At 41.3% G+C, this 72,089-nt stretch overlaps 4 protein-coding genes and 1 long non-coding RNA gene across 6 annotated transcripts; 4 read left to right on the forward strand and 1 right to left on the reverse strand.

Annotated features, from left to right (window-relative positions):
• The first annotated feature begins 1,910 nt into the window (after positions 1 to 1,910).
• On the forward strand, positions 1,911 to 2,704 carry LOC124533853. The gene is made up of 3 exons (XR_006966706.1): positions 1,911 to 2,279; positions 2,363 to 2,435; positions 2,513 to 2,704. It is a non-coding gene; the product is annotated as an uncharacterized LOC124533853 (long non-coding RNA).
• A 4,863-nt stretch (positions 2,705 to 7,567) lies between these two features.
• On the reverse strand, positions 7,568 to 16,742 carry LOC124533331 (helicase domino). Its single transcript, XM_047108536.1, has 12 exons — positions 16,132 to 16,742; positions 14,197 to 14,399; positions 13,645 to 14,125; positions 13,343 to 13,483; positions 11,455 to 12,761; positions 11,142 to 11,325; positions 10,696 to 10,832; positions 9,919 to 10,608; positions 9,342 to 9,565; positions 8,779 to 9,260; positions 8,410 to 8,694; positions 7,568 to 8,085 (listed from the first exon to the last, which is right to left on the reverse strand). The coding sequence occupies exons 1-12, from the start codon at positions 16,189 to 16,191 to the stop codon at positions 7,582 to 7,584; spliced, it is 4,698 nt and encodes a 1,565-aa protein (XP_046964492.1). The 5' UTR covers positions 16,192 to 16,742; the 3' UTR covers positions 7,568 to 7,581.
• Positions 16,743 to 17,591: 849 nt separating this feature from the next.
• LOC124533454 (protein-tyrosine sulfotransferase) lies at positions 17,592 to 20,522 on the forward strand. 2 transcript variants are annotated; one of them, XM_047108735.1, is made up of 5 exons: positions 17,592 to 17,946; positions 18,379 to 18,432; positions 18,837 to 19,392; positions 19,475 to 19,728; positions 20,224 to 20,522. In XM_047108735.1, the coding sequence occupies exons 3-5, from the start codon at positions 18,862 to 18,864 to the stop codon at positions 20,498 to 20,500; spliced, it is 1,062 nt and encodes a 353-aa protein (XP_046964691.1). In that variant the 5' UTR covers positions 17,592 to 17,946; positions 18,379 to 18,432; positions 18,837 to 18,861; the 3' UTR covers positions 20,501 to 20,522. The 2 variants fall into 2 exon arrangements, with proteins under 2 accessions (XP_046964691.1, XP_046964690.1); XM_047108734.1 differs by lacking the exon at positions 18,379 to 18,432 and having other exon boundaries at positions 17,594 to 17,946.
• Positions 20,523 to 22,151: 1,629 nt separating this feature from the next.
• Positions 22,152 to 25,778, forward strand: LOC124533453 (probable G-protein coupled receptor Mth-like 1). The gene is made up of 4 exons (XM_047108733.1): positions 22,152 to 23,526; positions 23,634 to 23,712; positions 24,729 to 25,052; positions 25,141 to 25,778. Exons 1-4 carry the CDS (start codon positions 22,527 to 22,529, stop codon positions 25,496 to 25,498), a joined length of 1,761 nt encoding a protein of 586 aa, XP_046964689.1. The 5' UTR covers positions 22,152 to 22,526; the 3' UTR covers positions 25,499 to 25,778.
• A 25,313-nt stretch (positions 25,779 to 51,091) lies between these two features.
• On the forward strand, positions 51,092 to 54,020 carry LOC124533660 (protein ALP1-like). The gene is made up of 2 exons (XM_047109078.1): positions 51,092 to 51,597; positions 52,520 to 54,020. Exons 1-2 carry the CDS (start codon positions 51,302 to 51,304, stop codon positions 53,403 to 53,405), a joined length of 1,182 nt encoding a protein of 393 aa, XP_046965034.1. The 5' UTR covers positions 51,092 to 51,301; the 3' UTR covers positions 53,406 to 54,020.
• Positions 54,021 to 72,089: the final 18,069 nt, after the last annotated feature.

A 72,089-nucleotide genomic window follows, 5' to 3' on the forward strand; every position in this document is an offset into this window, starting at 1 on the left:
GTAGGCCCGCCGTGGCCCCAGATCTTCCTGCCATCGGACGATCAGGGCTTGCTGGGCTAGAGCCCTGATCCGTCCGATCTCCGTCAACCCTGGACGCCGCCGCGGACCTTCGCCTCGACCCGGAACCGGTACACTTCCGCGAGCACCTCCGCCTGGAACTACCAGGGCGGATCGCCCGGGAGAAGTGTCACCGCAGCCCACGACACCGTACGGTACCCTCTGATGCCTCTCACCGCCTCTCACCTATGACACTCTGCGGCTTGCGCAGCAGGGCTCGATTTTTAGTGGTGAGGGCGTCTATCCAGATCGGGGCACCGTTCAGTCTTCTTAGCCTTCAAGCGACCGAGGGCTATCTCCATCTCCCGCTCCGTGATCAGTGGTGAAGTCACTGTGCCTTCGGTCACGGCGCTGGGGGCCATCTATGGAGGGACATGCTCGCCTGGGTGGGGAAAGAGTTCCCCGACCAGGCGCAGAAGGAATTCCGGCCGCAGCGTCTCGGTGACAGGGGCGCCTTGTGTGCGGAACTTCCCGCGCACACCGCGGACGCCCACGGGTCTCGATTAAGACCCGCCAGAAGCTCCTCCCTGGTTTTCTCCTTAGCCTTCCTTTTCACCAGCTGCAGATATTTTTCAACTGGCGATAAATGTCCAGTCTCTGCCCCTCCAGATCATGCGGCCCGCCAACTCCTCTGCGCTTGCGCCCTCCCTCCTCCCTGCGGAATCCCACCGCTGCACGATGGCGGCCTCCTTGACCAGCTTTCGATCGACCTGGACGGGATACCATCTCGGCAGCGTGGTCGGCACCCTCAGGGGTTCCGCCGGCCTATGAGAGGTGAAAATCTCGAATCGGATATAGCGGTCATCCGATAGAGTCTCCGCCTCCTCCTCTACTCTCCAGTTCCGCACTCTGCGAGCCACCACAAGGTTGCTATATGCGTTTCGTTACAGGTAACTCGCAACTAATAATATTTCTCAATCTGCCTACATGTATGTTATATCAGTAAAATGATATCAAATCGTTAGAAGTATTAATATTATTGGTCTAAATCTCATTATCAAGGACTTATTACTGATAAGCACGTGTGAAATGAATAAGTACCTACTTAAATCAGACCAATAACATAATACCTACTAACAATTTTAGATGATATTAAATGAAACCTCTTTGCAATCAATCTCAAATTAAACCATTTTTATTGTACGTTTAATTTTCACTTATGTTTCTGTACTTTTTATAAATCACAGATGTCATTCACCTCTTAAGATGAAAATGACAAATATTTCAAAACCATACATTTCACCTCGTAGCCATTTAACAGTGAATAGAGGAGTTGAAGCAAGAGAAAACGAGATCGCTAACAATCGTTTAGGTACGATTATCTGTGAAAGTTACGTGAGTGGAATCATGTTCGTTTGATATATTAGTGGTACTTGCATTATCTACAGAAGCAGAACTGTTAAGTTCTAGTCGTGCGCTGACAGAATGCAGCCAAAGCCATGCAAGTGGTGCGTTGGCTGCTGGCGACGCGCCGACTCTGCCATCTTCACCACCTTCTATATGCGATCAATCTGCTTCTTGCGTACAAGTATCTGTATTTATTATTTTTGTTCCGATTACATAGGATACATAGCATTGTCTAAAACACAATAATGTGGTACTTTTGACAGGTGATAGTGCAGAAACAGAGGGGGAGAACGCGCCTACCCGCTGCCTCCAGCCCCACCGTAATGCCGTGCAAAACGACGGTTTCTTTCAAATGATATTAATATCGAAATTGATTTACATTTATAAACGCAATATGACCCGAAATACTTAGAGGATAAGTTTGCGTTTTACAAACGATTATCTTCAACTGAATTCACGATGATTGTACTTAACATTTCACACCGCAATTCCTATAAATTCCACAAAAAATTATATACCATAGGTGCTGTTAGCGTATTTGTTTCGCCGCCTATAAAAAAAATCCTTACTCATAACTCATTATATCTTGTTCTCAACAGCCAGGGGGCGATACCAATACCGTCCCGGCCGCCGTTTTGTTTGCTTGCCCGGCCTTTGCTGCACTACATCAGCAATCGTTAGTCATTGGTATATAGTGAAAGCATTTTCTTATTAAATAGAAGTCAGTTCTAAACAGTGTTCTATTAATTAAATAAAGTTGGGATAAAGCTCGTTCACTGCTCGATACTGGTAAACAAGTCGGCACGCCGTTCCCTGGTGACACGGTAGACGGAAAATATGCTTATTCAGTCCTACAGGGCAAACACAGAAATGAGGTAAAATGGTACCTGCCTGATAACCTCTTTGATTTATAATACTACTAAAGTACTTTTTTGATAAAGAAAAAAAAATATTTTAGAAAAAATTAAGGACGTCCTTCTGGAAAAAAATATGCGATACAAAAAGACAAGGTTTCGAATTATTGGACAATGGTAAGAGCAGCCATTTATAAACGCCTTTTAATAATATATTTTTAACTAGTTTTGTACATAGTACACTTTAAATCAAGGACCCGACCGCATAGAGGTATACCACTTTGAAAAAACCAATGAATATCTGTGTGCACGGGACACCGCAAGAATAACGCACGTGGAGCGTGCGGCTCGATACCTCCGGCGCCCCGCCACCGCCTTGCTGTCCGAGCTCCTGGCCGTGCCGCGTGTTCTGGTGGCCGTGCCGGTGGCGATAATATTGCAAATTGAAAGGTTAGACTTTCCAACTAAGGATTAATTTTTCATACTATCTGGCTTCTTTACTTTTTAATAATTTGAAAAACTTTTGACGAAACTTTGTTTTTTTATGCTACTTAAATTTCCTTGAACTTATACATACACATGTAAAGTGATGCCTCACTTCAAAGTGAAGTCAATAGGATCGGACCATTGACTATCGGCTTAAAATTCATTATTCATGAAACTGTTGGAAGTAACTATATTTCTCGTATTTGAATGGGGATTTAAGATACCATCGCATTTTTAGCAAAACCAGATCGTTATTAAGTATTAATAGACCAATGTTTAGGTAGAAAAGACGAGCGGATGCAATGTGAAATACTCTTCTACTACTTTATGATCAGATAATCTTGCGTTTAAACAAAGACAACACGTTAGCTTGTAATGTAAAAGCAAACTTTTTAGCAAACTTTCAAATGACTACAGGTGCATATTATTGGGAGTGCGCAGCGCAATGACGGGCGCTTTACAGGCTGGGTCGGATCACTTGCTGAAACCGACTTTAGCCTTAGCTTTTAACGCGATATTGCAGCCGCCTTTAGTATTCGCAACACAAACGGCGAGCGCGCTTCGCGAAGTTATGCGTCCTCTCGCACTCGCCCTTGCCGACGTTCTTGAGCCCTTCACACGGCTGGCATCGTCGCTGCGCCTCATCCATATCGAACGCCGATGTACATGTACTCATCAAGTGTGAATTGTTTATTAAATCTTGTTCGCTACATATATAAAATGGTAAAATAATATTTGTTTTATTTTATTGTTAAGTATACCTACCCACAATAACATCATTTTTTTAAAGATGTTAGTTATGTGTGTTAGCCGATGGACTATCAGAAAGAGACTTCTAAAAGTCGATATACACAGTCAAAGAGGGGTTAGAAATTCGCATCCCGAATTTAAGGTCGGGCGTGGGGGTGTCGGTCAGGAGGGAGTACCTATACCTCCTGCCCCCGCGCGGAAATCATTAAATTTCTTTATAATTCCAATACAAACACATCAAAATTCGTACTTTTAGTTCAATTTTGGAAGTGAAGAGATATAAAATTCCAATTATTGGTATAAAATGTGATGTGATGCGGGGGTTGAGGGGTAAATTTCGACATAGGGGAGCAACCCCTTTAAAAAACAACTACTATCAACAAAATCGGGATGCGAATTTCTAATGCCAACCAGTCAAAAATCCCCTAGGGATCCTAAAGTAATTTGTGGGCACCGTATTGCAAGATCATGATTTTTCCAAAATTATGCGAAGTGGACCGATGTAGAATGGAGCAAGGTTGTTTTCTGATGAAGACAGAATCTCTTTATTTGGAGAGGACTGACGTTGTAAAGAAGACCAGAAGTGCGGTATACAGAAGCGTGTTTTAAAGAAATTACACCGTATGTTGAGGGCTATCTCGTTTTAGACTGAAATCAATTCTGAAGATCGTAGAGCGTTAGTTTTCATAGAAAATGCACAATACTACATCACGGAACTTCTTATTCGTCATGCACAACCACAGTTACTGAAGTGAGGTCGGCATCCGCCGCTTAGATTGTCCAGCACGAAGTCTCGACCTCGAACTCATTAAGCGTCTATGAAACTTCCTAAAAAGACGTGTTAGAGCTATACACCCAACCGTACGGAATATAGAGAGAAGAAAATTGCTATCACTGTCCAATGGGAGCGTATTCTTCAAGAATTATAAAAAACTTCGTTCAAAGCGTGCCACGAAGAGTTGCAGTAAGTTACTTCAGCCAGAGAAAGCCACACTCGACATTGTTTATACATAATATTATAAAAAAAATTGAAAGCGACAGTCATTATTTTAATTTTAATTTACATCTTAACTTTATCACTTGATACTTTCAGTAAATTAAGAAAAAAAAAGGTCAATTAGTTATTCTTTTGTCAAAATGAGTAATTTTCTAAAAAATATAATAAATTAAGATCGACTTAATTACCAAACAATAATTATAGATCAATGACCAAAAGTAACCGAGAGAGCTACTCACATACTTAAAAATGTTTGCATCAAAGTGTACATGTCTATATGAAAGGTTCCTGTTATTTTCTTGCGATTAGAGCTAAATGCTTGAACTAAGAAATTAAGTATTGATGAAATTAAAAATAACAACATTTATTTAAATATTTTATTGTTGCGTATCGGATGGGTGCTGGTGCTGCGGCGGCTGCGCGGGCGCGGGCGCGGGCGCGGCGGGCGCGGCGGGCGCGGCGGGCGCGTGGTGCGCGGGCGGCGCCAGGTGCGCCAGCACCACGTGCGGCGGCGGCGCGCGGGCCGCCCCGCGCCGCAGCGCCAGCTGTTGCAGCTGCAGGGTGCGCAGCGCCGCGCCGCCCGCGCCCGCGCCCCCCTCCGTCACCACACTCGCGCTCGTCGAGCCGCTCTGCAAGTCATCATAATATAAACGTGACAGAAATAAATTCGTTGAAGCAATCCATTTGTAATAATAAAGTAAATGAGTAGTAAATACCTGCGACTGGGGAGGTGAAGGGTGATGCAATATCTTTAGATGATGTCGCGCTGCGAGAGACTGCTGCCGGTAGAGCAGCTGAGCGGCGGGCGGCGCAACGACACGGGGCGATTCTCCAGAAACACGCGCACGTCTCACCGCTTCCGCTTTACCGACGGCAGCGGCACTAGCCAGCGCGGCCTGTGCGCTGTGCGCGGCCACCACGATACGCTGCGGCTGCGCAGCGGGCGCCGGTGTGACGGTCGGTGTCGATTGTGTCGCATTAGCGGAAGCCGAGCCACTGGCCCCGGCTTTCATTTTTTCCTTCGCTATACGCTCAGCGCGTCTCATGGCCACCTCCATTGGAGTCGGTGGCACGTCGTAATCGACCCCGTGGTCGGCGAGCAGAGCTGCATGTTTGGGGTTGTGATGGGCGGCGTCATCGAGGCGCCGCTTAGGCGCGGCACGACGTCGTTCGGCCGCATCGCGCATCGCATCGAGCCGTTGAAGCGGCGGGCGTGGAGCATCGTCGTCGGGCCGGCGGCGCGCGGGCGGCGGCTTGCGATGCTTGCGGCGCGCGCGCTCGGGGTCGGCGAGCGCGTCGTGTCGGTCGCGGCAGGCCCGCGGCGACCGGTAGGCGCGCGCCGTCTCGTTCACCAAGTCCGAGAGCCAATCCCAGTTCGGAGCATGAGCGGCGGGCGGCTCGGGTGGCAGACGTTGCAAGCGTAGAGCGCGGCGCAGTGCAGCGTCCTCGCAGGGAGCCCACTCGGGCGGCGGAGCGGCGTGTTCGCGTGCGGGGGTGGGCGGCGGACGCACGCGGGGCCTGGGCCGCGGGCCGGCTCGTTCGAACAGAGAGGGGGGCGCGTGGGCGGCGCGGGGAGCGGGACGCGCGCGCCGAGGGGATCGTGGGGCACGTGTCTCCCGCCAGCGCACGGGCGGCAGCAGGGCGTCGGAGGCGGCGCCGCGACGGTACAGCGGCCGCGCCCAACTCTCGCAGTACACGTCGCCGTCGCTGGATGGCGGCGTCGGCGGGCACCAAATCTGTAAACGAGCGAGTATTAAGCGAAACCGTTACTAGCGATTAATGTGTCGACCCATTATTTAAGATTTCATTTCCTTACTCACCGGCATTCGCTCTATGACGCCGTTTCCACTCACCCACATCTGTAAATGATAGTATTAAAAAAAGTCAAGCTTAGAGTTTAATAACAATTAAAAACTAAAAATTATGTACTTAATATAAATAATACACTCACCCCCATGAATAAAAATGACAAATTGAAACGTTAGCTAATTCTACGTTACGTATTTATTAGTTTTAATGCACTATATTCGAAACATATCCACATAAAAAAATATTGTTAAAAGTACACGTCGCTGTTAAATAAATTCATCCAGTGTGGGCAGTGCCTTTCTTCTTTTATTTATGATTTCTTTCAGTTTATTGGAATTCAGTGATAATTAGAACGTCTTTAGACCAAGATTTTAAATTCTACTATGTATACAGTTGTGATCAAACAATTAAGAAAGATTCACAATAAATACTAATCAAGAAAGTATTACAAGACTCAATGTTACTGGCACATCACATCGCGCCGTGGGTCCACGGAGATGCGCGATAGTAGTGTTATTGGGGACCACTCATTTTGAATTATTTTCTTGCTAAACTTAATTTTGACGTTATGAGCATTATTCGGAGTGAAGTATATTCCAGAAGTCACTTTACGTAATTAAGTAGTTGCCGAAGATTCGCAAGTATATTCATTGTATTTTGAACTCTCCACGATTGTAGTACTATATTGAACTAGTTGAATAGCATTATAAAATATTGCATTGCGGTATGACGACAACACAGAACGGTCGAATGAAATTATAATTAAAAAAAAATGCCCTATAAATAAGCATGTCACTCTTAATTATTTGACCAAAGCTAAAGCTATCATACCTAATATAGGAATTCATAATGTACAAAATCTATGTGTACTGATTATATGGTTCAATTTAATATGTCTATAGATGTATATCTTTGTTTATAAAATCATTTGTATATAAATGAACTGGAAATCTTTTGTAAATACTTTTCTTTAAAGTAAAAATGTATATTATGAAAATAATTATGAAAATAATATAAGCGCAACGCATTCAGAAGTGAAGGGGCGGGCGGTACCGGGCGGTACCGGGCGGCACCGGGCGGGGCGGGGTGCGCCGCTCGGTCTCGCCCGTAAATGCTTGCACGCCTTATATCCCTGACGTTCGCGGGCGGTGTCGCCGTTTTGGTGGCTTCTCGCGAGAACACCGAGCCGAGAGCGAGGTCAAGCATTTACGGACGAGTATCGAGCGGCACCAAAACGTCGAACGTCAGAAATATAAAAACGCAAGTGTACATAGTGTCAAATCATTTATTGTTCTGTCTATCGGGGGCGCCCGCGAGCCACGAATCGAGGGTGCCGTTGCGGAGCGCCCGTCGCCGAGCGCCGCCTCCCTCCGCGCCCGCCTCGTCCAAAGTCCATAGGTTAATGTGCACCGTGCCGCGCGAGCGAGTGCGCGGGGCGGCCGCCGCGCCGGCGGGCGGCGCGGGCGCGTCGGCGGGCGGCGGCGCGGGCGGGGAGGGCGGCGGCGACGGCGGCGGCGGCGGCGCGGGCGGGGACTTCGTGGCGACGCGCGCTCGACGTCGCCGGCGGGCACGCACCTTGGCGCGCGAGTCCTCGCGACTGTAGGTCAGTTCGGGATCCGGCTCTGCTTCGGGTTCCACGCTAGCGGGCTCGTCTCGAAGCGCACGTCGTGCCTGCTCCCATTCTCGTAGCTGACGTCGCATCTCACCGAGTGCGGCTCGTTCGGCCTCCGTAGCTGCTTCGCTAGTTTCGACAAGTCGCATAGCATACTTCTCTACTGGTGTGAGCTAAAAAAAAAAAACAAAATACACTTGAAAATCTGATAACACACATGAAATATGTGAATCTATGGTGGTGGTTGGTTGCAAATTATAAACCCGACTGAGTGGATACCACTCACTCTTGACACACTGTATCGTTCTGTTTCAATTTGAAGAGTCAGTCGGCCACATTACATCTAAATTCGCAAAGTTGACCGCACACTAACGATTAGTCAATATTTGATAGTATAGATACAATCGTATCATTATTTTAATAAATCTATTTAACAATTTTAAAATGAAGATGGAAAATTGAGTCACGAGCGCAACGTGGCACGACCACACACACACCTGTTTCATGAGCACAGCAAACTCGGCCGCGTCGGGGTCGTCGTGCGCGGCGCGCGGCGAGGCGGCGTGCGAGCGCTCGCGCGCGTCGTCGTCGAGCGGCAGCGTCTCGTCGAACTCGGCCAGGTCGCCCTGCGCCTCGGCGCGCGCCGCCTGCGCCGCGGCCGCGTCCGCCTCGTCCTCGGCCGCCGCCAGCGCCGACTCGAGCTCGCCGCCCTCCGCCGCGTCACCGTCTCCACCGTCGCTCACGGCTTCCGCCTCAGCACCGAATAATTCCTTGATATTTGCCTTAAAATGCACATACGAATATTTATATAGTATATCGATTTTTTTATAATGTTTAACGTAAATTGCATATAACAAGTTACTCACAGCACGCAAATAGGACGTAGTGAAATGCCCATCCTCGATAGCCAAGTGACCGAGAGTTCGCTTCTGTTCCGCTTTGCGTAAGATATTCTCCTCGACGGTAGCGGCGGTCACGAGTCTATACACGTGAACGTCCCTAGTTTGACCGATGCGGTGACAGCGATCTTGTGCCTGTGCGTCCATCGTTGGGTTCCAGTCCGAATCATAAAAAACCACTGAATCGGCACCCGTCAGGTTAAGCCCGACACCTCCACTCCTGGTCGAGAGAATGAAAGCAAAAATTCGCGGGTCGCCGTTGAATCGATCGACCAGAGGCTGTCGCTGATCGACTTTCGTCGCGCCGTCGAGTCTCAGATACGTGTGTCCGTGCATCGATAGAAAGCCTTCCAGGACGTCCAGCACTCGCGTCATCTGCGTGAATATCAACACGCGGTGGCCACCCGCCCTCAATCGACGCAGCAGACCGTCCAACGTCTGGAGTTTACCTACAATACGAATTCGTTGAAATGTTGCAAAAAGAGATGAATACATTGATAATATATAAAAATGTAGATGCAAGCAAGTACCGCAGTCGTATTGCAGCAGGCGCGGGTGTGGGAAGGCGACGGCGTGGCGGGAGGCGGGGGCGTGCAGCAGCGCCAGCACAGCGCGCGCCGGCGCCAGCGCGGCGGCCTCCACGGCGGCCACGCGGCGGCGCCAGTCGCGCGCGCCCGCCGCGCCGCACACCGCGCCCGCGCCGCTCGACACCTGCACCGCGGACGCGCGGCACGACGCCCAGCATATTCCGAATCTACAAAAGAAGGAACGAACGTATGAGGTCTTACCTATCGTACCAACGGTACAGGCTGATGAATGAGTTTAGTTTTTTCGAATTAAGTTTCTGTTCGTTTCAAAATAGACTTATTATGTTTTTATCTGATGAAATGTAACTTAACATAGGGACATACATTTACGTAATATTATTTTAAACGGCAGGGCTACTGGCAAATAGCATAGAATATGTGAGTCTCAGATGTATCCGATTTACATAAATATGTATGTAAAAAAGTTTGAGACCCTGTCTGCACTTTATTAGTTAAAGCGTCAGATAAGAGATCAAAAATAGGAATGGTAAGAAAAAACTTTTCATATTTTATTACTTACCTATCGATTATGTCATGCATTTCGTCCAAAAGAACGTTCAGACTTCGGGGTGGAACAGGCGGAGGTCCAGCGCTCACGGCCTCTCGCAAATCCGCTCCGAACAGTGGGAGACGCCAGCAGCGACGCTCGTTGACCGTAGCGAGACGACGCAGACAAGAGCGGCGGTGCATCTCGAGCCGCGCGCTCGCGCCCCGTGCGGTCTGCGCCGCGGCGGGCGGCGGGGCGGCGCTGGCGGCCGCGCGCGCCGTGGCCGCGTGCACGGGGCCCGACGCGACGAGCGGCGCGGCGGGGGGCACGCGCAGCGTTGGCGGCGTTCGCGGAACCAGTCGCAGGTGCAACCGTAATGCCGCGGGAGGCGGCCGAGGTGGCGAGACTCGTGGCGTGTCGGGAAGCTCCTCGACGAGTCGACGCGGCGGAGCGAGGTGTCTCGCCCGATGTGCGGCAAACGCGCCCGCGCCCTCGACCTCGAGCGAGGCGAGATCTCCGCCGAGGCGAGCGGAAAATTGCTCTCGATCCACGATATCACTGATAAGAGTTAGCGCCGGGATGCGGTACCGCAGGGCGGTCAACTGCAGCGGCGAAGCCACAGGCCGAGGCTCAAAGAGGTCGGGGTGATTGCACACCTTCCGAAGCTGCATGAGCACGTTGATCACGCTCAGCAGATTGCCAGACGCGAGGCACTCCTTTGTTCTATACAAAATTATTTGTTAATCAAAAGTATTGAGGCTTATGTAATCAATTTAATTGCTTAAAATCTTTGTCAACGATCTTTCTTACTTAGCCCGTGACATAAAGTCGTCGTAAAGGAACCGTTGCCGCTTGGACAGGCGGCAAAGCAAGACGTGTTCATACTTCCGCGGCATCTGTCGCTCCACGTCCGCCTTGAGTCGCCGCAAGAGGAACGGCCGAAGTACCTGCGTACAATAACTTTATTCAATATAAATAATCGGAACGTTTATATTTGTAAAAGCATTCCGTGGACCCGCGGTAATCTGACAAACGTTTTTCAGGACAGTGTGGGACTATCAAATTTGTCGCATTATAGAGCACTGCCTATGACTATAGCCCGGATTTTTTTAAAAAGAGTACCTTGTAATCCGACAAATTACACATCCAATGATAGGAGCCCTATCTAATGTAGAAAACAAAAAGATGTCGGATAACAGGGGTGCCGGATTACCGGGAGTCCAGTGTACGAGCGATAAGGAGATGGAGCGACGTGCCTCGTGCAGGCGGCGCACGAGCGCGTCGCTGTAGCGGTGCGAGCCGTCGGCGATGCCGGCCACGGGCGCGAACCACTCGCGGAACTCCGTGTGCGACGCGAACACGTCCGGCATCAGGAAGTGCATCAGCGACCACAGCTCCAGCAGGCTGTTCTGCAGCGGCGTGCCCGTCAGCAGCAGTCGCCTGCACATAATCGCGAATCGCTACCGTGTTGTTCCCTTTTGTATGTGGCTAAGGTTTAAAAGAGTCAGTTCCGTCTAATTCGAGACCGAGAATATAAATATGATCAAGAGAGTTACCTAAATTTTTTACCTTTCTGTTTGAAAATTCAGTAACATCTGCCACCTCTGAGATTTGAAGTTTTTTATATTTTGAGCTTCGTCGAGAATGAGATATTTCCATTTTTTTCTACGAAAACTTTGATGGTCCTGCACCACAAGCTTGTAAGACGTTATGCACACATGAAAAGAGTTCGCTTTCGTCCAACCGACTCGTTTTAGTTTTCGCTCCTTTATCGTGCCATAATATGTGAGAATCTTAAAAGATGGACACCACTTTTTGAATTCTATTTCCCAATTTAGCACAACTGACGTCGGCGCGACGACGAGATGCGGCCCCCAGTCGTGGTGCTCGAGCGCGAGATGCGCCAGCAGCGCGATCGTTTGGATGGTCTTGCCGAGGCCCATCTCGTCGGCCAAGATTCCATTGAGACGCCGCGTGTGCATGGTGGCTAACCAGTGCAAGCCCACGTGTTGATACTCGCGCAGTGAATGTCGCAGAAGTCTCGGGACCGGCGTGCCCACCACAGTATCCGAGAGAGTGTTCCCCGTGGGCTGCAGCGTCGCCGCCAACGACGCGGCCGCCTCCACGCGCTGCTCGCCGGCCGCCCCGCCCGCCCCGTCCGCCCCCTCCGGCCCCTCCGCGGCGACCGCGCCCTCACCTTCTTCCAATGCCTCCATCGTGCTCGCCTCTTTTGTGTCCATTAAAGCTTCCAGCTGCTCCGACGCAGAGGACCCCATACTAGCAGATTCGGAATTATCGTCATCATCTGAATCTACTTCCGTGTCCGAAGAGTGGTCGCTAGTTTCTGTCACCGGGGGGGCTGTACCCGCGTAGCGCCGAACTAGTTCGTTTATATCGAGATCGGCCTCGTCCTTGAGCGCTGCTATTTCAGCAGCGGCGTCCTCTGGTCGCTCGTTCTGCTCCTGTTCGGCGATAGTGTCCTCGTCATCGGCGGAATCATCGTCAGGACCGTAGTCGGAGGGCGGGGGCGAGTGTGCGGGTAAATAGCCGGGCGGCAATAGGTCTCCGAGATCGAGATGCGACTCCCGCCGGAGCGCCTCGATTTCGTCCCGGTGGTCGGCGGCGTCGTCCGCGGCCTCCCGCTCGGCGGCGGCGATGGTCTCCTCGTCGTCGTCGGAGTCCCCGCGCGGCTGGAACTCGTCGTCGGAGGGCGGCGTGTCGGGCGCGTGGGCGAGCGCGGGCGCGGCGGGCGCGCCCAGGTTGGCGGCGAGCTGGCGCGAGTAGCGCTCGGTGCGGTCCACGATGTAGCTCAGCTGCTCGTCGAGGGCTTCCTTGCGCGCTCGCTCGACACGTCGCACGCGCTTCCATTCCACCAGCTACACACAACATCAACGATTAGCCTCAGGTCACACAAGAAAATGTAATCTATTCATCATTAGGAATGACATTCAATTATAATTACTGCCTTCAAATTTACATCATATCAGAGTTTTAACTAGTCATAACAATAATTGTTGGTGAATGGAGGATGAATTTCAACAGACATGACTATTGTGTTGAAATGATAGATTTCACATATTATTCACTAATATTGTTTTTAATTTGACAGTTTTATTAGAAGTTTATGAATTTTAATAAAACTATATTACTTTTTTATAATTTAGATTAATTTCCAAACACAAATAAATTTTCCAATGTGTCTTATATGAATATACTAGTACTCGCCCTGCAGCTACATACACTATTCGCGCGCGGCTTGGCTCGCGTTATAAGGTTAAAGTTGCCATGCGTCATGCAAAAATGTAGCCTATGTTCTTTCTTGGAATTCAAGTTAGCTTCATAACAAATTTCATCAAACTCAGTTCAGCGGTTTGGTCATGAAAGAGTGACAAACTGACAGACAGAGTTTCTTTTACATTTATAACATTATGTTATGATATAAAATAAAATTGATTACCTTTTCAACATTAGTCCAAAACATTCTTATTTCTTTGGCTGCAAAAGCAGCTATTTTTTTTAATTGCAATTCTTGGGCTTTCTCTGCTTTCTGAGCAGCCGCAGCCTTATCTTGAAAATATTTTTGTACAGCACGAGCACACTAAAAAAAATATAAGTAGAATAGGTTTAATTTATATACCTAACAGATCATAAACTATTACAAGTTCACTTTTTGCTCAATTTTTTGTATCTATGCCAGATTCAAAAAATGGAGCTTGGGTTTGCAATATTTATTTATTTTCTAAAAAAAAAGTAAAATACCTTTTTAGCAGCTTGTTTTTTCCATTTGCGCTCGTGTGCAAAGTCCTGAGCGAGCCATGCCATTTCTTCGAGCAGGTAGTCCCAATGTGTCTTCGGCCGAGGAGGCTCAAGGACACGTGGAAGGCGCCGCTCCGTCCAAAGGCCCGCGCGAGCTAGCTCCGCCACGCGGGCCGCAACGTAAGCTTCTTGTTTCGCCTTTTCGACCATTTCGTCGGCGGCGGGAGTAGTGGAAGTGACAGGAGCCACGACTACAGGAGCAGCTGGCGTTTGTGGAGAGCAAGACGAGATGACGGCGACGGCAGGCGGCAGTGCGACAGGCGCGGGCGGTGGCTCGGGTGGCGGTGGAGCGGCGGGTGGAGGTCGCCGTGCCTCTAGGAAGGCTACCAACTGCGGAGCAGGGGGTCTCTTTCGCCAGGCCGCATAATCCATCATGTTACCGCCCGCCTGAAGGAAGTACAGCTCGCTCAGTTGCTCCGTGAACCTGTAACCGAGCGCGACGCTAGAGCGGCGACGCGTCCTCGACGCGACCAACAAACAAAGAATACACCTTACCTATCGCGCAGGTTCTTCAGCCTGAGTAGTTTGTACTCGAGTACTCGCTTCCGGAGCGTAGACACGTCGTCGGTAGCGAGTAGTTTGGTTCTCTTGCGCGGCGGTTCGTCGGCACGCTCAGGCGCCGCCACGCCGTTGAGCGTCTCATCTCCGACACCAGCCCCTCCCCCGCCTCCGCCGCAACTGTTACCGCGTTCCACGCCCTAAAAATTGTGTTTTTTATTTCACTCAATTTCACTTTATATTTTAAGTTTATTGTATAAAACATATTTTACTCTTAGTAAAAAATATTACAATAAAAATGTTTAAACAACTCTACTTGTTGCATTATAGTCAGATGTTAGGTAAGTAGGAATAATGGAGAATCATTTATTTACTTTTTGAAAATAAAATGATAGGTAAACTGCCTGGATGACATGCAGATGATAATAACTCATCTGATGGTCACTTCTACCCTCAGATCTTGAAATGGCAAGAAGGTTTATATCTAAACCTATCTATATATATATATATATATATACCTGAATATACAAATAATTCAAATTGAAGGCTTTGCTATAAACCAAAAAGAATATCCTTTAATTCCTAATTTTATTAAGATAATGATAAATAAAGACCAAATAAAATAGCTTAAATTCAGCCCAACATAATATTTAAAATTATGACCAATTATCAGCAGCCAGTCTCAAGTGAAAAGCAGACTACTAAGAAGAACATAATATAAAGCATGAGTGTGTGTCTGTAAACATGTTTATACCCTCTATTCTATTACTCCCGTAATCAGATGGGACCACAAATCTGATACAACCAGATAAAGTTCAAGAGCAAGACCAATTGCTTTATGTTTCTCCAGAGTGTACACACTACTAATTCTTAGACTGAATATCGTTACTGAGATTTTTTTGACAGAAAAGACTGACTTGGGTTTGAACACAAGACTGTAGAACTTGCAGAATAATTCCTAGCCACTAGATCAGTGAGGTAATCAAAATAAGCATTTTGCTAATATATAATTTAATAAATAAATATAAGCTTGTACATGTGCAATGCATGGACAGCGCTTTTAGGCAAATTTTAATTCTATGAAAAATATGATTATATTAAAATTAAGACAAATCTTCATTTTAAAAGAAATTTGCATGGAAAGGAGTAAAAATTATTATATATAAAGAAAATTCTTTTCTTAATGTGACATTTGATACATCTGTGTATCACTGCACTCCTTTAAATAGTTGCTTTAGAATCAGATCAATTAAAAATAAAATAAAATAAAATCTAATCACCCATACAAATTCAGCAGGCAATATTGATACATACATTTTATTTATGTATAAATAGTTATCTACGGTGCACCATTTCAATAAGTTCCACAATTACGTATATTAACTGAGAATATGGACAGAAAGCATGCAATGCAGTATTACCTAAACTAATACAAAGCTTTTATTAAAAGTTTTTGTTTGACTTTAACTTGATGAACAACTATAGTTTTTATTGCAGAGAGTACTAAATTTAAGATTACTTGTACAGGTGTCTCTTTACCAATGACTTGTAGTATAGCAAACCGCATAATATTCAATTATTACATCTTAATTATAAAGCTTTAATAATTAAGGATATTATAATGGCAATAATTTCTTAATTACACTATCTATCATATAGAAATAATTGAGATAAGAACATAAACAAAATAAATATCAAGTTACATTTCGTCATTGATATGGAGAACAAAAATACATTGTGTCAAGCTATTACTAATGTTTATTTATGTAATATATCTTATATTCCAATGCTTCTTTTATTCCGGGAACATATAACTTATTTAATGATTATTTGGAATTTTTATTTATATAAACATTTTGTAAAAATTTCGGGCGTAAAGTTAATAGTATTCGTAAAACTTAATATAGAAAAATGTAACATTGCTATATTTACCATGAGTGGTAATGTTGATGTTGCTCCGATAGGTAAGGCGGGCTCATTTCGTCCGCTCATACTGCGACATTGCGGGCCAAACACGAATCCAAATACAATTACTTAACTTAAATAAAAAATCAACACAATTTTTTTCACAGCACTGCACTAACTTTCGGACGCCAATTCCTTGTTTTGATATAATATATATTAATATATATTGATATTCAGTCTTCTTAGAGGGGTTATGATAATTACTTTAACAACGGCTTAAATAAGTTAAAACGTTTGACATATCCCAATAAATTACATTAACAAAATTTCTGTAAACCCTGTATAAGCCGCTATAAACAGTTCTCTGTGACAAACGTAGTCCGGCGGCAGCCATATTGAAGAAACGATTGATGTTTGCAAAGATGAGATATTTAATCGGCACTTATTTCCTTAAGCATAAGGTATCACAATAAAATTATTACATATTATGTATTTCTGCAAACGCTTTAATCATATTCAAATAATATTTACAAAAATCACACTGAAATATCACTTTATTTCAATTTTTTCAATAAATTGTTTTGTCTCATACAGAAATAAAGTTACCACTACTCAAAATCAAGATGATTATTGTCATTTGTCAGTGCCGACTAGCAACTGGCGAGTGGCGACCGCTAATCGACAACTACTGGATTACTAATTAGTTCTAGTTTCGTCACATCATTTTGATAAATAATTATTCTACATCTGGGGCAACAATTTAAATATAATAAATTTATTAATATGTTCGCCAACCTTTAGGTTATTGCCATCAAAAGCAAAACATTTGACATCATGCATATAAATTTTTAACAGCCACTAACCAGTCATATGAACAGGTAAATAAGCCGAAAAAATATTCTTGCTTAAGTTTTATCCACTCATCACAATCGCATCTTACAAGTTTTATTTTATGGTTTCAACTTAAATCAACCTTTTTTCGGTATAAATCTTTCAACATCTGCAATGAATATTGGTTTTTACTCTTTATTTCTTCACTTGATAATACTATTTATTTATTTTTTTGTATTATTTGTCCTTTATTGAAGATTTTTGTTTTCTTTTTTTATTTAAAGCTAATATTAATTTTCTTTATTTGGTTGTGTTTTGTAATTAATATATAAGTAATATAAATAAAATTAGGCTAATAAATTCCTAAATCATAAAAATGATAACTGTATCATATCATTAATTGTTCATACGCATCTTTTTTTGTAGATTTTTATTTATTTATATTTAAAATAACAATAATAATATATCCACTTTTTACAATATAAAGGGTTTAAAAAACGTAGAAGTAAAAAATGTTTATGATAACCGTAAAACAACAATCAAAATGCGCTGAAAGTTTAATAAACGAGATTTATTCAAATTTTGTGTATGGCAAGCTTGTTCCTTCTGACAGTTATCTACAGATTATTTTTTAAATTAAGTTCTGTGCTTGTTGCGACTATTTAAGCGTATGCTTTTGTACCTGTACTCTGGATTCTAGACTCTTTGACAATTGAAAATATATGACAAAATATTATTGACGTTTGAATAATAATTGAAGTTAAAATAGTAGAAGTAAATTTTAAAAGCCACACGAATTGTTTTCTTTCTAAACAGACTAAAATTATTATACATTAAAAATCCTAGTGGCAGTGCTAAGTAAATGTAACAAATTCTATTTAAAATCTACGAAAATTGATAGATTTTGAAGATCTTAAATAGGTCCCATATAGGTACTAAAATTTTCGTCAAAGCGATGTGTTGGCAAGAAAAACAAATAGTACCTATAACACACAGCGCATTTTAATGTAGGTAAGTATGTTATAAATAAATTTAATTTAACATATAGATTATGATTTTTTATGAAAAGTATAAATAATGGTACAGTATTCGAAGCTTATCGAATAATATGCATATTGTTCGATGCCCGGCTTTTATTACAACAACTGAATATAGTATTTGCCATATTTTAATATATCTTATTTATTGTCATAGGTTTTATTGTAATTTCATTTTAGGTATTTCTTATATATATATAGGTCCATAAATCATTAACGGAACCAGTTTATGACTTGTAAGTTAATTTGAAATTAAACACCTATTAATAACATGTTGCAAATGTATTTTTTTTAAATTTAAATAGTTTGTAAGATACAATTGGATTGTAAGAAAGAAATATATAATGCAACATTTAAATGTAACAGTAAATTAGAATTAAATATAATTATATTGTTTTTTCAATAGATAAACTTTACATAAGTTTTGAAAACAATCTCTTGGGTCAGCTCCCTATCTCAGGTAAATGTGACTTTATTAACCTATATGGTCTTTCATGACAGACTTTGATGCGTTGTAATTTTATTATAATACTTTGTTACACTTTAAAAATGTACTGTACAGTTTGCTAATAATGAAATGGATCAATGTATTTCATTGCTTGCATTTGGGCCAGAGAGTGACATATCCTGGAAAACAGAATGACATATAGTTAGCTACTAAGTCAAGTACAGTACAGACAAATACATTAAATTATATATTTTGTAAGGTTATTTTAGTACTTGTTGTGAAACAACACAATTAAAAAAGTTGAAACTAGGAAATATGTGTAAATTCATTAAATATAACATGTATTACAATATGGATGTATCATATTAATATCATTATCCATCATAAATGTTGTAATTATCATTTTGTTCTTTCAGTATAAGAGTGTGGTGGTTGGAGCGCATGGGGCGCGGAGGACGCGTGCGGCTGGCGGTGGCGCTGGTCGTGGCTGCCCTCTTGCTGTGGGCGTGGCGAGGCTCCGACCGGCATGGACCTATCACGAGTCTCTCGACGCGCGGGGTCGGCGCCCCGGTGGAGGGCCGCGAACTCCCACTTATATTCATTGGTGGGGTACCACGATCGGGCACCACCTTGATGCGAGCTATGCTCGACGCTCATCCCGATGTCCGCTGTGGGCAGGAAACGCGAGTCGTGCCAAGAATTTTGCAGATGCGCCAGCACTGGATGCGTTCTCAGAAGGAGAGTGTTCGGCTCGAACAGGCAGGCGTGTCGAAGGCGGTGCTCGATAACGCGATCGCGGCTTTCTGCTTGGAAGTGATAGTTCGTCACGGCGAGCCGGCGCCGCGGCTGTGTAACAAGGATCCTCTAGTTCTTAAGATGGGCACCTATGTGCTCGAACTTTTTCCTAACGCTAAGTTTTTGTTTATGGTGCGCGACGGCCGGGCCACTGTTCATTCTATAATCACTCGCAAGGTAATGAAGAGTTTATTCTTATAAATATACTTAGTATAATTCAGTGATGAAATGTCAGTTTGAAAAAAATAACTCTGCACAGGTAACGATAACGGGGTTTGACCTGACGAGCTACCGGCAATGTCTGAGTAAGTGGAACCACGCCGTGGAGCTGATGTACCAGCAGTGTAAGACGCTGGGCCCCACGCGCTGCCTGCTGGTGCGCTACGAGGCGCTGGTGCTGGCGCCCGAGGCCACGATGCGCCGCGTGCTCAGCTTCCTCGACCTGCCCTGGGACGACGCCGTGCTGCATCACGAGCGATACATAAACCAGCCTAACGGTGTCGCATTGTCCAAGTATATAACTTTGTTTATATTTTACGATAGAAAATAACAATTTGTTGTTGTTGTTGTTTCAGCAATGTCAATTACAACAAGCTTTAGCTAACTCATAATTTATCATCCTGATTAGATACACGTATTATTTATTTTAACTGTATAATAATTTGTAGCGTTTCTTCCTATGATAAATTACTTGTATATTCCTGCCACTATCTCCAGTTTAAAAGGTGTCTAGCGAGTGTACTGTGTCTTTTGTCGTATTCTTATACCTTACTGTGCTGTGTTTAGCACTGTTTCATATTCTATCTCTAAAGTCAACTAAATGTTGGTACTTGCAGGATCCAATAGTGAGTCATATAACAATGGCTGTTTCAAACACTTAACAATTTGACACTTTAAAATCTGACACTAGCGGGTTCTAATTATAAATAATTTAAGATGTATGTATTATTTAATAGAGAGTTAAGTAATCATAGAGATACGTATATCTTAGTGTATATTCGCCTGCAGTGTGGAGAGGTCGTCGGACCAGGTGGTGCGTCCGGTGAACCTCGACGCCCTGGACAAGTGGGTGGGCCAGATTCCGGCTGACGTGCGTGCCGACATGGCGGAGCTGGCGCCCATGCTGTCGGTGCTGGGCTACGACCCGTGGGCGAACCCGCCGCGGTACGCCGCCTCAGCGGACGTGTCGCCCGACCGGTCGCCCGACCAGTCGCCCGACCGCTCACACGACTCGCCCGTCCAAGCCCCGAACGATGAATCTCCGCGAGCGCCTCATCCGCCCTAATATAAAAATATTATTCTCTCCATATATTCTTTGATTCACCCTTTAGTGTAGTTCGGAAAAAAAAAACTAGCTTGAAGTATCAAACGGCAAATTCCTGTTAATACCTATTTTGGTAAATTACAGCCATTAAAGCGTTTTCGTGTTAACGTTCGTACGTTATTTGCGTTGCGATTTAGATAACACAAATGACATCGGTTAGTAACTGATAATTTATTAACAACACGATAATAGGTAGTAACTAAATTAAAACTAATGAGCTTTATTAGACTGACCTTAACGATATGATTTTGATGAATTTTATCTGTTCAATTTCTACTCAGGTACATTTGAACATAAAATCAGAAAAGTTTTTATGTACCTAAACAGCTTTTAAAAATCAATTGATCTTTAGCCGGGATATCATTTTTCCTTCTATCAAAATAGAAAAATTAAGAAAAGCAAATTTTCATAAGTTGTGTACATTACATTGTGTGTTATACATTGCGTATTTATTAACGTACGAAAATCTACATTCCACGTTCGCCACGATTAATATATGATATGATGTCAATGCCCTCTTAACATTGATGTACATGTCACAGCAACGACGCTAATTAGCCATTCAATGAAATGCCTAGCAACAACCACTGGCCTGCCGTTCATAGAATAGGGGTTAGACTTATGGTTTTGCTTTACTTTCCATTTTCTCGAATCGTTTTAAAAAGTCCAACTTTATTGGATTTTCCAGGTACTAATTTAGACATTGGTAAAAGAATATTGCAATTTTAACCTAAAAATTGGGTTGTTTACCAACAATTTCGAAACTAAGTAGTGGAAGATGTATTGGCCGGTGTCATTTACATCGTCGCCGCTGGTTAAACAGCACCCTTAGCAAAGTGTCTACGCTGTTAATTAAAAATATAAAATGGTAATTTAATCAGTTGAATGCGACTTATATACGAAATCGTTGCACGGCCATCTAGGAGAATTATAGTAAACTAACCTAGTAACATGTTTTACTGATAAAAGCGCCATCTTACGAAATGCACGTGTACTGTTTAGTAGACAAAGAGAATTATGACAATAATATTACACATTACTTAATATAGGTGTCGAAACTAAGATGACTATTTTGATGGACAATTTCCAAAGTAGTTTTAATGTGAGAGTTATGTCCAATATGTTTTAAAATAATTATGGTTATATATTTTATTATTTTTATTTATTATTTCAACGCTCGCTAAGTTACTAGTAGTAGTTTATATTGTTTGGTTCAACTTTCAAGCTGACCTAGGTTGCTGTTGAATGTACCATAACATTCAAAAAACAACACTTAGATAACTAGTGAACATATGAGAATCATTATAAGCGGATAATAAAGTCAAAAGAGAATACTTGGCAAAAATTGATCCCAGGACCTTGAGAATGTCGACGTAAAATAATTTAAACAAGTAAAAAGTCAAATGGTATCTAATTTTGCAGTCCTCGAAAGAATTTCTACAAATTTTTTCAAAGATAAAAAATATATAAATTAATGCGTGTGTGTTTAAACTATTATCGCTTATATACAGATACAATACTTTTTATTTCAATTTTGAAATGAGCAAGTATAATAAAGCTCATCTCATCTCAGAGCTCACTTTTCGTTTGTTGTATCCGACGCGATGGTTGTTTGTTTAGTTGTAGCGTGTATCAGTGCTTCAGAAAGTCGACGAGGCTTTCCTTTACGGTGGGCTTACAACTTGATGAGTGGGCACGCACTCGCAACGAGTCTCCGCCTCTCCGAAGTCTCCGGCGGTCGCTCACACTCAGTGCCGCACTAGCTCCCGTAGCGAGAGGTCGCGCTCTCTGCGTAACAGTCCTCTTCACACGTGCTTATTCGCTCTCGACGGGCGAATATGTTTCAATTTTACGGCCTACCAGTGAAGTTATATATCGTGCGGAAAATACGTCCTATTAAAAGGAAGTAACTTTAAAATATATTGTGTTTTTCAAGGATTCGTCATGCAGTGTTCGGAGTGTGTTCATAGTCGGTGAGAAATTTGCAATGTTAGTGACAGCGGCAATCGCTCTTCTCTGCTCGTGGTTGACGGCGGCCGGTGGAGCGCGTCCTGCGGCCCTCGATGTGCCGCGCTGCTGCCCAGTCGACCAGGCGCTGCCAGCCGAATCGCTGCGATCTGACCTGCTGATCGCAAGAGAGGTGTCCGCCGCCTGTCGCCCGACACCGGACGCTCTTCCCTGGGCACCGCTCGTGTATGCACCGGCTCGAGGCTCTTTCCTGGAGCGTGGCCGGCTGCCAGTGCATTGGCGATTAGCATATTCTCGCGTACCTGCCTGTCAGGAACTTCGTGTTTTGCCTGAACATGCTGCACCGTATGCGCTTCTTGCAAACAATGGATCGCTGTTGATGCGCGGAGCGGCTCTTGCGCTCCCACCTGAACGATATTGTGCGGATGCAGTTGCTGCTCTCGTTTGCGCCGAAGATGCCGGGGGTCGCGGTCCTTCCAAGTGTTGTGCCGAGGGGCGCGCTTTCGACGGTGCGCGTTGCGTGGAGGACGAAGTTCAAGCGTTGGAAGCTTTGCACGAATTACATGAACTAGCTAACGGAAGTGCAGTGGGTGCCGGTTGGCCGGTCTGTGCGGAGGGCTCGAGGTATGCCGTGGCAGGTGCGCTGAGAGGCTCGAAACTGTTTGAGGACGGAGCGTTGGAACTCCACGGAGAAAACTCCCGATTGGAGCCGGGTGAGTGGTGTGCCGAGGCGGTCGCTGGCGAAAGCGGTACGCGGGTGCTGGCGTGCGAGGCAGCAGCGCGCTCCTCTCGGCCGGCGCAGACGGCTCGACACGCTCTCTACGGCACCGGGCTCGCTGTGGGAGCTATATTCTTGGCAGCCACTCTGGCGGCTGGCTTCGCTTTGCCGGCGGCTCATCACGCGCTGCACTGGCGATGTCAGACCCACTACGTCGCAGCGCTGATGTTGGGCGATGTGCTGCTCGCCGCTACACAGCTTGCCGGCGATAGAGTGCCGCCTACGCTTTGTCGCGCACTTGGTGAGAATATTGTTCTCCTATCCACGAGTTCGGTAGTCCTGTCAGTTCTTTGCAATAATGTGGTATAATCATTCTGTGCATGTGCGGTTTAATGCGGTGCGGTGCAGCTGTGTGTATGCATTTCCTCTTTCTGTCGGCGTTCTTCTGGCTCAACACTATGTGTTTCAACATCTGGTGGACATTTAGGTGAGTGATCTGGCAAAGTATACAGCAAAAAATAGCACACGTTATCTTACCTTAATTAAAAGTTATGTTCATATACTAGTAAATTAATCAATAAAGGTATACTAACGGTTAACTCTCTATTCAAGAAAGTAACGTAATAACAAAAATGTGCAATATAAATCTTACTTAAACCATTTAATGTATGTTTGCTGATGTCCATGTATGTAGTTAGGGCAGATTTTATAGGTTATTGTTGAATGGGAACTCAAATCAATAGAAGTATCGATATATATCGATAGGGTTCTAATTATACTTCTAGCTATTAAAAACTATTTCGTTTTTAAATTAGTAAGTCTTAATCGTCTTTTAATTACTTTATTAAATAATTCTACCGTAAGTAAGGAAAGATTAAGAAACAATGATTTGTCACTAACAGTAATGACGGGTGTAATTGTTACTGTAACACACAGGCGACAGGAACAAGTTCGTACTTAACTGTACCTATGTACTCGTATAAACATCGAAACCAGCGTTTACTGACTCAAATTCATCATAGTGATACTACATCAGTTTTAAATTGTCTCAAAATATCAATTGATTGCATTCCTCTGGAGTAATTCCTTTCTTAATCACGATTCGTTCATTCGGTCTCTGATTAATTAACGAAATAATTAATGTGATTCGACATATTATCTAATCCGCCTCTAGAGTTTAGACTGGTCGCTTCATTCCGCAAGTCTTATTATAGTTTTATTATATATTTAGTCAAATCAATATAGATTTTACTTGCATAGTAAGTGTATTGTTGTGTGGACTGCGGATTTGGACCCGGAAAGTGATTAAGAAATAATTTAAGTACATTTTAATACATTGAGTCTGCTGTGTGAATCTTATGTACCATATTTCATAATTGATGAAAAGGAATTGCTTCTTATAACAAGATATTATTTACTTCGATAAATGGTTTAAATATAATGAGCATGCACGAAGTAGGTATGTAAGTAGCGAGTGGTAACGCGCTGTGTTGCGGCACTCAGAGATTTCCGGCCGACGTCCCTGGAGCGCGGGCAGGAGGCGTGCCGGCTGCGCGTGTACATGGTGTACGCGTGGGGCGGGCCGCTCGTGGTCGCCGGAGCGGCCGCCCTGCTCGACCGCTTGCCGCCCTCCGCCGCGCCCGGCCTGCTGCGACCACGCTTCGCCGTGCAGCGATGTTGGTTCTACGGCGATATGGAGATCCTCGTGTACTTCTTCGGCCCCGTCGGAGTATTGCTGCTCGTCAACCTCGCGCTCTTCATCTCCACCACGAGGCAACTCACTTGCGGACTCTGGCGACGCGACGAAGTCAAGTCCACCTCAGAAAGGTAAATGACCGCTGACTGGCCGATGGTTTATGGATTACATACTTACATACGACTGGCGTTACTTAATGTATATTATGTCTGTCGATAGGGCGGCTCTCGGTCGCGTCTGCGCAAAGCTGGTGGTGGTGATGGGCGTGACGTGGGGAGCGGACGTCGTGTCGTGGGCGGCCGGAGGGCCGGAGTACGTGTGGTACGCGACCGACTTGCTGAACGCGCTGCAGGGTGTGTTCATCTTCCTGGTGGTGGGCTGCCAGCCGCACGCGTGGGCGGCGCTGAAGCGCGCGGCGGCGGCGTGGTGCGCGCGCGCGCCGGGCGGGGCGGCGCACTCGTCGTCGCACCTGCCGTCGTGCGGGGAGTCGCTGACGCACACGACGGCGGCGCCCGCGCCCGCGCCCGCGCCCGCCGCGCCCGCGCCGCCGCGCCTGCCCATGGAGACCGTGTGCTGACCGCGCTCGCTGCGATCGCGAATATTTATTCTACAGTATTATTTTTGTACTCTAGTAGTTAACGATTACGAATGTATGATGTACCGCGGTACGCGTCGCCGTCGAGCGATTTGAGGCTTTGTATATACGTATTTTAGTCGGCCCGCGCCTCGTACGTCAGTGTACACGTGTTTGTATATGTATATGTGTTATTTATATGATGAACTCTATTGACGAATCGTCATCGTGAACGTCTTGCCCGTTCGATTGGCTGTTGAAATAAAAATGATTATAAAATTTATGAAATCTTTAATTTCTGACCTCCCCACTCCCCACTCCCCGCTGCGCGCCCGAGTCACGTCCTAACTCAAATTATAAATAGTCTGGGGAAAAGGAAACGAAAAAGGTGCTCTATAAATGGAAGAAATAATACGTTATTTTCTTCTGTTCGCTTCATCGACACTAAATAATAAGATATTTATATTAAACGCTTTTCCGTCATTTAAACCATGTTAATATTTTGTACGCGGTGTGCAGGCTGAGTGAGATTACATCGGTTTGTGAATCAATCTTTGTATATCAGCGGTTGCTTAAATACTAAACAGCTTTTTATTTTACACGTTTATATTACCTGACCTGACTTCGCATTATATCCCTCAAATATTATCCCACTAATAGGTTGCCTGTTCGTCGAGAGCGTTCTGTCGGGACGAGCGCGCGTTTATATCTTTTGTGCGGCGCGGCGAAGCTTTCTCCGCCTTATGCAATCGTACATGTATTGGCCAATATTCATTATTGTACATGGATGAGGTTTTCTGGTAGATTAGTTACAGTAGAATTGTTAAATGCGTTACAAATACAAAGAGATAACTTATTTTGTTATTGACATTAAATCTTTATTCATAGTAGGTATATTCGTGTCTAACTTAACGAAACATTTGTAAGGAGCCGTAGAGTGGATATAGAAGTGACGAATTCGTGCGACTAGCGTTCACTCGTTTGGGTGACACCGTGACTGTCGTCGTGTGACGAGTCGCTTTTGTAAGCGACCTTACGACGCGACGCACTCGTACGTGTTGCGCATGCCGTTTAGAGTATCGACAGCACAAGAATCCAACCGATAAGCCCTCATGACATTGCCTTGACACGCTCGCGGCACGTCGGAACACTTGCAAGCGTTACGCTGCTAATTCGTCAATGATATTATTGTAAAACGTCAATTATAGGAATGCAAGCCATATCTCATATCGACGACCGTGGGGCTGACTGCTCGGAGCACAGAAAGAGCGGTGAGAGGAGCTCGCCTGTTGTATTCGTTGACGCGGACGCTGGCGGCGAACGGCCTTTTTTCTCTCCGAATACGATCATATGATAATACGTTACCAATTAGGCCGTTCCTTTTGTAATTTCGATGACGTGACATAAAGGGGATTTGTGACTAGCGAAATATATACCTTTAAAATTATAAGCGATCATATTATAACGTACATGTCTTATGCTGTAGATACTATTTATGTATGCAAGTACGAATCATTATTTTAAAGGTCATAATTATAGTCTACCACAGAATATTATAAACTCTTAAAATTAACTAGACAGAGCCTTCAATATGAGACTGAAAGACTAACGATCAAATTGAATTAAAATCAATAATTATATTATATACCGACGACCAAAATGATTACAAATCATTTTGGTCGTCGGTACTTTAAAAACCCAATTGTAACCAAAAACACACTCTTATGGTTCCCCCTCACCAGCATGGTGACGACGATAAGGCTTTGGATCATGGGGCATAGTTTATTTTTTCTTTTCGAATCTAGTGGAGTTTCTACACCGCTTGCGGTCCCTGGGGAGGTCTAAGTCTGTATAGACGAACGGTACAATTATGGTTTGCTGGTAGTGGAGCTCTTTGCGTGGGTGATTTTTTTGGTTTGGACAAAAAAAAAACGCAATTCAGCTTAAGTATTGTTCAAGAGTACAATATTTAAGAATATTAATCAACTCGTATTTCTTAGTCTCGCGATTGTAACAAAGACATGCAAATACCTATCCAGGGACTTGTGCGGTTTGTGCACACGAATGAAAGCTGTGTCGGTAGGCGTGCGCGGCGTGTACATATGCGCCACGCACACACGGGCGCGCGCCGGTCAATTGGCAATAATTGCAATTGCGCCGCGCACCGGCCGCCGATTGCGATTTCAATCTTATTTAAACTCATCATGTTTAGTAACTGACATATTATTCACAAAATATCTTTATTGTATCCCTTGCGAGCCGGGACCGATCACTCAGTGTCCGAAAACAATAACACAGACGTCCAATTATGGCAATAATTAGCTTGATTTTTATAATTTCATTAGAATTATTAATTAATAACATAAGATATCTACCAAAATCGTGCTATGTGTAGTTGTAACTCTTTATTTTGTTCGTACCGTAATAATTTTAATTGGTTTAGTGTGTAAGTGGTAAGCTATTGTTTGTAAGTGTCAGGCGGTCGACATTGAAGCGGAGCGAGGCGAGGTCGGTGGAAAGTGGCGTGAGCACTCGAGCGGGCTCCTCGGCGCAAGCGCAGGCGGCGCGGCCTGCGGGCGCTTTCACTGCGCCGCCGCCGGAATGCGACACACTAATACGAATTACGTATTGAGATTTACATCAATTTTATTCCTTGTTGCATAATTGTACTCACATACATTTCAACATAATTGTACTCTAATACATTTGAACTTGATTTATAACGTGCATTCAAATTACAAATTATGTTTAAAAATTTTGGATTTCGAAAAGGTATAAATGTTGAAAAACAGCCGATGAGCAGGTGTTTCCTAGCGCAGTTTGTTCTCGTTTTGTTGCAAGCGCACGGTGCAGGGACCTGGTTAACAGCCGGCGAGGTCGCGTCGCTACGGCGCGCGGCGGTGTGCGCGTGCGCGTGTGCGTGACACTACCCGCCCGACTCTCGGCCCGACCACGCACACTACTGCCTTTGGAATGTCAGCACGCTAGAGGTAGTGCATAATTGTTGCAAATGACATTTCGGTAAAGAACATCGGCCCCAGTATACACTTACACTAGCAATATAACCTTCTATAAAGATTAACTCAGGATCATTTTAATATTCACAACTTTAATGAACCATTTCGTCGAGACTGGTCATCGCGATGAAGGTTATTATGCAACGATTTGACGAAGAAAGTGTTGTAAATGATACAAGTGCGGTGCGCTAAAGAGGACGTCAGCTTTAGTTAGTATTCCCTGCGCGCGTCTGGCGACGCGGAGCCGGACCCGCGGCAGACCTCGACCCACTGCCGTCGCTCATGTAATGTTCTCATCGCTACATTTTTAAGCTTACGGAGGTTTGTTTTGGCAACATATCGTAGCGAACGATGTCATTGGTTTGAATTTGTCCATAGTTCAGGTTCTGTTGCATCATTAGTGCAGTAGTCACGTCATTATACAATTGTTTTGAATCGAATCAATAACAAAGTCATTCGGCTGGCGGCCCTGACGCGTCGCTCGTTCTCGTACGAAACAAATTGTTTACAATCAATATAAAGACGGAACGGTCGGGCCATTGTGCGCCGCTGAGCGTATTCGAGTGTCGAGTTACATCGTAATCAGGGCTGTCACTCGACGGCCGATGGAATATCTGTTGCGCTTCGCTGCTATCAGTTACGATATTTTCGTCTCATGATAAAATATTCACCTAAGCCCCTTTTTTGCTATTTCCTTTTCTTTTTAATGTGGCATCTAAGATTATTACCTCATTTAGGAAATGTTTTTCGATACATTTGTCAGCTGAACTGTTTGCCAATAATCTCGATAACACAAATATATAGATCTCCAGACATGAGGTTGGTCCGTCCCTACCGATTACAAAAACTATAATTAACGATAAACAAATTTACAACGTTTTTCAATAACACATTCAACAAATACAACGAAATTCAAATTTGTCGTAATAATGTTAATAATTTTCGTTACAAGTGTCATTCCTACTTTTAATCTATCGCCAGCGTTACGTCAACGCGTACAAAAAGAATAAATAAATTTGAATATTGTATTACAATCAATTAGTATTCTACGATATAAATGAGTTTAAAACAAAGCATGTATGTATATTGTATATCTTCCACGTTGCGAGCCGTCGCTTCCGTTACCAATCAACCGTATTTCGTTCGATCGTAATTTAGTCACCGACTGGATAAGGATAACCAGTCAGAGGTTATTATTGACTGAGTATTACGAGCGGGCTTAGTGTATGGAATTGTTTGTGGTTAGCGTTTCGTCGAAATAGGTCATCTGTTCTGTGAGTAAGTGATGTCTCATCCTAAGTGTCGATAATCGCGTTTGGCCGGCGCAGGCGCAGGCGCAGGCGCGGACGATACAGTCGCGGCGCCTGCGCAATCACCTAATGCCGCGATAAGACAAATGTGCCCCTAATGCGCTCAGGATAGTGCTGGCCCAGTTTACTGCCGACATTTCAACGTCGATAACTTAAACATGAGCATTGAATGGCAATGACTGGACGTGGAATATTTATCCCTTACGCTGTGATACTGTTATATCGTTTTATAATTATACGAATTATAGGAGTTGGGTTGTTATGGGTTATAACCGGGTTAGTACAATCATACGCATTACATTTCATCTAGTTTTTAGCTCCTTAAGTGATGGCACAATGAGACGGATGTTGCTCTTAGAAAGGATTCCTAGTAAACGTATTAAGCGCATTGAGCAGTCAAGAGGAGAATAGGCGGCGAGTGTGAATGGCTCTTTCATTGCTGCGGCCGAGTACAATGCGGGCCTGTCCGCCGCGGGCACATTCATACTCCACGCGCCGTCTGCCGGCGTCGAGTAGCTCTGGCCGTACCTACACGTAACTCCGCGGAGATAGCGATCTCGATAGAAAGTTGTAGTCTCCGTACAACTTAATACAATATTTAAGGCGTATATCTATTTTGCGAATAGATATTATTGTAACATAATATATATGTTATGAATTTGCGTGATTTATTGTAGGTACATTGAAACGTTATCAAAATAAATAATATACTTAGCAAGCTTTCCTTTGAAATAGTTTGGCTATGTAACGTTAACGCTAACCGTGACCATGTCGAAGTTCATTGTTGGTCTCGTTCGCTCTTACCGAGCGACAGTGCTACTCTCAAATGTCGTACCGGCGCGGGCGCGGCGGTTCCCGCGCAGTGCAGCGGGCCGGTGACCCGATTGCTTTGTGCGGGACTGTACGTGCGCCTGCGCCGCCGCTACTCATGTTTCCGTCTCACGACTAATTCTAAACGGACTTCTTAGAATCGCTGAGGCTAATTGTGTCTACGGCCGTAACAACTGCGGCCTTATCGGGCAGCCTCTTTATTAGCTAACAGTTCGAAGGCGCAGATGTTGCAATCGACTGGTCTTTTGTTTCTGGCGAATCATCAAAGTCGCCAAACACTAAATAAATACATTTTAACCTGAGCGGCAGTCGCCGAGTTCGGTTTGCTTAAGCTGTATATGTACAATTAATCACCTACCGTCTCTTTGTATTTTTACGCGACCGCCGTTAGCTAGCGGTTACAAAACAGTCCTAACAGTATAAATATTATAGAATTGTTTAAAAATATTTACTATTAAATTTTTCTCAAACATGTTCAGCTTCCGTGCCTGAGACTGAGAGCCAGCAGTAATGTCTATAGCCTGGAGTGGACTACTGCCCGTTTGTGTCGCTCAGCAATCACATAAATTACACAATAATAATACTTATCCGATTCGTCGGCAGTTAATATGCTCACTTTTACTTTCTGTTAATTTCTGTCTCTTGCGGTCCACGCTGGAGGTATTATGTGTAAATGAAAAAATAAGTTGGAATGTTGTATGTTTATGAACAGAATGAAATGTGAGTGTAAATAATTGTTGTACGTGTGTGAGTGGCCGTTCAATGAACTCGCCCAATGTGCTCGCTCGCTGTTACGCAAATTTCGCTTTCAAATATTTTGTCAATTGCATAATTAATAATTTATACACAATATATTCAGATTCCATTATGTCTCGATATAGAAAGTGACGCTCACGTGTGGCGTCTCCTCTAACATATCATACAGATCCCGTTCCCTTCTGAGCCACGAACGAGAGTAATTAGCTATATAAGAACAGCACACTTTCGGCACAAGGTAAGGGTATGTATCACTGTGCCATCCGGCTCGATAATTCGATGTTCTGAGAGGCTCTCACCGGCAGTTATCGTCACCCTAATTATTTAATAATTACGTACAAAGATAATAATTTATTAAAATGTAGCTAATCGTCAAACTAATGACCTGACCTACATATTCATGACAGCTGTATGTTAGTTTGAAGATCATAGTATATACTCGTACAGTCGCCTCGTGTCTCGTGTCTCATTCGCTCTGCCGATGGTTGCCGCAATATTATATCCATTGAAAGCCCTCTCAGAGCTGTGTTGTTTGTCGAAACAAACAAGAACGTGTGCAGGTCTCAGTGGCCTGTTAAAATAACGGCTTGATGATTATAATATCAGTATGTATTATAAATTACAATTATTTATATTTTGTACGTTCATGCACCAACATCAGAAACATATTATGATGGATCAACTGAATGGAAATAAAATTCAAACATTTTTAGTATAAGGTCATGATAACTATTGGCGTGATGGGTGCTGCAGCTCCTATCAACTGTATGATGTTATTCTAGTATAATTTCTGTACCGACCCCAGACACACCGAGTGTTTGTACATGGTAGAAGCTTGAATCAGAAGAAAAGTCTAAAGTCAGAAGAATAGATTTTTAATTTGGTGAATACTTGTTACATTGTCAGGGGCTGCGACGCCGATCGGTCACGCGCCGCGGCCGCCGCCGACCGGCCCGCGACCGCTCGCCACAGCTGGCTCGGGTTACGGAGGGGCTTTATCGCTCTGCCACCTCCTTACAACCTCTTTCGTAATAATTATTACTACTGGACGTCGAAAAAATCAATATTAACTAATTTTCAGGATCACTAGTTGGCAGGATGTATCAGCAAACTTTAATTAATCGGCTAACTTGGCATCTATCGTTTCAGAATTGCATTTCATACTCGAAGCCGTTAGTGTACTTAAACCGTAATTTCGCGGTAGAATGGCCGCTCGAGACTCAAGGTGATACTGTAACTGACTCGTTGACACTAGTCGAATGACTAGTGCGGCTGAATCGGCAAGGAGCGGGAACGAATCCCTGTGTATTAATCGCACACATGTATACTACTATCTACTCCCATTTTAAGATTTTATTTAGTTACCTCCGATTAAGAGTTAAAACCATAACGAATATCTTGTTACTAATCCGACACTGTAATGTTGGGATTTCTTTGCTTAAATTTTTTTGTGTAGATATAAATGCAACATATGGAGGAGCTTTAGAATTCTCGGAAGGCGAGTGATAGTGAAACAAAGGCGCTAAGAATTGTAGACAATACCTGACTGTCAGGCCGCGCCGAGGAGAACAAACGTTCGCATGATGTCCAGGAGTCGTGAATGAATGTTTGTGTATCGCATCAAGGGCGTCGCTGCTCTGAGTAGTCCGCGGTGCGCCAGTGATAGTGAAATGAGTACGCACGGATGTGAGCCGGTTCCGAGCGTGTCACCTGTCAGGCGGGGGGCGAAATGGTCTGTCGCGAATTATTGTCTAATTACCGGTAATCAGTAATGGCAGGCAATTAAGTTAGAATTAAATATTTCCTCTCTTTTGGTAACATTATATGGTTTAACAGAATAATTATTACTCTTTACATAATCGGTTAGTCTAAGTCGTTACGGAAGCACGTATTCTTATCGAAATATATTTGCAACAATATTATGTATATTCACAGTAACATTGATCACTTTGATAAAATCAGTGATAATCATTGTATGTGCACTAGAAGTAAGGATAAGCTTATAACGCCAAGTTTCCGACTCCGCAAAGTCAATAAATCTTTCGTGGGGGTGGTAGCTTAACTTAATTGTTAATTGACTATTCAAAAGTGCTTGTAAAAGCCCACTTGAATAAAGATTATTTTGATTTTGATATCAAAGTGTCGTTACATATCTATATATACTATATTACATATATATAGCCTATTCCAACCATCACAGGAAAAAGCCAAATAAACAACTTAGGTCGAGAGTTTGATTAATCTATGACATTCGCTATGGATTTGTGAAGAAAATGCGTTTTGAACGTCCGCGAAACTATTATGAGTGGAAATGAGTAGCTAAGTGTTATAGTGTTGTATTATAAATGAAGATATATCAATCATAAACTCTTAGTCCACAATATAGCCGAGTTATTATGAAAACGTAAATCTAAGGTTTGTTTATCTTTTTTCCTTCCTCCATAGTAATTGGCTATGTAGGGTGTATCTATAAATTTAAATTGTGTGCTCATGTCGTGAGTCCGACTTAATGGGTCGTAGCTAAAGAAGTATCGGCCAGAACACGACTGCAGTAATAAATATTACTATGACCTTTGTTTAACGTGTATCTACCGTTTGACAATGGTAACGAAGCGCATTCGCTAGCTGAGGCCCCCGAGTTGTATTCCTTTTAACATAATATTTAGGCCAAGGGTGAACCGTTTTTTATAATATGACTCATTGTTCTAATTTAAACAAGGGTAACGCAGCTAGCTGGGAAATTTACCGATAAAATAGAATTAATTGAGTCATAAAAATAATAATTAACTACGAGGGAGACCTTAATGTAGCGTTTATATAATGGGAGCGGAACATTAGAGGACGCTTTCTAGAAATACATTAGTTAGAACTTTCGTCTTCGAAGATATGCCAGCATACTCAGAACTCGGTTATTGGAGCTGTTCCGCGTATAGTGTGTACAAAATAACTTGTATATTGATAATATAATTGGTAAGTATTAGTACGGTACACGTTATAACGTTGGTAGCGTGCTCGTACGCGGCCGACACGCGCCTTTTGCGTCAGCGTTTCCACCGCACCGATGATATGTATCTTTAGCACTGCCTGCTGCACTAATTATGTTCAGAATAGTTAATGCGGTTCGCGCCGATACAAATAGCACTGTAGTCTGTAAGATTTGTATGACTTCATTTTTAAATTTGCCCTTGAATCTGACGATAGACTGATAACGGCGTTCCTAATTTTAGAATAAAAGGATTTGGTAAGTTTCCAACGTGAGTAACTCAGTCGCAACAGGCATTTAACCTTAGGCCATCAATGAATGATTCTAAATGTGACAGGGAATGAAATTTATAAATTTATTGGGAATTGGGAAGGTTTTCGATATCGAGGCTAACTGGCTGCCGTTCTACATATAGACAATATTTCACGAGAAAAATCTTGTTAGCTCATTCTCGTGCTAGCTCATTTTGCAGTTGCAAAACGTAACACAGTGTACAATAGACAAGAAATACTCCCTGAGAGAAAGAGACGTAAAATATTGCTCATAAACATCGTGGGTCCCGGGTTAAGGTCATTTATAGTAATTGCCGTGTCGAATTGAGAGTTTCTAGGCTACACACTGCTTTAGGTGAGGAAATGAAACGAAGTGAACTCGCGACCCTGATAGCGAGCACGCAGCCGCACGACGTCGCCGCGCAACGGTACCGCGGCCCCGGCGGCGTCTCATCTCCGAGCAGCGGCGCCGGCGCTCGTCTCGGCGTCATTCGGGACGTCCACGCGCCGCAGAGCGTGTTGAGAACTTCACGCTCCAAATGTACTCAGCTGAAGGTCATTACGGCCTACCTCTGTACTGAGCCATTCACTAGCTGGACTGCCACCAAAGGATTATCACAAAGTTATTGAAGAATAATATTTCCTTTTTTCTTATTATTTAAGGTAATGTCGAATCAGGGCTGCAGTCCAAAAGTGGTCCAAATTTTTTTTCATGTTTTTATCATTAACAGATGGTGTACGTTTATTGATAATAAATTTCACTACACAGTATAAAACAAAGTCGCTCTCCGCTACCTGTCGGTCTGTTTGTATGCTTAGATCTTTTAACCGATGCAACATATTTTTAAGTGGTTTTTTTTAATATATAGAGGGATTCAAGATGAAGGTATATATTTGAAATAAATTAAAATTGAGAAACATTGACAATTTTAGAAGACTCTAATGTGATGTCCTAAAGAAACACATTTTTGTGCTTATATTGCAAACGCTGGCTGGACCCTACGAGATAGGTGAAAGTTATGTACTAGAGCATGGAAAAACTTATAAAGATCGACAAGTTTATGATAGTATGTGCATATCTCTTAGGGATAAATCAGAGTAAGCATATTATATCCTTTACTTTTTAGGAATAATAATGGCTTATTTACGAAAAGATTTTTCGAAAAACGATTAATCCTATTCCATATCCAAAATCGTTTATACATAACGTTACACAATAACATCCGAGTGGGTGACGTCACTTGTAATCTCAAACTAAAATCAAAGTGTTTGGTATTTGGAACAGTTCGCGGACTTCGATTCGCACGACGCGGAGGCAGTTGGGTGTCGCAAAGCAGACGGCGGTCAGTTGAATCACCGAGACGGTAATTCTAGACGAACTTCAAAAAGTAATGTGTCACAATGTGCCACTTTCACTCTTACCGACTTTGTTATTGCCGAGAAGAGGATATGCTCACTTTTTATTTGAATTCGAAAACGCTAAATACGGAACTTACACAATATTGGATAAACCGATTGTTTATTGAGTCATCGAACGGCGTTTTGTTGTTATGATACTTTGAGTAAATCTCCATTCAATATTAGACCGGCTGTAAAACAAAGGACGTACCTTACTACTGTTTCCGTTATCGGGCGCGGTGCGTTTGTTTGTCTTCGTTCCGTGTACTCGGGACCAGATAGTGCAGGATTTGTTTAATTACCTAACATGCTATCTGCTCGCTGCAACCTCAACTATTTGTCAATTGTCTATACGAGAATGCGATAAGCTGACAGATAGGTGACGTAGGAAGTTGGATTACTAGTTCTGAATATTATGCGCTTAATGTTGGAGGTATCCGAAGCTGATTCGAGATCTACTTCGATAGAATATAGATATAGAATCGTATGTTCTATAAAATAAATACAAAGGAAATTTTAATAACATTGTTAACGTTAATTGTAAATTTACTTGAAGTACAATCTGTAATAATAATTAATACAAAGATATATTACATTTAAACAATAATCTAATGGTCGTAAATACTGGATAACGTCCTAGCTGCCCTGGCCAACCGATATCTCCAATGTCTTAGCTTCTGCAAGGAGTCGGCAGTGCGCCTCGCATCGCTCCCGACGCGGCCACAGCGGTGCATACTGGAATGCCAGCGCAAATAAGATAGCTCAGTTGGCACGTCCGCGTTATCTGTTCGTACGTAAGCAACATTACTCCGACCGGCGACCGCGTCATTGTGTAACAACGTAAGGCGAATATTGAGTTGAATGTTCTATAAGTAGAACAAAAGAACCTGTATCGATAGAATCGTTATTATAATATTTTGGCGGCAACGAAACGGGTTTGTGGCAGTTAAGAACACTACAATTAGCATCCACAGTAGTCGGTAATCGTGTTGTATCACACGAAAATATCACCTCTTACGCACACATACACACACACACAGCCGTCACACATCATCAGCCGCTCACTTACCAAACCTTATCATTCGATTCTTAACCGTTTTTTATTTCAATTTTGTTTGATCGATTTTATTTTTAATTTACTGCAGGCCACATTTCACCACGGATTCAATGTTTATAAGTTTCTATCTAAAAAATTTTACATTCTATAATTTTAAATTGAAAAGCAGTTTATTTGCTTTATTATTTACTTAAATATATCGAAATCAATATTTACTACATATAGAACAACAATTATTTTCTGTGTAGAACAACTATATACGGTTTATGTACATTGTGCGATGGTACGACTGCAGACGAGCCGAGCCAATATTTTTTGATCACAAAAAGTCGAACCCTGTCACAGCGATTATGTACCGTTAGGTATCGCTAATGATAAATATTATAAGCAATATTGTTATAGTCTCCCCTTGAAGAAGTAGGTATAACAAAGCAAAAAATGATTCAATGTACAGTTGGCAATAAAAAAAATATTACGCAAAAAGCACTCAACTGTTTGTTTGGACCGTAAGAGGCGATACCTCATTACTTTTATTTTAGTGCGAATGAATTGCACGGACTGTAACTGAGGCTTGCGATTTTTGATTCCAACGGCCTCGGGAGTCGGGCCGTCATCTTTGGCGCGTGTGTAGTTGGGTTTTAGTATTGGAATTGTGTAGATATGATTTCAATGAATTAATTTACAGTATGAATATATATAATCATACAGAGATCAAAACGACGAAAAAAGCCAACGATCTTATGAAGGAAACAATAAACCTTATACAAATATGTATGTATGTATATATATATATATATCAATAATGGTATAAATAAAATTTTAACAAAAAGAAAAACCGACTTCAAACAAAACACTATTTTAAAACAAATGAATATGCACGAAAAAGTAATAAAAATAATTGCGTATTCAACATATTTTTTAGAGTCTTCCTAAGTTAAATGAAATGAAAAATATTAGACTACTTAAAAGTCGATTAACGATTATAATTATATCATGTAGTTATAGTTATTGGTATATTTGGAGCCGGTGTCAGCCACGGTGCCCTTGTCCCAACAATCAAAAAAAAGAAGCGATACGAGCCCCTTGATTGATCCAGTACATTATTGTGTAAAAGGTAATTTGTAAAAAACATATTTGTTAAAGTATTCTCGTATTGTTTTTTGATAGATATACTGTAGGGTTTTATTGGCTGACACCGACTCCAAATATAACAATAATTATAACTACATGATATAATCGTTAATCGACTTTTAAGTAGTCTAATATTTTTCATTTCATTTAACTTAGGAAGACTCTAAAAAATATGTTGAATACGCAATTATTTTTATTACTTTTTCGTGCATATTCATTTGTTTTAAAATAGTGTTTTGTTTGAAGTCGGTTTTTCTTTTTGTTAAAATTTTATTTATTTTTTTATTTTAAGTGAAGCTGATGTTGACTAACTAATTTTTTTTAATATGGATAGATTAAGCGTTCCGTTTATATGAGTCAGAAACTACTTCGAGGACAATTTCAAAGGAAACTTGCGAATAAAGCAAAAATAGACTTTCGAAAATGCGGATTTAATACGTCACGCGGTGTGAACTACAGGATCCCTCGAAAGAGCTGTAATCGAACTCAGCAAAAAAACTTTGAAAAAGACCAACTATATTTCATACATCATATGACATCACATCACATACACAAAATTTGATTAAAGATAGTAAGAAATTCTGCCCCATATCGCACCCTAACTGCGAGCCGTATAGGAGTTCCATCACTACATAGTATAAAACAAAGTCGCTTTCTCTGTCCCTATATCTTTAAATCTACGCAACGGATTTTGATGCGGTTTTTTTTTAAAGATAGTGTGATTCAAGGGGAAGGTTTGTGTATATAATACATGAACAATATAGTAAAGAAACACTGATAATTTTAGAAGTTTGCGATGTGATGTCGTATATAAACAAATTCTGTAGTATATTTAGTATCAGTATTGCACCCGTGCGAAGCCGGGGTGGGTAGCTAGTTGATTATAATATTCGACTATGATAATTACATAAACATAACCACATTACGGAAGGTGACTCAAATATCCAAATAACCTATAAATAAAAGATTCGACCGAGTATCGCTAACGTGCTCCTCAGAATTGTTCCGTTCCCTTCCGTTCCGTCACTTTGTCATAGATCCTGTGCTCAGAACCTTACCAAACTTTCACCAAATTACCCTTGAAGTATATATTTTATAATAAAAAAAGAATTATCAAAATTGGTTAACGTGATTTTCAGTTATTCACCTATTTGTCGCGCATATACATAACGCAAATTTAAGACATATGTCGTTTTCACATGGATACCATCATCGGAAAAAAAAAATAAAAAAATGGGACCCTACGGGAAGCACTACCTTTCAAACAAAAAAAAAATTATCAAAATCGGTCCACCCAGTGAAAATTTATGAGGTAACAAACATAAAAAAAAAAAAAAAAAATACAGACGAATTGATAACCTCCTCCTTTTGGAAGTCGGTTGAAAATACGCTTGTTCCAGTTTCGCCCTGCTTCTATGTACCTGTACATAAACATGGTCGCTAGACGCATTCCGATAGACGACCGCTCGGCGAACACAATTACATATTATAATGAAAACGCCCTTTGTATTATTTAAACACTATAAACATAATTACGCAGGATAGCTCGCCGTGGACAATGTGAAACCAGAACGCCATTGCCGCTGCGTAGCTCATGAATACGTAATAATCGGGGACCTTTACTTCGGAATGTTAGTGCATGACTTTAAATAATAAACAAGGGATCGCAGGCGATTCAGAGTCGGCGGCGCGCTCGCAGTGCTTGATTGTCAATCACGCAGAGTTGAGACATCGCGCGCTGCGGATCCACACGAGTAAAGACACCTCTGATTTTTATATTTATACTAGCGAACCGCCCCGGCTTCGCACGGGTGCTATAATTATACTAACTGTACTACTATATACAAAGTTCATAGCTTTTTGCCATTTAATAATACAAACAGCATGTTTTTGCATTTTAAATCTGTAATATCTGCAAAAAGATTCATGTAAATTATGATATGTTGTAAGGGGCCATATTGATCTATATGAGATGCACAATGTATTTAAGGAAGTTAATTGGATGAGGTTCCTTCTGGTTATTATTATTTTGATGTATTGCTTAAAATCGCTTCGAAAATAATCCTATATTTCTCGTAAAAAGTACAGTATATCGTCACGGACTTCTTTGAAGAGCTTTTTAAGGCGTACGATACAGGAGTACAATTCTTTGATCTATCTTGTAGGGTTCATTCGGCCGGCGTTTTGAATGTAAACGCGAAAAATGTGTTTATTTACGACATCACCTTAGATACCTTTAAAATTATCATCAGTGTTTCTTTATTATATTGTCCATGTATTATATAAATATAAACCTTCCACTTGAATACCTCTATCTATTAATAAACTCGCATCAAAATGAATAATGCTTAAAATATGTTTGATAATAGGTATGTATTCACACACATGAAACAAACGACTGTACATAACCAAATCCAGATTCAAAGCATAACGTTGTTGTAATTATTAATCAAACAACCAAGCTTGTCAAACTCGCATAGCTGTGTTGCGTTGGTCGCTGTGACACCGCCGCGGGCGGCTCCGAGACGGCCGGCCACTGAATAATTCAGGAGTGGCCGAGTCCACACAATCTCGACACAACGTCCGACATTTAGCTTCCTAAACAGAAGTGTTCTATGAACAATAAATTCGTTTGTATGTTTGCATACTATGACATAATATTAATGTATAACACACAAGGATCATTACACAAATCGGATAAGAAGTATCTATGAGTATAAATGAGGAACAAATGTGTGGTACCTATTATTTCACTATTTGGTCAATAGAATACATTAAAGAACTTAAAGATGTAACACCTACAGGCAGAGAACTGAACACTTAAAAAAAAACAATTTGATTTGTTCATATTACCGTGAAATATAGCAGTCGTCAGCTGTAACAGTTACGTCGCGGTGTCGCGCTCCGAACGAGTTGGAAACGAAATAGTCGTCACGGCCTGCGTGATATCATAATGTTTAAGTAGACATAACTGTTCGCGGCTCCGGGTAACGCGCCTCTTGTAAACACCGGAGGAATGCGTTTCCTCGCCTTGTGACGGTTCGTTAACAGACGGCAGCTCATTGCATTGTATTTGTATTTTGCAGTCAGGCTCATATTCGCTTTAGCTTGCTGATAATGTACTACTAACTGCTACTAATACTAGTGTACGATCAAATCACCGTCAAATGGTTGTGCAATTCCTGGTCAAAGGCCGACTAATTGACAAACGGCGTTCGGTCGATCCGATGATGTCGTATGCTCGGAGCCGCTCGCCGCCTCAGACGGTCGCCGACAATTACTGGGAACTAACGAGATTCATCACGCGAGTGAGATGAATTGGGAATGGGTCTCCAGGTCGACTCGCTTTACGGACTACAGCTCACTGTCGTTAATTGGTTTCTGTCGGTGTGTGACCGCGATGTTCAATATTTCGTGGCATTATTGCTTTTTATTCATTCGAAATCTGGTCAAAATGAAAACCAAACATTTACACACCTACGAAACGACATAGGTAAACCAATCCAAGATGTTTAACGATTGGTCGCAATTTGTACCAAGATTTACTATATTTGCTATATATTAATATTGCTATATTTACAACAAACACTAATAAACAGTATCGCTAAGTAATAAAATACTTAACTAGCTTTACTTTCACCATAAAGAGGTCTGCAGTACTTTGACGGCAGCTGATTTGCGCATACGCATCGTACGTGGGCTGCACGTGGCGCGCGTATGTCGGCACAGCGCAGCGCGGTCGGCTGCACGGGGCGCACGTGTGTCAGTGCGCCCCGAAAGCCAAAAGCCAAAAATGCATGGGTGGTTCATATTACTCACGATACTCCTAATGTGTTTTGAGGAAAAAACAATGCTTCCGAAATATAATATATCTGGTTTTAATCTTCAAACTGAGTTCTGAGTTTCTTGCCGGTTCTTCTCGGTAGAATCTACTTTCCGTACCGGTGGTAGCTTCACTTAACTGTAAAATGACGATTCAAAAGTGCTTATAAAAGCCTACTTGAATGAAGTTTATTTTGATTTTGATTGATTTTGATTTTGAAACAGCGAATGAACAGATAAAGCTCCGAACTAATATAGAAAGTTCGGTGAACCGTGTTCATAATCGAGTGTTTATAGTATATTCTGTGTTCTGGTCGCTCGATGACGAGTTGAAGCGCTACTCGCGCCAGTAGTTCAACGGTCATACAGCGGTCGCCTGGCGAATGGCGATGTGAAAGTCGTAGAAGCTGAGCCTTCGGACATTGTCATTCTCACTCCTTAGTCCGTTATTCAGCTTTAATCTCTTCTGGGGAGGATTTGGAAAAGTTATCATCCCCGATATTCTTGCCATCGTCTATTCTAATTTCGCATATAAAAGTAACAAGATTATTTAATTTTAATAGTTAGTTGACAATTATAAAGACGTCAATGTTATTATATAGATATGTATAGTTGTGTTAACTTTTATAACTTTTTTAAGAATAAAATAATAATAATATAGAACATAATGAAAAGCAATGCTAGACAACATTTTTGACAACAATTTTCTTGGTGGTAGGGCTTTGTGCAAGCCCGTCTGGGTAGGTACCACCCACTCATCAGTTATTCTACCGCCAAACAACAGTACTCAGTATTGTTGTGTTCCGGTCTGAAGGGTGAGTGAGCCAGTGTAACTACAGGCACAAGGGACATAACATCTTAGTTCCCAAGGTTGGTGGCACATTGACGATATAAGGAATAGTTAATAATTCTTACAGCGTCATTGTGTATGTGCGATGGTGACCACTTACCATCAGGTGGCCCATATGCTCGTCCGCCAACCTATACCATAAAAAAAAAAAACAACAGGGATAATGCGCTGGACTCGCAGCGCGTGGCCGACGACGTAAGTTTGCGAATGGCGAAGCCAACAGCCGAGTGGAATTCTTTTTTTTTAGATGTGTGACTATTAGATGCATATACGATGAGTTATATATTCACGGCCCGTTTGACGTCGCGTGTCAGGGAAGACTTATTTGACGCTAATCTATGCTGACCTTATTAAGCTGAAGAGTTTCTATGTATAATCATTTGAACACAATCAATCGATCAGCCTGACTCCAAAATATAGTAGCGTAAAGAATACAATTATCGGGAAAGAAGGTTTGAATAAGATCAAGTTAAGACACACGGGAGGGAGGGTTAAAGCGGAAAAAGCCGCGCTTCTGGCTACTACAGCAAGCACAAAACAAATGTCCCTTGATTGGTTAGTTTTGTTTAATTTAAATAATTCGTTAAATAAATTATTAACTTTAGCAACGGTTAACAAAGACATCCTATACGAATTTCTATTGCTGTATTACGGGACGTCGTCAATAGTATTTGAAGAATGTCAAACGGTAGATAATCAGGTCATAGTGTATCGGCGCGGCTCTCATTAGAACAGGGGCGAGGCTGTGCGCTTGACCGCGTTGCGAGCCTTAATACCTCTCGAATAACTTGCCTTCTCAGGATATAATTGCAACATACCATAAATATTTTATCTTCAATAAGACGTATTAGTATCGATCATAAAAAGAGTTGAAATAATAATAGCTCTTGTAGATATAGCCGCGCTGGGAATTGCCTTAAAGAGAGTTTTTAATGAGCAGCTTGTAAATGTCCCTTTGTTCAAGGCTAGCGTTCGGACAGTGACGTCACTTGACAGGTTTACGAAATGACAAAAATTTCTTTCGTTGGCTCCGAAATTAAATAATTCTTGTCATATTCTTGATCGTAAACTGGTTTCCTTTCATAGATTGAAATATTTCTTTTTTAAAAATAACCGTATTAAACTTCAAGCCTCAACTCAACATTATGTATAAAATGATAAAGTGAAGGGACGACATTTTCATACAGTGTCATTGTTGTCTCTGACAACATGTAACTACAAGTAAAGTAGACACCTCGCAGCCTGTTGCCCGCGAATTAAAGACAAAATTTATCGCCAATCTATTCTTGGTATATAACGATTGGTCGGGATCTATTACTGTATCGCATTTCACGATTACGAATACAATAAAAATGTTCTACGAATACATTAAGTATGTTACATCTGACTCACACTAGTCATTGTAACTGTAAATTAATGTAATGCTAATGTTTATAAGAACGTACCAGACAGCTCAGAACCAGTACAGCACAAGAACCATTAGTTCTAGATCAGATCTAGCGATGTGGTGCAATTGTTCCCACGAGGCATAATAAGCCTGTCTGGGTAGGTTCTACCCTCTTATCGTGCATCTCTTTATCTAAGTCTGTTACCAGTTCCAAACATTAATCAGATGCATATCTGATATCGTAACCAGAAAAAGTGGTGAGAACTGTCATCTGGGACGGCTACTTTACTTAATACAAATGGAAGCAGATTGAACAACTTTATTAGTTGTCTTCTTAAAAAGTAATCGTTTTACCTGAATATAATCAATGGTCATGGCTTTATAATTTTATTATACCGTAGAGCTTAAATATGCCTCATTAAAAATGTCACAGTTGAAATGTTCACTTTGAGCAGATGTTTGGCTCCTCGAGTCGTCTGCAGACGCGAGGGGCCCGTGTTGTACCGGATATCACTTCACCGCTTCCACTTTTTAGGTTGTCAGCTGACACAAGCGAGGTGCCTCTCCGCGAGATCCTCTTTATTATTATATTAGTTAGCTTTCTGTTTTATTTAAATATATGTGACAACAAAAACACGGATGCATGGTTATAATTATATATATATTAATGTTGGTGTAATTTTATACTGTTTAGACATTGCAGAGAAAAGACAACAGGAAGACAAAAAATTGGACAACGTGAATTAGTATTTATGGGTGATTCATATAATTTACCGTAATTATATAGCAGATTGAATCAAAGAAAATAGTTGAAATGGACAGCGATATCGGCATAAAAGATTCAATAACGCGCTCGCCGTGGCAGCGCTAAGCGATCGCTAAGCGACGCTAACGAAGTGAAGTCAGAAAGCACTTACCGAGCTGCACCTTGACTGGCAGTCGACCGCAATTGATTCTGATTCGCTTGATTGTTGCAATTAATCACGGAATGGATACGAGCTCGTCGCTATTCGGCTTTGAAGGTTTTGCCAACTCTTTAGTGATGTACGCTTTTAAATATATTTCCGTAGATTTGCAGGATTAAGTACAAAAATAACAGGGTCGAATGTAGAGATATTCATCGCGATCGTAATAACTGTTCAATACATTCGGGACACTTATTTTGTTCTTTCATGAAGTAGTAGCTGAACCCGAGGCTTCGCCCATCACAAAAATCCATTGGCATCTTGTTATTTTAAGATTTAGGTGATTTTATTGTTGTAATATTAGTTTTTCGTTAATCGCGACAGTATATTCGATTCTTTGTAAGTAAGCTAGAGACAAATATTTTCAGTGGCGTAAAGTGGATACGTACTACGATGCCAACACTTTCTTCTCAATTAATGGAATCATCTGATACGTATTTATACGTCGATAAGCTGAACGTGTATGGCCCAGGTAGATATTTGTCTTTTCGTTCTTAACGTGCCATATCGGTCCAAATGCGAGCAGTGGGTTTGTATCCAGAGAGTCTTCTGAACGTTAAGTTGTAGAATCGTATTATAAATCGTTGTCAAGCAAGTGTCGTGCGCTTGTTTTCTAGAACACACGAAGGATCGTCATAAAGTATACACGTGCCCTATATTTTAGACTTTAAAATCATCGTAGTCGCGCTGTGGGTTTGCGTAAGCTAAGCACTTGTGGAGGGTGTACTTATAATAAAGGTAGGCGGACGGGCACATGGAATAACACTAAGTATTACAGTTTGGCGGTAGAATATCTGATGAGTTGGTGGTACCACTCGTATCTGCTCGCTTAAAGCCAAACTAGAGTGCGCACTACCAACCAGTGCAGCTACAGGCACAACATACATTTGCATTGACTTATATTATGATGTAATAAAACGGTATATTGTAGTTTAGTATCTCAGAGAAGAGGTTCGTTCCCGCCGAGTCACTTATGACTTATGCAAGACTCTCAGCGCACGCGCGCTCAGAGTGAAAGTGAATTACACTTCTCTTCGATTACAAAGTTTAGTCGACGAATGATGTTTGTAAGTGACTAAAATATGATTTACATCTATTTAATTTAGGCGCAAATTGATTTTACCATTTTTATTATTTATGGTTATGATGGATACATACATATGCAATATAGATAAAGTGTAATAGTTCTCGATAAAATGTCTGAGAATAAGCCAACCTTAGTGAAACTGAACTAACTAAACATTAATTTAATGAATATCACAATTTAAGCCTTTTAAAGCTTTACCATGAAGCCTTTCACTCATGATTCATTGATTCTATTGCAAAGTGAGCTTTCAGCCAGTTCGTGACGTCTCCGCGGCGTCGAAAGCGGCCGCCGCTAATCAGCTGATCCGAGCGGGCGCTGGACTTTCATGCGATTACGAACAAATTGCTATCGAGTAACGTATTATACTTTGCGCTTATTTTATTTATTTAAATCTTACAATATCGATAGCAACCGTTCATAAATTGTGAAAAATAAGTATTAAAAAAATAACTTACTTACACTAACACACGCACGAGTATAACTGCATACACTGTATTTATCGCATGTCTATTTTCCAGGTGAATTATAGTTTCGATATTAAGTAAGCTCACTTCTCGAAGACATTTTTAATTTGATAGGATTATTAAAAGGATTGAAAGTATCTCAAATATATTGCTCGTATTATCGATGGATCGCGAATTACGACGACGATGAAGCGATGTTGAGATTTTTCCCACGCTACAGTAAAATATTTCGCTGGCTGGCTGTTTCTTAGCAGTGCTGGGTGATGGATGGCGCCAGTGATTGACAGCACCCGGCCTCCATACATTAGGGGAGAAATCGGTATCCATTACATTAATTCACTACTCGGTATGTGTTGGATGTGCGTTGCGATCAAGCCGAACCTCATATGTATAGTTAAATAACGTTATCATATAATTTATTTATTTAATAAAATTGATATGAAGTGACATCGAAAGTGTTGAGTGTTTCGTCAGACGAAAGTTAATTTACTTTATTCTGTTGTACTCACTTTACAAAACTGATTTTTTTACATTTATGTACAAAAAATGATACTATATAAGTACATTGATCATTATTAAATATTTGAGTACTTATTTTCCAAAGAACCAAGAACTTTAAGAATTATTAATACCTTATCATATTTACTATTACCTACTACCAATGCCATAGCCATAGCTTTTCTATCGTATTAAGTCGCATTTGCGATATAAAGTGCAACGAAGTACCTGAACAGGAGTAGTGTGGTGTGAAGGGGTGACCATATGCGGAGAGTTAACGTTAACACACCCTTCTTTATACTCGCTTAGGGTTAGCTGTTTCCCTGAGGGGACGGGAATGGAAAGTATACGAAGTGTTGCAAATAAATCAAAATGTGGAATTAAAATGGGCGTTTGGTGGTGTAAGACAACATTAATATCAAAATCATATAATGAATAAACATGTCTTTGAAATGAAAGTCGTTTCGTTAAATTATTTCAATTGACGTAAGAAACCTTGCGGCCTTTGAAGTCGTAGATCTACGAGCGGAAGCCAGAGCACAGATGGACGTCCTAGAACTGTCCGGCTGTAACTAAGACGGGGTCGACGGTCGCGCTAGATAGCGAAACTGTTGACGCAGATGAGACTAAATAATTAGCTCACTCAGACTATTTGCGTACAACCGCAAGCAGAGGTACTCCTGCCACCAGTCGACAGGGAGCGGGCCCAGAAACATATTACCTAATCGACGACGTATCATTATAAGTTACTGATGTATTATTACAAGTAATTGTCATAAAAATAGGCGATGTTCCGTTATCTCTACATAACCGTGTTACGTCCGCAAGCGAAACGTCGCTGTGCTGTGCAGTTAACAAAGCGATGCTCTCAAGCAAAGGGTTCGGCGAGCGCATGTGCGCCGCAGTCACACGCGTCACACACGGCGACGGCGCAGGCGCAGAGCGGCGCCATGTGCTCCCCGACACTTACAGACCAATTCGTGTTTATCTCCCTCGCTAACAAGTCCGTGTTGTCACTTATAATTGGATACATATTCTGTAGTTGCCTTATGTTTTTTATTTGTTTCATTTCAGGTCCCATTTGGTTCGTCGTTTAATTCTATATACATGACAGTTATTCTGAGCACCAAGAATTAAGTACTTGTGGCTCTTGTTAACTTAAGATGAAAATATTAATTTGTACTAAAATATAAATCGATGTCCCGATTGAGGGGACTGGGCATCTGTAGATTAATGAAACGTGGGGTAGGTCGTCTGCCTTACGCTTCGTCGGGCGCGTTGCGCTTGACGACTCATACGACTCATTTATCATCCGAGAGTGAAGTAAATTCTATTATCTCTCACATTTAAGAGCTGAGGAGGGAAGTGAACCCAGAGTTTTGTACATAATTGGACGAAAGAAAATCGCGGGGAAAAAATGACCGATCCCTATAACGGCAGCTAATCGTCCGTCTAATGCAAATATGGAAGTCTGTGTATAATTTTCTCGGCTTCGCATCGCGCGGCAGGTGCGCGGGCTCAGGTGGGGTTATGCAGCGCTCGTCCTTATTTAGGCTCGCGCTATGCGGAAGTGACGGACGCGCCGGACTGCGTTCCAGAAATACATAAGTCCTTAACCCCTGTCTCAGATTTAAATGGAAACGAGGAAGGCGGCGCTGTTTACCTCTTGTTAATGTTCAATAATAAAAACCTTTAAATGTAGTGCAAGCTCTGCAAGTTTTTTCTTATATTTTCCATTAAAAAATCTATAACAATATCAAACTTATAAAGTACTAACACCATACGATAAGCTACATATAGGGAAACATCTCATGTAATAAGGATTAAACTAAATTAAGTCACAACTTTGTGCGCAAGATGTAAATTGACAACAAAATAGTATTGCTTAAATAAATACATAAAGTTATAATTATCTATGAGTATGAAGTTATAATGATCTCCGAATTTCTGGAGGATAGTAGCGATGTCGATCTGCTACACAGAGCTTCCTATAAAGTTGTCGAATACTTTACAAATTCTTATGCTCTAATTTTAACAATAAAAGCTATTTAATCATGTTATTAGAGCATATGAGTTTCCTTCACAATTTCTCAGCGGGTAATTTGTTCTCCGAACGGATCCGTTTGGTAATTTGTAATTTGGTAATCAATTTATAAGTGTAATGCTAGAGGAAAAAGGATTTTGATTGTCGAGTTATGAATCAGCAAAGTTAATAATATAATGCCAAATTATAAGCTCCTCGTGTTCATGCAATGGTTTTTAGTGATTCCAATAAAACGATCACTGTTCTTGCGAATTTTCGTAACATTGATATCCACCCAGAGCGAGGTGGACTTCGACCACATGTCGTATGGAGTCATCGATTTAACTCGCTGGCGTGCTATCTGTAGCGGTACATCAAATGTGTCATATATTACGATACATACTGGTATACCTTGCAAGGGCAGAGGAGCCAACGCCAGCCGGCACGCGGTCGGGTGTGGCACCGATTAATGTGCACGCAACGAATATCCTCGCGGCTTTGAATAATGTGTCTGTACAATAAAGAAAATATTATACATTTTTACTCCAGAACCTTTCTTTATAATGTAGCCGTCACACTGCAGCTATAATGTTTAAATACATGATTGAACTCTTACTGCCACTGATTGAAGATATTTACAAACATATGTTAGACCTAGCTACGAATCGTTAGATGTTTTCAATTGACCACACTGACCAAACTTTCCGAGGTAGGTTTTAATAATGTTAAGATATTTGTTAAACAAAATTGTAAGTAAAAAATATTCAATATTAATATTTTATACCATATTATATAGTTAGCGTGAAACATTTTGTGAGAATAATAAGACAGTAGATTGAAAAAAAGTGTGATGAACTTTTAAATAAGAGAAACAACGCTTCGGTTGGAGCAGATTTGAAGGATAATGTTGACATTAGCGTTCTGCGCTCGCAGCGGCCGGTGGCCGGTCGCCGGTGGCCGGTCGCCGGTGGCCGGTCGCCGGTGGCCGGTCGCCGGTGGCCGGTCGCCGTCGTCGGTCGCCGCGCGCCGACCGGCCAGGTTTGGAAGCGGCTTAATGGCGCGATAACGATTGTCTCGCTGATATAAATAGACGCGCGCAAACAATGACATAATTATCATACTCGTTATCGCTGCATTATGTTCAGAGTCATTAGCTTCTATATACTTTACATTGGTTCAAACAACGGCGATAGCGTTGTGACAACTTCCAAGGAATTCTATTGAACTTGCTGTAGGTACTAATTACTATTAAAGAAATTTGTATAGTCTTCGATTCCTGCGTCTTAAGGTTGTGTCTATTACCATCGTGAGCAAGAGTACCTCAAGGTTTATTTGGAAGTTTGCAATTCCAATAAACTGGAATGTTGCGTGCGTCGCCGGCTCATTCGTTCAATTGAACGCGCGTGTCCGCGTCGAGTCGCTCCAGAGGCCTGAGATAATAGTCGTACGTGTGATGTATCTGATAGTTTCAAATATAAGCGCTTTAAATTATAACAGAGAAGTTGGTCTTTGTATATTTGTTGCAGCTACAGTTCTAGTGAAGCGAAACGCAGTGCTTACGGGCTGAAACGAATAATTACTTAGATAGGGTCAGTGAGAGGCATCAACACGTCCGCAGGCTGTGGGCTGTTGTGTTATCGCATGTAAAAATACTCTTAGTGAAATATTATTAATATTATTTGAGGACAGCACTCGTAAAAAGACAAGACAAACGCACACAACGTTGTCTTCCTAAAACACAAATACTTACGCTAAGAACTCACGGAGCGGTTTTCAGCCCGCGCCCGCCGCGGTGGCGGAATGGAGTTTATTTTCAAAACTCACGAGACCGCAGTTTTGTGCGATAACGCAGCCGCCGCGGTTGCGATTATCACCCGCAAACGTAGCGGTTGATTATCGCAGGACGGGCGGTTGCAAGACGGGCGGTTAAACGATCAGTTCAGTTCCAGACCGTCATGGATACACACCAGAAACGAGCTGTTGCGTTATATTTACTTCACAGAAGAATTAAAAAAAGAAGGCCTAAAAGATTCTGGATACATCCACTAATTGCGGAAAGAAATCGTTATGGATTATTTGTTACTCTTATTAATGAGTTAAAGAAGGATGAGGAGAAGTTCTTTAATTATTTCCGAATGTCCATAAGTAGTTATTTAGAACTTAAAAAAAAAACAGAAACTGCTCTTCAAAAACAACATACTAATATGCGAGATCCCATATCACCAGAGGAAATGTTGGCAGTCACATTAAGGTATGTAAGTTTCTTTTAACAACTCGCACGCACGCACGCACATACGCACTCACACACGCACACACACACACATAAATGTTGTTCTTGGAAATCTTTACACAGCGCCATCTAGTCCCAAACTAAGCACGAGGCTTATACTATAGATACCAGACAACGGATACAACATACTTATATACTTTTTGCGTCAGGTGTTAATGAAACTAGTGGTAATATTTAAAAATTTTTTTTATTGAAAATACACATCATCTGACAAATTAGTATTGACTGAAGAAACTGATGGAATATTTTGTGGACTTTGGGTATTGCTTTCAGAAGTAGAATAGGTACGATAGCCGATATTTTCTTGACTGCCGATATTTTCTTGACTGTAATTATATGGTGGATATTGATAAGAAAATGCTGGAAGATTATTATCAAGATTATCAATAATTTGTAGAACTGCTATTTGAAATCGTCTTGTTTTTGCTTCATCAAAATTTTGCAATGAAGGCAGTATTCCTCGAAAAAATGACAAATGTCTATCTTCGCGTTGAGACAACATCTCTATTAATGCTTTGTCGGCGTCGTCTTTTCTTTTTCTTTTAACACCAGTTTGAGAAGATACTGAGGTGATAGGCGTAGCAAAAGCTTCTGATGTTGATGCAACAGTAGTAGTAGTGTTAGTAGTAGTAGTAGTTTGTTCAGTTGTAGCATCGCTCGTTAAGGTTGAGGAGGTATTTTCAATAGGTATATTTTTCTTCAAAAACTGTAACTGATCATCATAAATGTACTTTTTAGTTTTTTTAGCTCCCGATCCAGATTTTGTTTCCGTTTCAACTTTTTTGTTTGTTTTCATCCAGCAATCTTTAATATTTTTCCATTTTTTTATAATCATGTTACCTAAAAAAAAATATACGTAATTAAGTAAATTTATTTATTTCAGATACCTAGCAAGTGGGACTTCAATGCACGATTTGCACTACATATTCAGAATTGGGCACACAACTATATCAGCAATTATAAGAACGACATGTGAAAAATTATGGGAGGTGTTAATGTCTGAATGTTTTCCGGTAATCACTACAGAACTTTTAGAAGAAATCAGCCAAAAATTTTACAAGTACGCAAATTTTCCCCACTGTGTCGGAGCAATAGACGGCAAACATATAAGAATAACTAAACCAGATAACAGTGCTTCAATTTACTACAATTATAAGGATTTTTTTTCATTTGTATTAATGGCCGTAGTTGATGCGGATTACTGCTTCGTTTTTGTAGACATTGGAGCCCCGGGAAGTAATGCTGATTCAACCATTTTTAAAAATACTACTTTTTGCAATGCGCTTAATAGCAATTCTATCAAACTACCTAATGAAAAAATACTACCCGGATCTACTTTGCCACCTGTCCCGTATGTATTCGTAGCCGATGAGGCATTTGGTTTGCATCAACACATTATGAGACCTTATGGTGGTCAATTTTTGAGTGTACAAAAAAGGGTATTTAATTATCGCCTATCGAGAGCACGAAGATACGTAGAATGTGCATTTGGCATTTTATCAAACAAATGGCGAATTTTAAATCGTGCATTGGATGTATCAATACCTTTATCAATTAATATTGTGAAGGCATGTTGCATACTTCACAATTTTGTACGAAAACGAGACGGCCATCACATTAGAGAAGAAGATTTTACTCATAATCTTGAGAGTATACAAACACCTCCATCAATACGCAGTGGAAGACAAGCCAACAACATAAGAGATATTTTTCAACAATATTTTATGAGTGACAGCGGAGCTTTAAGCTGGCAATTGTCAAAAATTTAATAACGTTAATTATTATTCTTTTTACGACCCGCTACTACACAGCTCAATTATTAATTATTATTGTAGGTTAAAAATAAACTTATATAATACTAACCATATTTTTTTTTATTTGTCTCATCCAAATTTTCAAAATCTTTATTTAAAATACCGCAGATTTCTTCCCATGCTTTGAGTGTCAAGTTTTTGTACTTATATTCTTCTAAGCTCTTATCCCATATAACTGGCCTATCTTGAACCAAAGTAATTAGTAGATCGACTTCAATATCAGTATCCATTTTGTTGACAAACGTGCGCGTGCGTGCTTGAACGCGTCACTACGGAACAAGGAGTTATCACTGCCTACCAGCAAAATGGCGCGATTTCCCCCCCGCTGCCAACGCGGTCGCCCGCCAACCGACCGCAGAGCGCGCGGGTGCAAATCGCCGCGGCTGCGGGACCGCGACCCGCGCCCGCCGGTAGAAGATGAACCGCCAGTGCAGCGGGACCCGCAAACAACCGCGCACACCGCGGGCGTAAAACGCGTCGTGAAATGTGCTTTAATTTTTTACACATATATCTGCATTCTACAGAAGCTGCGGGCCCGCACCCGCGGCGGGTGCGGGTGAAAACCGCTCCGTGAGTTCTTAGCCTTAATCGCTTCGCTCCCAGCGCGGCGTCGGGCGGACACATTAACGAACTTACACATATTCAATTTGTCGTAAATATTTTAAATGAACAGTTCGGACGATCGCAAGGAATTAGTACTGCTGAATTTTCTAAAAGATAAAGTACGATTACACCACAGTATAGGTACATATAATGTTTTCTAGGAATTGTGTAGGCACATGTATTTCTGATTAACCTTTTTCGAGCCGATTTCTTGTCCAATATATCAAATGTTTGGCTTTTGAAAGAATCGCCGACGTCACTCGGCAATAGATCATATTACCCTAAGCCGCCGTATGATGTCACAGAGTTGCTTGAAGACTAACAATGGGCCCAATTAATTCTACGTCTATTTTGATACATTAGTAACTCAGACTCTATTTATTTGGTAATTATTTTGATAAGATTCAATTTAAGCGATTTTTAATATAATCGAATTAAGTCGGAAAATATGTTTTTGGATTTTTTTAAAGAGACCAAATCACTTGACCTTATATCCCCGACTACGGTGGGTTTACTCAAAACGGGATTCGTAATATTCTGAATTACATAGAACGTCATTATTATTCTTACGAGAGCAGAGTCCACAGTGCCCGGCGTAATCGTTTTATTAGCAAGCGATATTTCTGCGCGGTGCTGCATGCAGGTCGCGTCGATAGCAGCGGACTAATTATTTTCTCTATCGATGAGTAAATTATTTCAAGTATGTCGTCAATTCGTTAGCGCTAATGCGTTGTGGTGATGCGTGTTGTCGTAAAAGTTTTAATTAATTTTTGACGTTCATTTAAAATGTATCGGCGGAACTCTCACTTTCGCTAATTTATGTAAATACCTACTAAACGTTGAATTAAAGTCGGGCTCATATTTTCTGTGAAAACAGTTTGTCGTTAGCTCGCTTCGAGTCGCTAATTAAACAAGTTTATAAAATAATGATTTCTCAACGACAAGACATCAGTAATTTATTAGCCGATAAGAAAGTTTACACAATTTTTTGACCATATTTATTTAACATAATTTAATTTTCTTGGAAATAAAAGTGATTGGGGTAACACGGATGTAGATTGTGTAAAATGATACACTTAAGTCAAACGCAAGTGAAAGTACCAGGACAACATAACCGCGCAGGGTGCAGCGGAGCAAAGTGCCCGGAGACAAGTCGCTTGTGATTGCAGTTTGCCATTAGTCCGCCTCACTCCTGACCCCGCAAATCTGCAATCCGTGTCCTCTGACGACGCGCGAGTCGCATCAGACTGTTAAAATTAAAAGCTTCATGTTGTGATTTACTATCAAAAGATATTAATATGTTTGTAAATGTATCTTTTGTATTTATTAGTGTTATAACTTCAAAAATTAATGAAATGTAATATCTTGATGCTATATTAAAACAGTAGGAAAATATTAATTGTGTAATTGAGTTACAATGTTTAAGTTCCAAGTTGAAAAGCTCTTACCCTGTACTAATACTACATGTTGAGCAGTGCAAGCACTAATGTCATCCGGGTGACAGTGTCACGGCGCAGCCTTGCTGCAGCGAGCGTATTTATAGCGCAGAGGCTCGGAGCTCGTTGTTCTTATTAGGATCAAAACTAGTTTAGCGTCTTGCAGTTCTCGAGAACTAACACGATCTTAGGATCACCGTTCTGGTCGTTCATGTTATTTACGTATTTAATTCTTTTATGTAGTTTTACAAATTTTATTGATATTTCGCCCTGAGATTATAGCAATGCAAAATGTATAGGTTAGAGTTAGTTTTTACTTCCTAATCTCTCAGTGAGCCGTGAGTATGTACAACGCGTACACGAGTTAAGATGACTGAGATTAATTATGAAGCTTTACTTGATAATTGTAATGAAAGCGATCTAATAAAACTAAAGCAATGCTGCAGTGTAATTAATCAACAGCGGCCTAATGATGCTGCGGTCACACACACGCCATCCTTGCGCGACGGCGGTGGCCGCCGTTGGAGGAGAGCGACGAGCCATTCGTCGCGTCGCGCCGTCGGACGCGCCGCTTCTGGGAACGTGCTCATTACTTGACTTGGGGGTCTTTAAATACTTTGTTGGTGACTCGTGTCTCGGGGCGGAGGACAGAGCCCCGAGTCTCCCTCGTCCGACACCGGGATTATTTTTTACGACGTCTCTGCGTGTCCAGTGCTCGCCACTTTACACGTGTCGCTGTATACAATGTGTTTTTCCTTATTCTTACTAGTTGTAATGTACTCTTTTCAGTGTTTAACGAGATATTTTAATAAAACGTAGTTTCTTTCTTTTAACTACCTTCTTGTACTTTATTTACATAGTTTGTATTTATATTTTTTTATAATAATGTTATTGATTAACATATGTATTATTTAACACATTTTTTCACATTATATGGCGATTCGTTTCTAAGGAACTTTTTCTTACGATGTCACTCGGCGTCGCCACTCCGTGGTCGTCGCGACCCATATACTACGAAGGACAATATTGAACGACACGCTCCCGTTCTTATAGTCGAGTAATGTGTTACAGTGTAATCCGGGGTCATAAATAGTAAACATAAGTATCAGTCAGCTAGTAGGTATTTTACAAGTTACACAATATTTAGTCATTTTATAGTGTACGGTCGTGCTGATAACGCTTTATATAGAAAAATCTGGAACGATTCGACTGTGAACGAAAATTGCTGCTTTATATATCAAAACTACTCATAATCGCGATATTAATGATTGGTCACATTTATTTACTAATTGAGTGTTAGTCAAACTTGTAATTGTAATCTGTATATAATATTGAAAAATGCGTAGTCGGCCTGACCACCAACGTGGAAGGTGCGTATAACAGTCACTCGCGCCTACTCCGACAGCGCCGGTCACGAGTGCTTCCTGCTGCTAATGCGGTTAGTGGCGCTCCTCACAACATCACTCCTTACTTACGAAATGATCTAATCCCGAGTTTCCCGACTTTAGTGCAACAAGGATAATGACAGCGCCCGCGAAAAGCTTATCTTATCTTAATCTTGACGTTTATTATTTTTTCCATATCATAATAATTAGCATAGCATAGATTCCACTAGAATATTTAATATACTTTTTATATCGAACCCATTTCTTCAATAAACCTAAGAAATGATGATGAAACAGCTTAGGAAAATAATATCGAATATGTACTACTCCAATGGAGTTCTAGTGTTGACGAGTCAAAGATTTTATAATTAGAGAAAATTACATGCGATGACATCCGAGACAAGCCTACCACGAATGGCGGCACTTTGCCGGAGCTATCGGGCGGTGCTATTACTTGTGTGTATCCTGATCGAACCAGGAGTAGGTACTTTGTTTCACAAATGAATGGTGAATTTGGTTGTATTTATTAATAACGCTTAATCTCATGTGTACTCTAAAGAAACGATACGCAATGTATTGGACACGAATGCTCTTTGCAGTACAGGCATTTGTATTGGTTACTTTAAGGCACTGCTTGGTCATTCGATTTATTCTTAATTTCTGCGAATATGAATGTTTTTCGTAATTCAATTGTAACATAATACGTTACAAATATGGGAACCTCAGCTAGCGTCGTATTCGCAGTAATCAATAATACAGCTGAATCGAGTAGTCGACGCGTTGGCCGCGCTCGCGTTACCTTCCGTGAACCGACGCCGAGGATGGCGAGGACAATGCGACGAGGAAGTGCAAACAGCCGAGACACCGCAACGTGACGCCGGCCACGTGTCGTTCCTAATCTGGGATTTTGTGGCCATTCGATTGCTTCAATCCCCATTCATGTAGAGATCCCGTCCAAGATCACCACCCAAATTCCACTAAAGGTACATAAATGATTATTAATCAGTTAATATTAGATACTTTTCGAACCTATTTTGTATCCAAATTAGGATTTTATGTAACTCTACACTGTAAAAGTTACGACGACTTTTAGTAGCCCTTAGTGAACTAAAAGCGAGCCCGCCAAAAGGTCTTATCTCAATGTAGTTTGAGACGTGATAGAATAATAAATATTATTTAACTGTCTCCGGCCACGTACAACCGTCTCGCGCGGTGGAAATATCAAAACACCCAGGGGCTCGGGATTCAATTTTCGTTTGTGATGAATACTTGTATTAGTTACTAGCAATACCCGCCCGCTTCGCTGGGCATTAGTCGCAGAAAATAAATTTTTAATTTTTCATTTTGCAAGTAATTACTGATCATCAACAATGTACAAATAATAAAGAAACAAATCAAGAAACATGCGAGATCTAATCAAATACTTAAAAATTATTTCATTTAATATTCATCATCTCGATCTCGAAGTTTTGATTGGTTGTATTGAATAATTTTTTAATCGTTCGTTCCCTTAGTTTAAATATTAACAATTAATTTTTGAAACAGCTTACGACGCTTCAGAATATGGTTAGTTTGATTATCTCTAATCGTTATACGATATGCATAGAAATCCATACAACTAACTCTCTTCGATGTCACAGAGCCTGTCGTGAATTAGTTTGATATAGTCCAAGACGATATCCATCTTCTGCTCGCAGAAACAGAATCGGATAATCGTAATAATCGTCATACGATCGATGTATTTCAACAACAGCTTTTGTATGGGAGTATAGAAAAGTGTTGTTTTTCGACTTTTTCAGGAAATTTTAAATTTTTTTTTTTGGAATTTTTCTCTCCGTAAGAACCATCCTTGTACTTCAAGGAATATTTAAAAAAAAGAATTAGCGAAATCGGTCCAACCGTTCTCGAGTTTTGAGTTTAGCAACACATTTAGCGACTCATTTTTATATTATAGATAGTACGGTATGTGATTTATTTCTGTCACCGTGATGCTAAATGTTCTTGTGTTACTTGTGTTTGCACGACTTGAATAGTTTATTGTATTAAACGAACAATGCGTACGAGCAGAGCACATGACACCGTTACACATATAACTATAGATAAATGGTTACTAATATTATGTAGCGTCAATGCTCGGTGATATTTCGTTGAACGCATCGTGCCGTCCGAAGAGGCCGAGAAGCAAAAAACATAATGAGCTTGCATTCTTTATAGTTTAGCTCGCAGACGTTGTCTAGACTGAGAGTTTATTTTAAGAAGTAATACGTCGTTTGTACGATTAATGCTTAATTAAAGACAAAAACTTTCGTAGGCTCTTTAATTTATCAGACAAACACCACCGTAAAATATATTTTTGTTTATTAAAAATGGCTAAGCCCGCATCGCTCCAATTAATAACAAATAGACAAAACTCAAATACACATTGAAATAAATAGACAGTATTTCGCCGAAAGATCTGCGGAATAATGCAAACGTATGTCTTAATAACATTATTAACTTTTGTACAGACGGCGGCTTGACTTTGAATATGCAGATGACGATGTTCAAAATGTTCACGAGAAAAGATAAATCCCTTGTTTATTTATATCTTAAATCCCTTAGTTGTTATGACAGTTACATACGATCTTCTAAAATGCAAGCTCTTACACTGAAATTATGAAGCAGTTTCGGTGCAATGAAGAAGTAGTACAGCAAGTCTGAATACATCGTTCTCATAAGAAATCACGAAAGAGGTTGGCCCCGAAGATTTAAGAAAGTTTTTTCTTCGATAGTTCTACTGAAGTAAAATGTTATTATTTAGTTTCAGTGAGCTGTTTGACGTTTAAAATAAAACGTGGCAAAGAGAGGATAGGAATTTCTGACGCTGTCTCCATTACGAGGTAGACGTGTGCCTGTTAGATGTGCGCATCGGCCGCGCCGCGCGCAATCGGTTAGAAATGGGCCCAACGAGCGCGTCTGACATAGCGTTCAATTAGCGCGGGATATGTAGTTTTATTTTATTGTTCCAATATCGATGAAAGCTCTATTATACTAAGCATTTAACAGTTGGTTTCGAATTAATATACCCCTTACTATAATACCCCTGTATTTCCTTCAAAAGAAATTAAAACAAACATAGCTCGAGCTAATAAAGTTATAGGGGTTAGAATAATAAAACGCTGTTTTTATTCAGTTGAGGAGTAATATGTTACAGGTTAATGAAATTGGTCTTCCATTGCTTCGTCAGTATATTAATGCAAAAACTCATATCAATTTTAAAATATAAGTATTACAAATACACATCTATATACTCCTATATTTATGTGTTATATCATGATATAATCATGATATAACACATAAATATATGGAGACTCATGAGTCTCCTTAATTAAAATCTCACGGATAACGGCGCCTTTTATTGAAGCTTACGTTTGAATGAATCGCGTACACCGAGGAGGAGGCGAGGGGCGGCGCGCGTCGGCGGCGCTCGGCAAAGCACGTGCCAGTTATTCCAACGCTTTTCATAAAAAGTCGCCTCACGACTCGAAAATACTTCAGCGTTAGCTGGAATTTTTATCCACAATTCATACATTTTCTTAAGCGTCGCACATACGCCCCACATCCCTCGCGCTGCGCTGCGTTGCGGAGTGGTATACGGTGACGGTTATGGATATGAACAATAATCTAATAGTGCTTCATTTTCTTAAACTTTTGCTCAAAAATACGTGTTGTATTGATTGCCGTTAAAGTATTTTGGAGCAAGAGCGCTGTTTTACGTTTTACGCGTCTCCAAAAAAGGGAAACGTTTTCGATAAATTGTAAATAGATCGTAAATAGTGATTGATAGATCGCGGGTGTCCTTGCCGAGTTATTTACACCGGCGCGTGCGCATTGCATTGATGTTACACAGCTCATAAGTTGCTCCGTTCTGATATTTCTCTCAAACGACTATTTCCGACTTGTAAAACCATTACTCTGCCAGTTTTATAATATTTATAGTCAGCGATAAAAATAATTAATGATACACACTGAACACCGAGAGACGTGCGTGTGCGTCTCGGGATCGCTCCACTCACTATCGCCGGTTATCATTAACTTACAGGTTCATAATACTGCTGTATATAAAATCTATTTTTTCAAACGAATTTATGAAATCTATGTAGGTACTATTTAGCAAGCTTTTGTTGCGAGCTTTTATTCGCTGTTCGCTGTGATTCTTTGTGGTGGTGACTTTTGCCAGTGTCGCCTCACGACTCAGACATTACTGAAAAATGTTTTAATAAACTACAATTCTGTTTGGATTTTAAATTGTAGGAAAGGAAAAATTATTGCATTAATTTATCCAGACGAATAAAATGCTCCTGTTGCTCACAATTATATTTCAGAACAGCTAACTCCTGCGGGCGGGCAGTGCTGGCTCGCCCACTACTGCATTAGAGCAACTCGCTAACTGCGTTAGCGGCCGCGACTAGTTGTACTCACCGAGAGGGGCGACAAGTCGCTCGCACTCGCCAGCGACTCCAGCGAGCACTTACGGACAATCGTTTTAGTTTCATTACGTGCCGCGGGCGAACCGGCGCTCCGTAAAGTGTCCCTTTGATAATGGCTAAAAGCTTCCGTCCACCTTCAGCAGCTATGAGTTATACGAGTACATGGCGACGGAAAAGAACACAAAAAAATCGACGGTTCTTAGAGCAGTATTATGACGTCAAAATATTTGGTACAAATTGTAATTAAAATAATATTTGTCCTACAAATTGGAATGAATCCGCAAAAGTCTCGCTAAAGTACTTTTAAGTGATTTCTTTTCTCAAACTGCCGAAAAACAAACTTAATTATTTGTTGATGAGAAAAATAACAGCGGCCCGGTGATTGGCCAAGACGACAAACACCTTCTTGTACACTACGTGAGGTTGCTCGTCGCTTAGTTAACAGGCATCTCGAGTGGCGCGGGTTGTGTCGTACAAGTGATGCTTAGAAATAAGCAAAATAATTGGTAATCGTAAATTAGGTATTTATGATTATTTTATATGACACAAACTCACTCAAAGCGAAGCGTAATACCGTCGATTTGACATTTCTTTATAGTGAAATATAAAGGATTCTCAGTATAAAAAGTTAATAAAACCTAAGCTTGATTGTTGTTTTGTATTATAACGGAACCAATTGTAATCACCTTATGGCGATTGATTAAAGCAATAATCACTATAATAACTGTCATACATTTCCAATTTAATCAGATTATTGTTAATGATAATTCAGTAAGGCTTCGTACAGTGAGTTCCCATTATCGTCAGCTTTGCCTGAAAACAGAAGTATCGAGAAATGTAATGGCGATGTGATAGAGGCGCGCCGGCATGCTCGGTGCACGCCGCTCGCTTCTAACACGTTCTGCACATTCCGGACCTTCTTCATAAGCCGGCGTTGGTGACGTTAGGAAAATATTATAAGCATTTTCTACCGAACATTTGCAAATTAAATATGAAATATCTAGTAATGTCAAACGTTTCAATCCAGAGAAGTAGGAAGTTTTACTTTTGATCGAATAAAAAACAAGTTGACTTACAATAAATCTACAAAAATAAAGCCTCGTGTACGATGCCCTCCAGATGTACTAGGCTCGGAGTTGGCGACGTGCCGAGCGCTGGTCCTATCGCTGCACCATTGTGAAATACGTTCAGTGTAATAACACCCTGCTGCCCTGTATAACAGACAATTGTGTAAAATAATAGTTCATTGCAAACTGTTTTGGTTTTTATGCGGAAGTAATAAAGAAGTTAATGGCCTGGACAGTTTGGCCCTTGTGATACTTCTCGATAGTCAAATGCAGTACGCATTGCGGACGTCGACGTCCCCGTAGTGCGGAAGAATGCAAATAGAAGCACCGACTAAAACTATTGAAAATTAAATTAAAACAAGTCGCTTAAAGTATTTAAGTTATGAACAAGGTGCTAACATTTAAATTATTGGAATTATAATTATAAAACATGCAACATTCGTAACGCAGTATAATACACTCTTTTCAAAAATCATTTTCAGAGACGTAAAAAACTATTATGAAACTGTATGTATCATAATATTTTACAGGTCGCTTGCGCAATGGCAGATGGTCGCGGCCGGGCTGCATTCTGTATACCTCGCGAACGGATTAGTGCCAAAACACGTCCACGGAGAAATGTTCCTTCGACCTGCCGCATATACTTCAAAGTCGCGTGGCAGGGGGCCGTTTACTTAAGTTTGCGGCGCGCAGCGTGTTGTGAGTGTAGTATTGCAGATCGGTCGTCGTAAATCATAACCTGGTTTCGTGCATCGCCTTCGCTGACGCAACTCGCACAATCAGCGTATTCAACTACGTTTTGAACGAATCGCGTCTACTCTTATTAATTAAAGATTACAATTAATAAAATGAAGTATATTGTGAATGATGAGTCATTTAGATGCTCACGTTGCCACTCGAGTCGGTCCTGTAATGTGACTGCTGTTTGATATGAAACAAGAGGATGTGTACATGATTATTTTTTAATTAAATATGTATAGGAATGCAGACTAAAAAATGGCGAGTTGTCCATGTGCGTTGGCATAGACGATTCCTTATTTTTTCCACCACCGACCAAATACACACAGCGGTGGAATAAATGACAAGCCGATGGTAGACGCGCAGACGGACTGGCCCGAAGGCCTATGTAAACTGTTCCCATGTAATTATTTCGAACAAAATCGCCCCCGCTTCTTCCTCCAGAGTGAGCCGACATCGGCCGGTCTCGTAAAACTTTAACGGCTCCATAAAGCCGAGTGCTCGCTGACCCGCTGCTCCGACGTTGTTCGCGCCCACTTGGACTTTGTATCCTTCCGCCGCGAGCACGTGTCGCGATATTTTTCTTCAAAGTTTAGGATTTGTGTATAACTCAATCATAGCGTTTATGACTCGAACCACATGAAAGAGAACCTATTTGTGGAATTGCTCATTTTTCAGAGAAAAAGTTCAATTGAGAATTACAATAGGAAACCTAAGATTAGTAAATAGTAACGTGATGTATTTTTTATGACAACCATACGTTCTTCTTAGAATGTGTTGGAAGTGTATTACTTTCACTTAACAGCAGATTAAAGCTGTCGTGTGTATCGTCGCCACTCATTAGGTGCTCTTGCATTCTAATCGGCAGAACTTCAATGATTGACGACGTCATTTGATGTAAATAGCCGAGGCGGAGTGGGCCGCGACCCACACGCACTGCGGATCGCTGGAAACACACTCACGGAGCTTAACTCACTAAGCTCACTGTGATTTAAATACACGGTATGGGTTCCGCAGATAAGAGAAATATTGCCTTCGATAGGGATATCATTTGTTCGTCGGACGGGAAAGGTCTCGCCCTACACCGTGCTATTGTTTGAGGTTGCTAAGAGTGGGTGGGAAACGTAGCCAAGGCCGCTTTTATTTTCACTTCCAGATATCATTGTGGGCATGAGCTAAGCCTTCAGCTCAGTAAATCAGTTTTGTCAAAACCGTTGGCAAACAAACACAAACGCTCCGAGAACATCGTCTACAGTTTGATCAATACAGAAATAATTTGGTCTTTCTTTGTCAAAGAATCCAATCCAGTAGTCTAATAAAATATTAGTTAGCCGACGGATCTCTATCTTAATAACTTGATTTACATTCAAGTATTTTTTATGATCACACGGTTCAATGCATCGCGGCGCAAAGAGAAAGTAATGTCATTAGTAGATGAGGTTTAGTAATCACGATACAATTTGTACGTTCCTCGCAGCGATACCTCGCGCTGGAATGTTTATTGCTTTGTGTAGGAGTCCACGAGACTCGGTGCCGGCTCACCGGTGATATTTGTATCGTGACTACGTAGACACTGAGTACGGGGTACTGTTAAGCTAGTTGGTAATATACTTAAATAACAGCCTTTTGAATAGGTTTATCTAAATCTGTATTAAATTATAAATGCAAATCCTGATAAAGGGATGGCGGACGGCATTCATTGCCATTTAATTCTATTAAAGGCATCGACTTGCATCAACTAGATTATTAAGATTTAAAAGCAATTTGACAAGCTGTAAGTCGGCATTGCCCACTGTAAGTTAGGCTCCTGGGTGTGTGTGTATGTGTGTTAACATGGCCGAGCGTTACTCATACTCAGTAACGATATATTTAAATTTTATTAGCAACTATTTGCGATTCCTATTATATCAATAGTAAAAAAAGATATCTAAACTCGAGTTACATTATTGCTGCAGATTCTGAAATCTTCTTGAGCAGGGGAATCTTATTCTTGTTCATTTTATTTCGAATCTCGGCGTACGTTCTTGATTACTTTTTCCGCCATTACTAAAGATTTGCTTTTTAATTTCCTTCGGATCTCAGAGCCCTGAATCCTTTCTGCATATTCTAAAGAATCGCTTGGATTGTTAATCACATTAACAAAAATCGAATTTTGGACATATTCGGGCCTTACAATATGTAAGCTCTGGTTGAACAAAGACTCTCCAGTAATCTGATGGAATCGACCTCAGTCAAAATATTATCATGAAATAAAATATGACTTGGTTATTTCGTAATTTAGGATTGAAGTCATACTGACGATTATTCAGTTTACAACTACTTTGTAAACTGAATAATCGTCAGTATGACTTCCTATTTCCTTCTTAGAAGAAGAATAAAGCAAATACAAATATATTTCTCGTTCAAATGCATCGCAAGAGGGCTGAGAGCATTGGTACTCGAGGCGAGAACAATACTGGTGCCGCGGAGGGCGACTCCTCCGGCTAAGTTGCACTAAACCTGCCGCTCTTATCGCGCCGTCCATCGCAGCTGGCGGCGGCGAAAGTCTGCGATCTTAGTGTAGCGTCACACTCAATAAATAATATATTTAAAAAGACGAAGAACCTGTGAAAATGCAAAGCAGCAACAGTTTGAGTGACTTGCATTACGTTGTTAAGTTTAAATAAACAAACCTCGTTTGTGTAAGTACACAAATTTGTACACACAAGTACAGTGTGCTTACAGCTTTTAATTGTAATTCCGTAAATAATTTCATACCAAGGTTAACTTTTTGTTGTATAAGTTATATTGTTTATAGACGCGGCAATTTAAACTTGTGCCAAAGTAATGTTCGAATTAATTAGGTACTTACTTTTCGATAAGGGACTCGATTCGATCGAGACGAAATGGTCGATTTACGTATCATTACATAGTATAAAGCAAAGTTACTTGCCGCTGACGGTCCCTGCATTCATGCTTAGATCTTTAATATTGTACATCAAACTTTATATAACTTATAAATAGCTTTTAAGTCATATTATTTTTATGTGCGATTATGGAACGAAGCGAAACAGTATTCTATTATTTTAATATTCAGATTTTAATAAGGTTCGCTGCAACCGTCTTTCGTTTGGCGAACAGAAACATTTTATTTTGTATCACTCCGTTCCGATACCAACTCAGACAGCGCCAGTAACTATAAGGTTGGTAATACTTCTCCCATCGGACGCTACGGATGGCAAGCCACCCGGTAAACCGTATGTACTTCTTGTATACGAATGCTGCGTTTGCAAGTGAGTGTGTTTCTTTGCTAACCTGTGCGGCGTGAAAGTTCGCGGCCCTTCAATCAGTCAATGTTTCCAATGGCCGCGCGGAGAGGTGTCGCGGGTGACGCCCTCGGAGCTCCATTCAACGCTTTCTAACTGCTCTTATCTCTGCTCTCCGTTTCGATGGATAGCTTATGTTTTGAAAAGGGGAAAAAACGTTTGCTTTTAAGCTTTGAATGCTGTGCATACCTACTAGCCTCTGAGTGCTTGCTTGTCATAGGCTGTATCGTCGAAAGTGTTTTGCCGTTGTCAAACATCGCGTATGTATATTTTTAATATAAAATAAGTCACATAATATGATTCGGTTTTTCTGTTTATCTCGGATGATGCTGCTTTTTATCCAACAAAATATTATTCAAAGGAAAGCAATTAAAAAGATTAGTATACAATTTATTATATAGTCAAATTTTCAATTTTCTGTTTCAGCGAGATAGCTGTACTTCCCGCAGAACGAGGTATAAGAAATAATTCCTTTACAAAATATAAACTAATTCGTGAAACACCGAGAACGCTGCAAACAATAGTGTCTGAGATAGATTCTACATAATGAAATATACGTCGATATATCAACGCGATCTCGACATAAAGTAATGAGTCAATTGCATGATGTCACTCGCCTCGCGCTCTAAGACTGCGCACACGGTCGCCCATTCGATACAAAGACCTACGCTGTTTGGGTTGGCGGCTACTGTTTCCTCATTCAGACAAAGGTGTAGAGCATACTGACGTACGAACTCACAAATGGCTGTGAATAACGCCATGTCATACAAATCATAATATGATATTTACGCTGCGTTAGAACGTTTATCATCGGTTTATTGTAATACGAATATTAGTACGAGTACGAGTATTATTAGGGAGTATTTAAAAATGCCAAAAATATGTCGTTACAGAACACTCGCTTGAGATCGCACATCACCCCAACGTCGTACGTCGCGTTTGTACAAAACCTGCTGCAATTGAATTTTAATAGGATTTCATATTTATACAAAAACTTGAGATATATTTATATCAGGCGAAACAAGAGTCAAATTTGCAAAAACATACTATTAATAGACATCGGCAAAACTAACTTCAATGTTTGTTTTAGTTAAGACGTGGCATTCATACTTTTTATGTTTATTATAAAACGGGGAAACGTGAGACCTAGACAATCGGCAGTGAGAGGTTCGGCTGGCATTAGTATGCGGCTCGCTTGCAGACAGCGCCATCAGCAGCGCCGGCGGACCGCTCAGCGCGCCCTCGTCCCCCGCACGTACCGCCAGATTATCTTTTACTCCGAATGCGACGTCTCCTCCGTTATCTCTTCAGAAATTATTTAAATTTATAAAAAGCACATCTCGGAATAGTTTCTACAATTTCATAAAAAAAAATTGCAGTCAAACTCTCCGCTTTAACTAGTTCGTACAGAAACGTGTTTGGAAAAAACTATAATACATATTTATTCCGTATACCTCAAATTTATATCTACAGTTACAACATCTAAGGAACTCATTTGCTGCCCGATTTCGGCCTCGGCCGCCCTCGGTCACATTCGCAACAAAGAATAACCGGCCGCGCAAAATGTATTGCACTGATAAGTGTGTGCGTGGTCGCAGACGCAGTTTGTTTACAATACGAGTGACATTTTGCTCTTCCAAGCGCCGACGATAAGTATCCTTGCCGCTATTTATAGCGCAGGACTGTAATCTAGGCATGCGAAGTGCTATTAAGCAGCAAGGCACTCGTATCGCGAGGCAGGCAGCTGTCGAGCGGCGCCGGCCTGACCCGCGACCCGCGACCCGCGCGCTTCGCGTCTCCTCGTGACAGGCGTCAGGCGTCAGGCGTCGACATCTGCGAGTGTTGCAGCTGTGATTTATGCCTCACGAGCAAACAATCGGGACCCTCGATCGACGCGCTCATTCATCATCGCAGGACTTGCGTCGCAATAATCAGCACCGCAGTCGAAACAACGGCGATATACGCACGCACGGAGGGCACTTAATAATCGCCCCTCGCGTTTAGAGCGCGCGCTGCGATCGGCGGGGACGAGGGTCGCTTTGCATCTTAAATCATAGGACGCCGCTTTATATGCAGATGCGTATTGTTTGCTAGCGCGACGACCTGTTGCATTCCACTTTCGCGGTTGTCTTGTTACAGACTACAAATTTTATAAGCTCGCAGAGTATTTGGCATCAATGCAATATTAGATAATAATAAATTATTCGAATAGCCCATTAATATTCAATTGAAAAAAATGCGCATAGAACGTACATTTGCACTTGTATTCAGTGATAACTTTTGAACAGTAAAATAATATGATATTCAATTGTTATGCATAAAACTAGCGTAAAAGAAGTATATTGATGTTTTGAAACATGAAAGTTTGAATACATATATTTTGGATAAACTTCCCCATTATAAAGATAACAGTTTCCGCGAGTTAATCGCAATCGGAGCAGTGCGGAGTGCGACAGGCGATCAGGATTAGTTTAATCAGCCGGCGACACGTGCGAGCCGCGGCCCTCGCGTGCCGCTTCGCGCGCCCGCTGCAGCGCGCAGCGTGCCCGCCGACGAGCGTGCCGCTTTATACGCTTCCTTAATTAATAAAACGTTATTTATATCGTAATAAAGCCTGCATGTTAGGGTGTGAGTTATACGTTTATCACTGTAAAGTCGAAGATAAACGTGGATAAGCTGCACAAAACTACCCTCTACTCTGTTTGAGATTTCAAAAGAAATTGGATGTTAGGCTTTTATATAATCCCCTAGATGTCTTTCGTTATTCACTCAATATCTTCCATTGAGTAAAATGATTGAAGTCCTGTTAGATTTGCAGGGCACTAGTGTTGAGCTGCGGCTTCGCTGCGGTGCTAGTTGTCGAGTGTCGACCGCGAGTACCACTGTGTTATGGAATACTGCTGATGCGATAACTTTTTCTTGCAAACACACATATATCACTATATTCGATACGACTCGCACATTAACTGTTGTATGACGTCGATGGTACAATTATGTGTCAATTACAAACTGGATGACCGCGCCGTGAAAGCAGAATACTAACGAAAATCTTTAAGTAGTGGTAAGGGGCTCATCAATATATTAACCCGTTGTTCTATGATTGATAAACTAACAAACGTACTGAGGCATTTAAAATATTAGTATGCATGCTACCCACAGTGGCCTACGGAATCTCTCGGAGACCCCCGGCGCCCGATCCGCACCCATGATGTGTGTGCGATTAAGATAAGCTCCACATTCACAAATATCGGCGCCTTCAATGAAACCGTTCTAAAGAGATTTCGTTTATCCCACTCGAGGATATCACGAGGATAGGAGGATACATATTTATAAGCCGTTACATTTTGCATTAGGCGGTCCCCGCTCCTAATGGAAAGGGTCTAATGTCGCTCGATTCGATTCGAATGTTACTTTCGAATGTTACTCAGAAAAAGATTTTAAAACAGTCTCACGGTCACATGGCCTCGGGTTGTCCGTTGACTTTCGGGAGAGTTGCTTCGTAAATCTAACATACGATTTACTTTTCTTTAGAAAATAAATTAATGACTTTTCTAATTCTTACGCGCAAGCTTTGCAAGCGAGTTTGCAAGCAAGTTTGCTCGGCTTCGTATGATTATTATTTGCAGTACTCGTTCATTGCAAGCTCTACGTGTGGTGAACACGTGCCGCCGTCACACACGATTCGTTACAGATACATACGTTCACGTATATTGTGATATCTCAGGACGCATATAACGTGGTATGTCAATGATGTATAAAATATCGATAAATCAGAGCTCGTGCGGCTCAAGCTGCTTTACTATGTAGCGCCAATAAAGATCGTAACGTACGCTCAGATCTGGTTTGCATCGTCAGCAGAACAACATTACCGACTAATGCGCTACAATTTATAACTCGCACCGCACAATACGACTTCATACATTATGCGCTATTGAGGTCACAGACTCCGCACAAAGCGGATTACTTGCGAATATAATTATATGTCGGCTACATAGAGAGAGCTTTTGTAGATAAGTACGCCATCACAGTTTGTCATGTTTTTTCAGTTAAATTTCCTTTTGAATTGCTTAGATGTATGCAGGCACATCCATATGCGCATTAAGGCCTCGCGGGAGCGTTATCAACCGATACTAAAGGCACGATACACGAATCATTTGGTACCGTTTCCCCCTCTGTTTCCACCACCGGGCGAACACTAACTATGGTAAGGCTTTACAATATATTTTATGCACGATTAAAATTGATGAGAATCGGTTCAGTAATACACCTTTATTTGGAATCGACATTGTTATTCTCCACTATTTTTGTTAATTGGGGACTGACAAGTACTCATTCTACTAGTATCTCAGAGACTAGGAAATTATTTTTAACCTTCATAAGCATAACTTATTCGATCGAGCTGAAATTTAAAATGAGTTCTAAGCTTGACATGGGAACATTCAAATAAAAGGTTGTGTTTTTAGTAATGATTGATTTAATATAAGTTTGTTGTTATTTCATGCATTACATGAACATATATGGGATACATATAAACCCTTTTAATATTAATCTATTCTGTCGGGAGTGTTTTGCATGCACAGGTAACTTTTCAAAGACTAACAACCTCGTAAATAGTAAACAAGCCACCGCTCCGCACACTAACACACACACCGACACACACCGACACACACCGACATACACTCACAGTTTCATTTGTTTTCGTTTGTTTGTCCGACTCTCTATCTTTCTTCTTGTTTGGAAACTACGTCGCACACGAATACACAGATTTTCAGATAGTATTTTAAGAGAATGCAAAGACTGCCTGGCTTATAGCTCTCGTCCGGGCTAACTTCGTGACAGAAACTAAACTATAAAAAATCAAAACAATATGCTTCAAGAAAAACGAACGAAAACAAAAATAATTAAAAAAACTGTATAATAATAATATTGCGATGTTACTGCTGTTTATATATAAATAAATGTTTTTCTTTATATTCTTTATGTGGTCAAGCGAGCGGGAGGCTCACCTGACAGAAAGTGATTACCACCGCCCATGGATATCAGCAACACCGGGGGTTTGCAGGTGCGTTACCGGCCTTTAAAAATAAATGTAATTTAGACAGTTATATTATACGTCAGTAAAACGAATCGTATTTTTTAAATATCGCACCAGAAAGAAATGTGTAGCAAATACAGCATCGGGAACAGATAGGCAAGGAGGCCACCTGACGGTAAGTGGTTAACGTTCCTTAGATTGGTAAGAAATGCTACCGACCTTGGGATCTAAGATGTTATGTCCCTTGAGCCTGTAGTTACACTGGCTCAGTCGTCTTTTAAATCGGAACACAACAGCTCTAAGAATTGCTGCTTGGCGGTGGCATATATAATGAGAGCACGAAACCCTACCACCGAGACGTATGTTTATATTTACATAGTTAAATTTTCACTAAAGTAAAATAAAGTAATCAGCCTGTAATGACTCGCTACCGTACAAGGTTCCCTCCTCCTTTATGAACTAATTTCACAACGTCGCTCCAATGCGGGCCAGTGAATACAAATAGAGATCGAATTCTACCCGACACGTACCTGCCTCACGATGTTACCCTGGTACAAGCCCAGCTTAATTATTAACAGAAACTAGCTCATTAACTCAGTGC

This window comes from Vanessa cardui, chromosome 11 (genome assembly GCF_905220365.1).
Source record: "Vanessa cardui chromosome 11, ilVanCard2.1, whole genome shotgun sequence".
Lineage (NCBI taxonomy): Eukaryota > Metazoa > Arthropoda > Insecta > Lepidoptera > Nymphalidae > Vanessa > Vanessa cardui.

Bases quoted from the DNA above. Each gene is read 5' to 3' on its own strand.
- LOC124533331 (XM_047108536.1), bottom strand. From the start codon at position 16,191: ATGAGCGGACGAAATGAGCCCGCCTTACCTATCGGAGCAACATCAACA. The intron at 14,126-14,196 runs GTAAGGTGTATT...GCTCGGTTACAG, and splicing joins CTGAAGAACCTGCGCGATAG to GTTCACGGAGCAACTGAGCG. The intron at 13,484-13,644 runs GTATTTTACTTT...TATTTTTTTTAG, and splicing joins AAAAACAAGCTGCTAAAAAG to TGTGCTCGTGCTGTACAAAA.
- LOC124533454 (XM_047108735.1), top strand. From the start codon at position 18,862: ATGGGGCGCGGAGGACGCGTGCGGCTGGCGGTGGCGCTGGTCGTGGCT. The intron at 19,393-19,474 runs GTAATGAAGAGT...AACTCTGCACAG, and splicing joins ATTCTATAATCACTCGCAAG to GTAACGATAACGGGGTTTGA. The intron at 19,729-20,223 runs GTATATAACTTT...ATTCGCCTGCAG, and splicing joins AACGGTGTCGCATTGTCCAA to TGTGGAGAGGTCGTCGGACC.
- LOC124533453 (XM_047108733.1), top strand. From the start codon at position 22,527: ATGTTAGTGACAGCGGCAATCGCTCTTCTCTGCTCGTGGTTGACGGCG. The intron at 23,713-24,728 runs GTGAGTGATCTG...TGCGGCACTCAG, and splicing joins AACATCTGGTGGACATTTAG to AGATTTCCGGCCGACGTCCC. The intron at 25,053-25,140 runs GTAAATGACCGC...GTCTGTCGATAG, and splicing joins GTCAAGTCCACCTCAGAAAG to GGCGGCTCTCGGTCGCGTCT.
- LOC124533660 (XM_047109078.1), top strand. From the start codon at position 51,302: ATGGATACACACCAGAAACGAGCTGTTGCGTTATATTTACTTCACAGA. The intron at 51,598-52,519 runs GTATGTAAGTTT...TATTTATTTCAG, and splicing joins ATGTTGGCAGTCACATTAAG to ATACCTAGCAAGTGGGACTT.